General features: G+C 39.6%; 1 protein-coding gene across 1 annotated transcript; it reads left to right on the top strand.

Moving 5' to 3' along the window:
• Positions 1-25,031: 25,031 nt before the first annotated feature.
• On the top strand, positions 25,032-59,270 carry C4H1orf185 (chromosome 4 C1orf185 homolog). The gene is made up of 7 exons (XM_051999718.1): positions 25,032-25,124; positions 30,738-32,118; positions 32,615-32,694; positions 54,318-54,423; positions 55,182-55,311; positions 56,795-56,828; positions 58,412-59,270. The coding sequence occupies exons 1-7, from the start codon at positions 25,070-25,072 to the stop codon at positions 59,050-59,052; spliced, it is 2,427 nt and encodes an 808-aa protein (XP_051855678.1). The 5' UTR covers positions 25,032-25,069; the 3' UTR covers positions 59,053-59,270.
• Positions 59,271-71,143: the final 11,873 nt, after the last annotated feature.

The following is a 71,143-nucleotide window of genomic DNA, read 5'->3' as shown; positions in this document are numbered from 1 at the left end:
CAAATCTTTGCTTCCACAAAAAGTGTTGCTATAAAAATTGTGGTGTATGTAGAGCCATTATTTTGTTATTGACCTTCTTGGTGAGCAATGGAATCACTGAGTCAAAGGATACAGACATTTTATTCATTTTCTAAGATATTTTCAAATCATTTTCCATAATGGTTAGTTCAATCTGTAGTGCCACCAACAATGCACCAACAATGCAATCGTTTTCCATCTCTTCCAGTATTGACATGTTTTATTATCTTTACCAGTTTCCTTGATGTGAGCTAAAAATTCAAGGTTTCTCTTATTTCTTTTGTTAGTGCATTCTTTCATGTGATACTTAATAGTGGATAATTCTTATTTTGAGAACTGAAGGATCATATCCTCTTACTACATATGTTGGAGAGTGACTTTTGATCTTATATTTTTTCATTAGTTATCTAACTTTCTTAAAACTCATACCCCTATCAGTAAAATTTGGTACAAACCCATTTTTTCTGATCTATTGGTTTTTTCCCCCAAAGGCAATTGGGGGTTAAGTGACTTGCCCAGGGTCACACAGCTAGGAAATGTTAAGTGTCTGAGGCCAGATTTGACCTCAGGTCCTCTTGACTTCAGGGTTGGTACTCTATCCATTGCACCATCTGGCTGCCCCTCTATTGTTCTTTTAATGGAATTTTGTTCATGTAAAAGCTTCTTAATTTCATGTTAGTTGAAATTGTCTTTGGTAATTTCCTTTTTCTTTTGTTCAGTTAAGAATTTACCCTCCATTCAGGGAGTATATGTACATGATGTAGTTAACTTTTAATTTTTAATGATATGACCTTTTATATGTAAATAATAAATACATTTTGGTCTTATTGTAAAATATGCTATAAGATGTTGAGTTAATTCTAATTTCTACCAGATTGCTACCCAGTTTTTTCCTACAAACTTTCATCAGATAGGGAGTTTTTTCCTAAATAATTTATATTTTCAAGTTTATCAAACACTGGGATATTGAGTTTAATTATTTCTAATTCTTTCTCATTTAATCTGTTCCATTAATCTAAATAGATTAATGAATTCTACTTTTAAGTATTATCAAATAGTTTTGATGTTGCTATATAATAATATAGTTTTGAGGTCTAGATATGCTCTTCCTTCTTTTATTCCCTTTTCTCTTGATATTTGAGCTCTTTTGTTTCATTATTTCCTTAATTATTCTAGATCTTGTAGGAAGCCATCTACAATCAATATCCTTTCTCCCTCCTTGATTCAAAATCCTTTGTAGTCTGCCTTTGAACCTCAGTATTCCACTGAATCAGCTGTCTCCAAAGTCACCAAATCAAATGACCTCTTCCCTATCCTCATCCCTTCTTGACTCCTTTGACACAGTTACCCTCTTCTCTTCGATATTCTTTTCTCTCAAGGTTTTCATGACATTGTTCTCTCCCATCTTTCCTCTAACTTGTCTACTACATTTCAGTCTGTTTTCTTCCATTTTCCTCCAAGTAACAGTCACTAACAATGAATGTCCCTCAGGTATCTGCCCTGAGCTTTTACTATCTTCCCTTTCTATAGTACAAGTTCTCATTCTTTTTTTTTGGGGGGGGGAGTCACTGACTCCTTTGATAATCTTGTAAAGTCTATGGACTCCTCAGAATAATGTTTTTAAATGCATAAAATAAAATGCATAGGATCATAAAGAAAAATAATCACAGCAAAATGCAGCTATCAAACATTACAGAAAAATAAAAGGTTCAATGATGACAGGTTCAGGACACTTGAATACTCTTACTAGGTAATCTTATTGTTTAATAAGATTACTTTCCATGGGATTCTCATCTCTATGCAGGGAATTCTCAGATATATTTATTATAATCTTTATCTGTCTCACATCATTAATGTAACTTGCCAATTGCATATCCTAAACTGGATGTCCTGGAGGCATCTCAAATTCAAGATGTACAAAACAGAACTCATTATCTTTCCACCTAGAGACCTCCCCTCTTTCAAATTTTTCTTAATTGCTGTGGCCACCACCATTCTCCCCATAACCCAGACTTGTGATGTCATGTCATTCACTCTAGTCCAGTTTGGTTTTGGCTTGTCATTTCTACCTTCCAAGCATCTCTTGTATAAGTCGCCTTCTCTCCACTCACGTAGCCATCACCCTAGTGCAGGCCCTTGTCACCTGGTGCCTTCTGTCTGATCTCTCTCCCTCAAACTCTCTACTCCAATCCATCTTTAGCTCAATAGCAAAGTAATCTTCCTAAAAAAGGAAACAATCCTTTATTAAGTGCTTCCTATGTGAGTCAGTAAGCCTACTATGACAGAATGCCTACTATGTGCCAGATGCTGTGCTGTCATATAAACAATATCTCATTAGATTCTCACAACATTCCCTGCAAGGGCTGCATTGAATTGCCATTAGTTTTGTTTACTAGAAAACCCAGTCAATTTGGAGATATTTGACAGAGGTCAATGTTTTGGGGAAAATCTTATAGAGAAATGCTCATTTGCATCCAAGAGTACATCTCTATGCACAAGAAATATGGTAGATTTACGCTATCCAAAACATTTAACCTGCTTTAGATGTATATATATATATTTCCCACCAATAATTGTATTTTAATGAGAATTGTATTCACAATTATCTAAAGTGGTATTTTTCCCTGGGTGTGCTATATTATTATATATTATATATTATTACCGCATGTTTTTATACTTGAGGAAACAAGTAACTTGCCCAGTGTCATATAGCAGGTAAGCATCTAAGCTAGCTTTGAGTTCAGGTCTTCCAGATTTCAGATCTAAAGTTCTATCCATTGCACCATCCAGCTTCTTCTAAAGCATAGACTGGAGCCCTTCAGGCTCCTCTAATAAACTCTAGCAGCCATTACCTCCAGGATCAATAGAAAATCCCTCTCTGTGTAACTTACAAGCTGGTCCCTTCCTACCTTTCCTGTCTTCTCACTCTTCCTTTCTGCTCCCTCCATAATCAACAGTGTCAGCTTCTTCAGACACTACTCCTTGTCTCCAAACTCAGAGCCTTTTTTATTGACTATTGCCCAGACCCAAAAGGCCTTCCTTCTCCATTCCTCCAGGCCTCCCTGGTTTTCCTTAAAACTCAGCTCAAAGATTAAGAAATGCATTTAAGTGAAGAAATAGACTTCAACAGCCTTGAAAATGACCTGATTTAAACTCTATTGTGAACTTAATGCCAAATTGTGTAAAAACAAGTGATTGCTGCAAAAGGATACAATGCATGTTAACTTTTTTTAAACGTGTGAGAAGTTGTAATATTTATTGTTTGTCAGCAAATTTGATTAATGTGTAATATGGTTCAGTTGTGTCCAACTCTCCATGACCCCATTTGGGGTTTTCTTGGCAGAAAATGGTTATAATAAAACACTGAAATAGTTGCCATTTCCATTTCTAACTCATTTTTAAGATGAGGAAATTGAGGAAAATTAGGTTAAGTGACTTATCTAAGATTACAAACTAAAAAGGATCTGAGGAAGATGAACTTTCCTGATGCCAGGCATTCTATTCATTGTGCCACCTAGCTCCCCCTACTCTCTCCCAAGTAATTTATACACCACTGTAGTAATGGAAAGAGAAAACATCTTTGATCTATATTGAACCTGTAGTTTTTAAAACTTTCAGAATTTTGCCAGTTGAAACAGTGCTAGCTATTGGTTTTAAATATATTCTTTGGATCATATTAAAAAATGTACTTCCATACTCATGCTTTCTTAAAAGAATTTTTTTCAGCATAAAGTAGTGCAATTTGTCATTGTTGTGAAAGACCTTTTCTGTGCCTATTAACAAATTTGGAATATTTTTGTTCATATGATTTATGCTAATTAATTTCCTAATGTTGAACCATGTTTGTATTCTTGGTGTATTCTTGGTAATCTTGTTTTTATTTCATTAAATATTTCCCCATTACATTTACATTTATGTTACATATTTATGTACTTAATTATGTACATAATAGAGTATGTAATACATATATTACATATTATGTTTCAAAATTGTTTAACATTCATTTTTTTAAAAAATGTTGAGTTCCAAATTCTCTCCCTTCTTCCTATCCCTCCTCTATCCTTTGAGAAGGCAGGCAATAAAATATATAAATTTTACATGTGAAGTTATACAAAACATATTTCCACATTAGCCATGTTGCAAAAGAAAACACATAAATACATAAAAGAAAAACTTTAAAAAGTGAAAAAAATATGCTTCCATCTGCACTCAGTTCAACTGTTTTACCTCTTGAAGAGGATAGCATTTTTTATCATTGGTCCTTTAGAACTATATAGAATCATTGTTTTGTTCAGAATGGCTAAGTCTTTCAGAAGGGCTTTCTTCCCCACTATGTACAATGTTCTCATTTCACATAGTTTGTTATTTGATTGGGGTTTTTTTGCTACATATTTGTTAAAATTTTATTTAAAAGTTCTTCATGAATTTTTATTAGTGATATTGGCCTATAATCTTTTTTCTCTGCTTTATCCCTCCCTGGTTTGGGAATAATGGCCATGTTTGTCCATAAAAGAAGTTTGATAGAAAACCTATTTTCTTTACTACTAGAAACAATTTTTCTATTAATTATTAATTCATCTTTAAATGTTGGTGAATTTTATTAATAAACTGATCCAAGTGAAGGTTTTTTCCCCCCTTTTGATAATTCATTGATTAATCTCTTTTTCTGAGACTGAATTTATGATCTCTATTTCTTGTTTTACTAGTTTGGCTGGTTTGCATTTTTGTAAATAATCAATATTTTGTAGATAAACCATTTCTTTTAAATTCCTAAGACAATTGGCATATAATTTGTATAGTAGTTTCTGATAATGTTCTTCGTCTTTTCTCTATTTACTGCAAAGTTGCCTTCTTAATTTTTTTATTTTATCAATTTGATTTTCCCTTACTGTTTTAAAAAAAAAATCAAGTTGATGATAACTTTTTTAGATTCAGTGTCAAACATATTTTTTCCTGCTATCTCAAATTCAAATGTTAATATGTTAACCATGGCACCATCTTGTGGACATTTAATCAAATAGCGAGGATAAGAAAATATTTACAAAACATTCAGTTCATGGGTCATTTGAGATATTGAAAATGAAAATGAAAATTCCATGTTTAAGGTAAAGATTAATAAAATAAACCATAAAATAGGGTTTTTTTTCCTATTCAGTAAAAACTGTCTTTTTCTAAAGTCTTTTCAATATAAACCATTAAATTGAGTAGTGGCAACATGACTAATTCAGATTTTTCAAGCATTTAGATTGACTAAATGTTTTACCATTTGACTGTTGCAATTGGTTATACTAGGCCTTGAATACTTCAAGGCCTTCATATCAACTATATTGCAATCTATTATTTTTCAACTTTGTAGAGAGAAAAAAAACTTTGTTTATCAACAAGCATTTATTAAATGCCTATTATGTAGCAGACACTCATTATTCCCATTTTAGGTAATATTTATTAAAATAATATACTCAAGTTAAAACTGAATTTTAGTTATCAGTGCCATATTTGTGTCATAGAAGAAATTTGACAGTACTCCTTCTTTACTTATTTTTCTAAATAGTTTACATTGGAATTAATTAGTTATTAATTGTATTGGAATTAAATAGTATTGGAATTAATTATTCTTTAAATGTTTGGTAAACTTGTGAATCCATTTGGCCCTGGAGATTTTTTCCTTAGAGAGTTCATTAATAGCTTGTTCAATCTCTTTTTCTAAAATAGAACTATTTAAGTAATTTATTTCCTTTTCTGTTAATCTGGGGCAATTTATGTTTTTGTAAATATTTATTCATTTTGGTAGATTGTCAGACTTGCTGCCATAAAATTGGACAAAATAGCTCCCAATAACTGTTTTAATTTCTTTTTCATTGGTGGAAAGATGAACTTTCCACCCTTTTCATTTTTGATGTTAATGATTTTCTTTCCTTTTGCTAATCAGATTAACCAAAGGTTTATCTATTTTGTTAAAAGTGAATTTTGTAAAGCTGAATATAGCTCCAAAACTCTGATTAAGCTTGATTAATTCATCAGAAATATAAAGCAAAAAAATTAGATAAATATTTTAATGTTTAGAACTTTATAATATCCACTTAAATTTTTAACATTATGTTTATATAGTTAGCTAAACATTAAATGGACTTAAATCCTTATTAAAAGTGCTATAAGAATAACAAGTTGTAATAATGTTCATGTTAATTTACAAAATTCCTTATGATACTTAAATATTATATAGGATTATACCAGCAAATAATATATTTGGTGCTTAAATAATACAATACCAAATTAAGAAACAACATAGTTGGGAAGACCTAGGTTCAGATCCTGACTCTAATACAAACTGTGGTGATTTCATTATTATAAGGTGCTTCCAAGTGAGGAAATTCTACCAATGCAGGTCAGTCAATAAGCATTTATTAAGAGCCTCTTGTATGCTGGGTACTACTTGGGATATAAAGAAGATCAAAAACCAACTCCTGCCCTCAAGGAAGTCACACACTAATAGGGAAGACAATATGCAAACCAAGATGGGCACAAGATGCTTACAGGAAAAACTGTGGATAAACAACTCTGGATAAACTAGAATAAAGAGAGATTGAGAAAGGCTTCTTGCAAAAGATGGGATTTTAGCTAGGATTTGAAGGAAAGAGGCAAAAATAAAGAGAGAAAGCCTTCCAAGCAGAGAGGGCAGGTACTGAAGGGGTCAGGAGTGTGAGGATTAGAACGGAGACCACTGGCACAGAGTATATGGGGGAAGTAAACAAGAAAGGCAGCTACTCATAGTTTTAGAGGGTCTCCTAAAGCACCAAGGAATTAATTATTTTTATTGGTTGCATAGTCACAATAAGCTGGCTCTTTAAAACTACTAGACTGGGACTGTTTCTTTTTCCCCCAACAATATCCCAAGGGATGAAACTCCTGGTCAACCAAAGCTTAAATACTATGAATCAAGTTGGGTATGGGGGAAGGGTTATCCTGTAACCTTGAAAACTGGGCTTAGAATTTGGTCTGTTTTATTTGTCCTGTCAAGTTCTAGGTGCAAGTGGTAGAATTCCTGGACCTGGAACTCAAGCCCTAGAGAACTCAGAGTCAGAATTTCAGGCTGAATATTGCTGCTTACCCCACAGTGAAGCTTAAGTCTAGGGGAACTTGGGACTTGGAACTTGATGAGACAATTCCTTATAGAAATTATGTTAAACTGTGACTCTTTTAATCCCCCAAGATTTAGGTAAAGGGAGATTATTGTCCCTCCAAGTGTTGGAAGGGGATTATTTGTATGTTTGTTTTTGCTATACTTTTGAAGTAATTATTCCTTTAAAAACTAATTTGACTATCAAGTAGTTATATGGAACTGGAGGATGCAAGGAATGCCTAAAGTTGGGAGAACATAACTTCTGGGAGATTAAGCCACTGGCAGAGACTAGATATCCCCCAATGTAGCAGAGAACAGTAGGGAAAGACTTATGATATTTAATAGACCTGGTCTTCAGACAGTAGAGGCCATGGAAATCATGAGTTCATAAGGTTTTAAAACAGATATATTTTTAAATAAAAAAAACCTAACATTTATTTTCTCATTCTTCCTCTCACAATTCCTCCCTCCCCATGAGAAAACCAAAACTAAAATTTTTATGACAAATATGCATAGTTAAACAAAACAATTCCCTCTGGGCCGTGCTCAAAAATCATGTGTCGTTCTACATTCTGTGTCCATCCCCTTTCTGTCAGGAGGTAAGCAGCCTGCTTCATCCTCAGTCCTCTAGAATTGGGGCTTATCACTGCACCCATTAGTATTTTTTAGTCCTTCTAAGATTTTAATAAGTTTCCATTCTGTATTGGTAAAGAGAAAGTATAGGCCCAGATTTTTAAATTACTTATACTATGCCCGACATATTAAAAAAAATTAAACATCATTAGAAAGAACTAGAGCACAAAAAGAACGTATTATATCAACAATAAACCTTTAAAATATTAGCATGTGTGTAAAACAGGTCTCTTTCTAACTATTATCTTTAGTCAAATACTGAAGTTTAACAGTCTTTACAATAAGCCCATTAAATATACTTTCTTTGAAATTTATCTGAGACCAAAACCAAGTTCAGATTTGAAAAATAATTGTTCGATTGTGTCCTCCGCCACAGAGCCTGCTAGGAGCACTGTGGGTATCTCCTATAACTAGAGTCCTTGTTCCTTTTAAGTCTTCCCAAACTCTTCAATCTTGGAATGCTTTGAAAAGAATCTAAGAAGCAGAAGACATGAATATTTTCTGGTCTCCAAAATGACTCAGGAAGTATTTTGAGATTCCTTTCATTTATTTATTTTGTTGGTTTAAAAAAGTTGTCTTCCTCAGTCTAGGTCTGTACAAAAACGGAATTGGAAAATCTGATCATTATCCAAGAAATTTGAGCAGTGCAGATAGATAACTGAGCTAATTGAAACCTTTAACCTATTTTAACTACAGTTAATACAGGTAAATGGGGAAGACTCGCATGCTTTTTTCCCTGAATTATCTGAGTAATTGAAAACAAAGAGTTTTGAAATCAATGGTCTTTCATCATTTATTAAATTATCTTAAACTATTATTTAGTATATATTACTCAATTAAGCACTATGGTTTTAAAGAAAGAGAAAAAATAGTTCCCACTGCTCTCAAGCAGCTTACATTCTAACAGGAGAGCTAACTTCCATACATGTTCTATATGGACACATATAATATGTATACATGTGTAGAGGGCTGGAACTCTGGAGAAGTATACTTGAAACAAGGATACTTACAACAAGGTGTTAACTCAGTGTGATTGATGAGATGATGGTTCTCTAGTTCACATATATACTTACTACTTAGTATGGTGATATAATTGTTCTCTAGTTCACACATGCTCAGTCTGCTGTAATGATGTAATTGCAATAGAGTATTTAAGGGCTGAGAGAACTGGGGACAGAGTCAGAGTGAACAGACTGTGAAGGAGACAATAAAGACATTAGACTCTATTCTTGTCCATCCTTGTGGTGATTATCCTGCTGAGACCAAGGTCCGTCCGGAGGACCTAGAAAGCTAGCTCAGATATTACATACATGTGTATATTCATGAATATATAGTTACACATGCATTTATACAAAGTAGTGTACATCCAGCCTAGAAGGAAGATAACCTTACAGAAGAAGGTACTTGCAGCTGGAGGGATCAGAAGGGCCTCCCATGGAAAGGAACTACTGAACTAAGTCTGAAAGGAAGCCAAGGATTCTGGAAGATGAAAGTGAGAAGGCAGAGCATTCTCAGCAAGGGATAGAACCATGCAAGTCAGTACATCAATAACAATTTATTAAGCCCTCCTATGTGCTAAGCAATGGGAATATGAACCCCAAAAAAAAACCTGCCCTCAAGGAGCTTACAATCTAATGAGGGAAGACAACACCGCAAAACAAAAAGGGTAACATAGCTACTTTTTTTGTGGGGTAGCCTGGTTTCTTAGCCCTCCTGGGAAAGCTCAGAACTTCTTTCCTCAAGTGAATTGCCAGCTCCTAGGAGCAGAGAGAAGGGTGAATGTGCCCAGAATTCAGGCTAATAGATGGTCTTTGAGACTTTCTACAGATGAAATGGATCTTTGTGATGAGTAGTTTGATGATGAGTAATAGCAGACGTTAAGTTCTTCACTTGCTAAGGCTGATACCTGGGTCCCGAAACTTGGAGGATGCCCGTAACAGTGTCAGGAAAGTTAGGAAAAGGAGAAGGTTTTTGGGGAAAAGAAAATGAGTTCTCCTTTAAACATGTTAAGTTCAAAACAATCTATGGAGCATCCAATTTGAGATGTCCAATAAGCTGTTGGAAATGCACAACTTGCAGTCTGCAGACAGATTCGGGATAGATAAGAAATCCTGAGAACAGTAGGTCTTGAACACACATCTACCAGATCTTAAGATCCCCCATTTGTTACTCCAGCTGCCTCTCAATATGAAATACTTTCAGCTGGAACAGGCCCTAGAATCTGGGGGAATCAGGACAAGTGTTCTATAAAGGCAGTCCTTGGACCCAGCTGCAGTGCAATGTGATGTGACAAGAGCACTGGGGCTGACTGAGGTCAGTCCTGCATTCAAATTTCATTTCTGCTGCCCTCTCTGTGAATTGGTCTTCTTCATCTCATCTCACAAGCCCTCAGTGTCCTCAGCTAGAAAATGGGAAGACCGTGATCCTTACAGCTCACTGGCTATGACCTCATAAGCCCAACAACCTCTGGCTGAGACCGTCTTTAGTTGTTTGATCAACTGAGGTTGATGAGGATCAATTCTAGTCAGAAGCAGTTGGCAGAGCCTTGAACCTGGAATCAGGAAAATATAAGGTCAAATATGGTCTCAGATACTTACTAGCTATATGACCCTGGAAAGTCATTTAATCTCTCAGCCTCAGTTTCCTCATCTATAAAATGGGGATACATCACCACCTATCTCCCAGGGTTGCTGTTAAGATCAAATGAGATAACATTTGTAAAGCACTTTGGAAACCCTAAAATGCTATGTAAATTGATATTTTGTTATCAGGAAGTCATTCCTCTCTGGTTTATTTTTCCTTTTCTTTTCCCATTCTTTCTTTTCCCTAGGTTTCCAGGCAAGAGTAAAACAAATGAGCCAGGTTCTACCATGCTGGAAAGGCTCTCAATATGACCCTGACAACAAATTGAATCTGGTTTCCCAAAAATCAGCCTAAGTAAGTACAGAGAGGCACATTCCCAGTCAGATTACCGTTTAGTATTGAGCCAGAAGCAGATTTCTGAAGCTTGAGACAATGCACCCTTCACCCTGGAAGCAGAGCCCTACTTTAACAAAGAATTAAAAATTTTAAAAGGCTGAGAAAATGCACAAACAGCAGGAAAAAAAATCTGTCATAGAAAGATACTATGATGACGAAGAAGATCAAAACACACGGTCAGAAGAAGATAACAAAGTCAAAGCTCCTATATCCAAAGTCTCCAAGAAAACTATGAATTGCTCTTAGGCCATGGAACAGTTCAAAAAGGATTTTGAAAATTAAGTAAGAGAGATAGAGGAAAAATTGGAAACAGAAATGAAAAACAAGTCAACAGCTTTGGTAAAGGAGTCACAAAAAACATTGAGGAAAATAATGCCTTAAAAAACAAACTAGGTCAAATGGAAAAAGAGATACAAAAGCTCACTGAACAAAATAATTCCTTAAAATTTAAATTTGGAATCTAATGGCTTTATGAGAAATCAAGAAACAATAAAACAAAATCAAAAGAATGAAAAACATTAGAAGACAGTGTGAAATATCTCATTGGAAAAACAACTGAGAGATAATTTTAAAATTATTGGACTTCCTGCAATCCATGATCGAAAAAAAAGCTTACATAAAATTTTTAAAGAAATTATCAAGGAAAGTTGCCCTGATATTTTAAAACCATAGGGTTAAGTACAAAGTGAAAGAATTCACTAATCACCATCTGAAAGAAATCCCCAGAGGAAAACTTATAGGAATATTATAGCAATATTCCAGATCTTTCAAGTCAAAAAGAAAATATTTTAGGCAGCCAGAAAGAAACAATTCAATTATGGTGGACCCACAGTCAGTGACACAAGATTTAGCAACTTTTACCTTAAAAAATCAAAGAGCTTGGAATATGATCTTCTGGAGGGCAAAGAATTAAAGATTATAACCAAGAATTACTTAACCAATAAAACTGAGTATAATCCTTTAGGGGGAAAATAGATATCCAATGAAATAAAGGACTTTTAACTATTCTTAATGAAAAGCCCAGAGCTAAATAGAAAATCTGACTTTCAAATATAACACTCAAGAAAAAAGGACAGCTAGGTGGCACAATGGATAGAGCACCAGCCCTGAAGTCAGGAGGACCTGAGTTCAAATTTGATCTCAGACACTTCACATTTCCTAGCAGTGTGACCCTGGGCAAGTCACTTAACCCCAACTGCTTCAGCATTTAAAAAAAAAAAGACTCAAGGAAAGCATAAAAAGGTAGACAGAAAAGACAAATCGAAGGGGACTTAATAAGGTTAAACTGTTTATATTTCTACATGAGAAGATGATACTTGTAATTCATGAGAATTTTTTCATGATTAGAACAGTTAGGCATATACACACTTGCAGAGGGCACAGGTATGAGTTGAATAAAAAGATATAACATCTGAAAATATAAAATTAGTCGGTGAGAGAGGAATGTTCTAGAAGAAAGGGAAAGAGAGAGGTGGAATAGGGCAAATTATCTCATATAAAAGAGTCAGACAAAGCTTTTACAATGGAGAAGAAAAAGGAAGAAGTGAGAGGGAATGAGTAAACCTGCCTCCCAATCAGAATTGGCTCAAAGAGGGACTCACATACACAAATAATTGGTATTGAAATCTATCTTATCCTAAAGAAAAGTAGGAGAGAAAAGGAATAAGAAGAGAGTGTAATAGAAATGAAGGCAGACTGGGGGTGGGAGAAGTCAAAAGCAAAACACTTTTGAGGATGGATAGGGTAAAAAGAGAGAGAGAATAGAATAAATGGAAGGATAATGTGGAGGTAAATACAGTTAGCAATTATAACTGTGAAAAGAATTTGAGGCAAGTGTCTCTGATAAAGAACTCATTTCTCAAACATATAGAGAATTGAGTCAAATTTATAAAAATAAGAGCCATTCCCCAATTGATAAATGATCAAAAGATATGAATAGTTTTCAGATGAAGTAATCAAAACTATCTGTAGCCATATGAAAAAATGTTCTAACTCATTACTGATTGGGAAAAGGCAAATTAAAACAATTCTGAGATACTACCTCATACCTACTAGACTAGTTAATAAGATATAAAAGAAAAATAATAAATGTTGGAGACGATGTGGGAAAAGAGACATTAATACATGTTGATGGAACTGTGAACTGAATTAATCCTTCTGTAGAACAATTGGAACTGTGCCTAAAGGGCTATAACACCATACACACATTTTGAACTAGCATTCCCATTACTGAACAAAAGAAATAAAATCCACAAAAGAAATAAAAAACAAATAGGGAAAGGACCTATGTGTACAAAAATATTTATGGCAGCTCTTTTGTTGACTAAGAATTTGAAATTGAGGGGATGCCCATCAATTGGGAAATCACTGAACAAATTGTGGTCGGTGATTATGATGGAATACTATTGTGCTATAAGAAATGATGAGCAAGATGCCCTTACAAAAATCTGGAAAGACTTCCATGAGCTGATGCAAAGTGACATGTATTGTGTACAAATATTAACAGATGATTTTTATATTATATTATATTATATTTGTTATTATATTATAATAATAATTATTATAATATAATATTATATTATGTTATAAGATGATCAGCTGTAAACAACTTGCATATCTATACACACACACATATATATGTAATGATCCCTGAAAGACTCATGATGAAAAATGTTATCCATCCCCATATAGTGTCTGAATACAGATTGAAGCATTCTTTTTAAAACTTTATTTTTCTTAAGGTTTTTTGTCTGATTTCTTTTGCAATATGACTTTTATGAAAATGTTTTGCATGACTGCACATGTATAGCCTATTTTGAATTGCTTGCTTTCTCAATAAAGATAATTGGGGGGGAAAGAAGAGAAAGATTTTGGAACTCAAAGTTTTAAAAAACAAATGTTAAAAATTGTTTTTACATGCAACTAAAGAAAAATAAAATACTAAAATATTTTTTAAAAAAGAATTGGTAATTAAAAAACAAATCATAGAAAAGATAATGCAGCCAAAGTAACATTTATGGGGAGATGTATATCACAAAACATTTTCATTAACAAAAGAGAAAGAAAAGTTCCATTAATTGGGCAACTAAAAAAGAACTAAGAAAGGCAAAATATGGGAATACTACAAATCAAGGGGATAAAAAAGAATGAACACCAAAAAATTAATTAAAATGAAAAATAAAATTAGGACCTGGTTTTATGAAAAAAAAAGAAACCTAATAAAACAGATAAAGCATTAGCTAATATATACAAGAAAAGAGAGGAAAACCAAATTGCCAATATCATAAGCAAAGGAATTCAAAATCATTTTGCCCATTTGTATGCCAGAAAATAAATGAGATGAATAAAGCGCTCCATCTGGAGCTTTCTGGAAAGCTATTTGGAAATAAAACTCCTCTGTCTTTGACACAGAGATGTAGAAGGCATACTCAAAAGGTATCAAAAAAAAAAAGGATATATGTGTGTAAAAACGTTAATAACACTTTTTGTTTTACCAAAAAAAAATCTATTTCCCCTTCATTGAGGAAGTAACTGAGCAAATTATGATATATGAATGAACAACAAGAGATGATGACAATTATTGATAAAAAGAAGACTGGGAAAATTTAATTGAATCGATGCAGTGAAGTGAATAGAACCAGAACTATTTTTATGTCATTAGAAAGGAAAATGACTTCAAAAGAGTTCAGAACTTCTTATTAATGAAGCTCTTTAGTAATTTTTCAGATAAACTACTGTCTAGCCACTATTCTCCCACCTTGAACCTGTGAAGTTGATATTTTGACCTCAAATGTAAAACTATTTTTATCCTCATTAAATTTATTTTTACTCAATTTAATGCACTATTCCAACCTATTGAGATCTTTTTTAGATCTGGACTTTATCTTTTAATATATTATCTATCATCACCACTCCCAACTTTATATCTATGTTTATTCAATATAGTCATAAAATATTGAGAACCTTAAAATTAAACTGATTATTTTAGAGGCATCCTTCCAAGAGGACATCGAATCATTAATGTCCACACTTTGGATCTAGTCACTCAATGGGTTCTGAATCTACCTAACTCCGAGACTGTCCTGATTACAAATGCATACAACAGTATGTAAACTACCTACAGTGTAGGGTTTTTTTAACCTTTGATTTAGCAGTTCTGAAATACTACCACCCACCCGCCCCCCCCCCAAAAAAAAAGTAAGACTAATTTGTTGTGAGCTATTTTTGATGAAATTATTCTTTGTCATTGCTGGATAAGTAATTTCTAGATGCTCACTATCACTTTAATAGAATATTCTACTGATAGCTGCTGGGAATACTCAGGAGGAGAAGTCAGGCACACTGATATATCATTAATGAAGCTATGGATTAGTACAAATACTGTGGAGATAAATTGGAACCATATTAACAAATTAACAAAACTTTTGGGCCTAAAGAGTCAATGATGAAAAGTCTCATGTATACCAAATATTTATAATGGCACTTTTGTAATTATGGGGAACGAATTGGTAAAAGTTGTGTGGTCCGGAGGACTTCAAGGGTGGAAGGTGAGATTCCTAATGGGGGGAAAGCCATAACAAGTACACAGTGTCCAGCAAATAACCTTTTGTGTGTCTGGGAACTTACTCAAACCGACCAGCACACACTGCCTTGAGTGTCTGAACATTTAGCCACCTGCACTGGCCTTGCACCCAGGTTCTGGAACCAGGCCCAGTTCCCAAGCAGTAAATCAAAACATTAGCCAAACCACATTAATATATGCATGATGCTCCCTTGCTCCTCCTCCCTTTGTCTGATTTCTATAATTACCCTGGTACTTTTTTGAGATCTTTTCAAGGATCCACTGAATAGTGTGGTCACTGCCCCAGACTACATGACGGGGATCGGAGCGCCATTGACTCATCTGGCAGCCACCCCAGACAGCCTCTATGAAAGTAACCCGGATGGTTATTAAAGGACTTTTATAATCATCTTGGAGCTCCCAGCCTTTTTCTTCAGGATCGATTCACCTTTTAGGTGGAGGGGTGCCCCTTGCTAAGGGGTGGAAAAGGCTCAAAGTTCCCTTGATTGGGGATCTCTGAAACCTACAGTAGTTGAAAAAAGTGGGAACAGAATAGATATCCATTGATTGGAGTTTGGTTAAACAAATACTGGTACATAAATATGATGGACTATTACCGGATGAGAAGAAGCAATGAATGTGATGAATACAGAGAAGAAGGGGAAGTTTAATATGAATTGTTGCAAAGTGAAGTAAGTAGAATCAAGAAAATAATTTAATGACTATAACCATGTAAATGGAAACAACATACAAAATGGTGCGGGCAGCTAGATGGCACGGTGGATAGAATTCTGGCTCTGAAGTCAGTAGACCTGAGTTAAAATCCATTAAAACAACAATTGAAACTGATTGCTGCCTTTGGACATTATTTCTCCTTCTACTCTGCATGCAAACAAACTGACCTTCCTTGTATTTCTCACATGGGATGTCCTATTTGCTGTCTCTGAGTCTTTGAACTGACATCCCCTATGTCTAAATGTACTCTTTCTTGAGAGTGACTAAATTTCAAACTATATTCTAGAATTTGGTCAGGAAGTATATAAACTCTCATCTCTCTGTCTCTCTGTCTCTGTCTGTCTCTGTATCTCTCTGTCTCTCTCTCTCTGTGTCTGTCTCTCTCTCTGTGTGTCTCTGTTTCTCTCACTCTCTGTTTCTTCTCTCTCTCTCTCTCTCTCTCTCTCTCTCTCTCTCTCTCTCTCTCTCTCTCTCTCTCTCTCCGTCTCTTTAAATTGAGACATTAGTCTTTAGTCCTCTTTAGTCTTCTGGGACCTTTCCCATTCTCCATAAGCTTAAAGATGACTGACACTGGCTCACTAATTATATCTGCCATTTTTTTTCAATACTCTGGAATTAAGTTCTTCTGATCCCAGTGACTTGAATTTAACAAGGGCAATTAAGTATCCTTTTAACTACCTCTACTTACCTTGTGTTTCAATGGTCTAATAGCCATTTTGGTTTCATCCTAATCCAAAGTTCATTCTTATTGGTAAAGAGAAACAAAATAAAGAGTCCAATAGTTCTGCCTTCCCTTTCTTCTTTTACTGCCTGTTTCTGCCAAACTATGGCCTATCCCTTCTTTTATCTTCTTTTTTTTTCCAGAGGCATTTGGGGTTTAAGTGACTGGCCCAGCTAGGAAGTGTTAAGCATCTGAGGTCAAATTTGAACTCAGATCCTCCTGACTTCAGGGCTGGTGCTCTATCCACAGCGCCACTTAGCTGCCCTTCTTTTATCCCTTTTTATACTATAGCTTTCTATATACTATTTTTAAAGCCATTTTTGTTATCATTAGTATTTATTGCCAGCTTCAGTTTATTCTGAGTTTTAGTGTTTCTGACACTTTTCTTGAAGAACTCTGTCAAAGTCTGCAATCCATCCTAGCTTATTCTTACTTCTATCTACTATAAATGTTATTTTAAAAATTAAATTGGATCAGTGAGTTTTCATTATGCTTTCATATGAGACATCACTGTGCTGTTCCCCTAGTTGTACTCTAACTTGCAGGAAGAGTCCTCAGAGAGTAGCTGCTACTTTGGTTTAAAGGTGCATCCTATGTGTATCCCCCTTCTGCAACATGGCGCAAACCCCCACTGGTATGTCTCCCATTAACAATCAACTAAAAGACTCAATTAACTCTTAGCAAAAGCATTTATTGAAATGACATAGAAAGAACAGTAGTTATTCCCCCTCTAAGCCTGGAACACATTCTCCCACAAATATACACTGTTCTTATGGGGTGAGTGAACACAAACTAAAATAAAATGATAATAAAATGTGGGTAACATGTGTCACCAAAGGCAATTTACAATTCCTGGAACTACAAGAATTTTTTTTCTCTTCATAAAATTCTCATGAAATTCATCCTTGAGCATGATGTCTGTGGCAGACTGAATACTCTGATGACTTCTCTGGGTTTGCTCAGGGATGAAAAACCACGTTCTGCTTTGGGTTCTGCTCCAATCCTCTTTTGGAGTCCTAATGAGTGCTTTCAGAAGAAGCAGAAACTTACAGCCCATGGGCACAGCCTCTCCATTTCTGCTCCCCAAGGGCCTCCTTCAAGGCCTCAGGTCTATCTCCAAGGCAGGAAGTGGAAGAAGAGAGCCTTATTTTGTCAAACAATTTTTCCTGGTTCAAGGCTGGGCTCCCAGAATGAGAGACTTCACTTAAAATATGGTAACCATCTAATATATTTCCCAAATCTTCATCTCTGCAAAAATGATCATTTGACTAATAATCATCAAACACTTTTGGTGGTCAGAGTTCTGTCAGAGGTCATCATTTTTTTTTTTTTTTAATTCTAAGGGTCCATTGTTGGTCTAGGGAAGGGAGGATCTAGGAAAAATGTGTGGATGCAGTCTATGTTCTGGGGAAAAGTGATCTTTTCATATGCAAATGAATTGCTCAGAACTTCATCTCCTTTATAAGCTGCAAAAGAACTTCCTCCAAGTTTTATATATATATTTTAAAATATAGAATGATCCACCCACAAAAGAAAAGGGGTTCACTTTCTACATGGTACAAATGCATTGAGTGGTATGAATAGCTCAAATTTGTCACTGCTTGCTCCTGACAAATTTTCTCAAGTTTGAAAGAGGATCATCCTTTCTCCTTCCACTTAAAACAAAGGTTATTTTTAATCATTTTATTATGTCATAGGTATATACATACACACACACACACACATATGTACCTACATATCTATTGGCCTTGTTAAATAACTTCTTTTCCTTCACACTGTCTTTTCAACTTTAGCAAGTTGGAGAGCTCTCTTTCCTGGGTGGATGTTTCTAGAACTTCAGGCCATGAAATACTACCTCCCTTTTTTCTGACCTCTTTGAAATCTGTTTTCCCCCAATCCAGAGCCCATTGGGCTAATTCCTACCATTCCTCTCTGCTATCACTAATTCTGGAGTGATCACTTCGTGGCAAAATTCTTAGCACTTCTACTTCAGCAACGGTTCCTCCTAGAAGGTCAGAAGCAAATCCAGAAAAAGAAATTCTTTTTGCTATTTTTTCCACCTTCTAGAGGACAAAATGATCATGAAAGCAACCCAAGAAATCCGTAAGGCCTTTACTTTTGGCAGAGAGAACTCTAGAAGCTGTCTAGATCACTGCAATCTTTGCTCCCTACTGTTCTGGACCCTATATATTCAGAATTATTGACAAGTTGGAGTGTCTCCTGAGGGACGAGGGGAAGACTTTGGAAGAGCATCCAGACCATGCCATACACATTGACTGAAGGTGATATCTGGCTTGGAGAACAGAAAACCCACAGGGAGGAAAGTTGCTGACCTCTGCTGTTGGAAGGACTTGACCTGGAAAAGAGTTAGACCTGTTCCACTTGGCCCAAAAGAGCACAACCATTAATGACAGTGGAAATGACAAAAAGGCAGAACCTGCAGTAAGGAAAAATTTCCCAGTATGCGGAGATGTCTGAAATTTGTCAAAGCTGGCTGACCGCCTGGAGATGATTCTGGAGAGCTGCGCCCATTTAGGGATGAATTGGAAGAGTTGGCTTCCAAGATCTCTTCCAATCTTAAGATTCCATGATTTCAAATAACTATCATTTATTATTTCTATTGTATTATATGAATTGGTATAAATTAAATTACATGACAAACTATATGTAGTAAGGGATCATGGCACATGACCAATATCTAGGATGGCATCTTTCACATGTTTCTGGTGACAGAGAGAGACAGAAGCAGACACAGAGATAGACAGAAAAAGAGACACACAGAGACAGAAAGAGAGAGGGAGAGAAAGAGAGAGACAGAGACAGAGAGAGAGACAGAGACAGAGACAGACAGGCAGGTAACAGACAAAGATCCTGAGTAAGAAAACTCCCTTTATCAATAGTTTAGCAACTTCTCTGTCTAATAGAGTTTTCTGAAGTACTGAGAGATTGGGACAATTACCCAGAGTCACACAACTAATATATATCTAAAGTGAGATTTGCATCCAGATCTTCTGGTCTCAAGCTGGTTCTCCAGTCAACATATCAGCCTTTCTCTTCATAAGCTTTAAAGTGTTACTAAAAATGATATATTGTTATAATCAATATTATAACATTATAAATAAGGGCAACTTAGTTACATCAAGGTTATTTTTCTACTACCTTTGATCCAAATATGAAAAAAAAAGATAAAAGCCTGTTTAAAAAAAAGTTCAGAATCCACACATTACAAGCCATGGGACTCTAATGGCAGGAAAATTCCTTTGAATTTCCTTCAAACTACTCTTTTTTTGTTTGTTTGTTTCAGAGGCGTAATTTTTTTTTGTAGCTTTTTATTTACAAAATATAAGCATGGGTAATTTTTCAGCATTGACCCTTGCAAAACTTTCTTTTCCAACTTTTTCCTCTCCTTCCCCTGATCCCCTCCTCTAGATTGCAGGTAGACCAATACATGTTAAATATGTTAAAGTATATGTTAAACACAATATATGTATACATATCCATACAGTTATTTTGCTGCACAAGAAAAATCGGACTTAGACATAAGGTAAAAATAACCTGAGAAGGAAATCAAAAATGCAAGTGGACAAAAACAGAGGGAGTGAAAATGCTACATTGTGTTCATACTCATTTCCCATAATTTTTTCTCTAGGTGTAGCTGGTTCTCTTCATTATTGAACAAGTGGAACTGATTTGGTCCATCTCATTGCTGAAGAGGGTCACGTCCTTCAGAATTGATCATCATATACTATTGTTGTTGAAGTAAATAATCATCTCCTGGTCCTGCTCATTTCACTTAGCATCAGTTCACGTAAGTCTCTCCAGACCTCTCTGAAATCCTCCTGCTGGTCATTTCTTACAGAACAATAATATTCCATAACATTCATGTACCACAACTTATTTAGCCATTCTCCAACTGATGGGCATCCACTCAGTTTCCAGTTTCTAGCCACTACAAAAAGGGCTGCCACAAACACTTTTGCACATACTAATCTCTACTCTTTAGAAAAAATTCTTTAAATTTTTTTTATCCCTTCCACCTCCCCTCTCCTCAAATGAAAAGGAAAAAAAGGAAAACAAAAACTTGCTAAAATTATGCATAGAGATGTAAGACAAATTCCCACATTGACAGTGCCTAAAATTAGGTCTCTTTCTACATATTGGGTCTGTCATCAGGTCAAGTCAAATCTATTAGCATTTATTAAATGCCTCTCATCTGCCAGGCACTGTGCTAAGCACTGAAGATAGAAAGGAAGGCAAAAAAAGGAACTCACAATCTAATGGAAGAGACAGCATGCAAATAATTAGATACAAATAATGTTTGCAGGATGAATCAAGGAGTATTGTAGAGCCAAGAATCAGAAGATTCATCTTTTGAGTTCAAATCCAAGTTCAGACACTTACTGTGTGACCCTGGGCAAATCACTTTACTCTGTTTACTTCAGTTTCCTCATCTGTAAAATAAGCTGGAGAAGAAAATAACAAACCGCTCCAATATCTCTACCAAGAAAATCCCAGATAGGGTCATAAAGAGTTGGACATTAGTGAAAAACTGCTGAAAAGGCATTCTATTTCCTGGGCATATTCACTGCAGGTCATTCCATATCTGGAATAATCTTGCTCCTTATCACATCCTTGGCTTCCTTCAAGAATCAGATATATTCGCAGTAACAAGATTATGTCATGATCAACTGTGATGGACTTGGTTCTTTTCAAAAATGAGGTAATTCAAAGCAATTCCAATAATCTTGTGATGAAGAGAACCATCTGCCCCCAAAGAGAGAAGTATGGAGACTGAATATGTATCAAAACATAGTATTTTTACTTTCTTTTATTGTTTTTTCCCTTTTGGGTCTGATTTTTCTTGCACAATATGACAAATATGGAAATCTGTTTAAAAAGATTGCACATATTTAACTTATACCAGATTGTTTGCTGTCTTGGAGAGGGGGGAGATGAAGGAGGAAGGGAGAAAAATTTAAAATATAAAATCTTACAAAAATGGAAACGATCTTTACATATTTTTGGAAAAATGAAATACTATTTTTTTTTATCACAACCAATTACATAAAAAAAAAGAATTCCAGGATTAGATGATTCTTAAGGTTCCTGACAATGCCACATGTCCTGTGTTCTAATCTCATTTCTTTTTTTTTAATTTAAATTTTATTTTATTTAATAATAACTTTGTATTGACAGAATCCATGCCAGGATAATTTTTTTTACAACATTATCCCTTGCACTCGCTTATGTTTTGTTTTTTCCCCTCCCTCCCTCCACCCCCCCCCAAGATGGCAAGCAATCCTATATATGTTAAATATGTTGCAGTATATTCTAGTCTAATCTCATTTCTTAACTAAAAGAGAGAGCCCACTGCCTAGATCTTGGGCATTAAATGATGTTTTGCTGGTTGAAAGATTAGATTTTTCTAAAAGCAGGACATCTTAACATTAAAAAATGCTTCTGTATGAAGATTTTTAAAATTCAACTGAAAAAATATTCATGTGTAAACCCAACATCACAGAATCCTATCCTGGAAGGAAGCCTAAAATTGCCTCTAAGGAAGTGGCCTGTGCCTGTCCAAATGGAAAATAATGCCAACCCCTTCGTCTTACTGCCCCATCCCTGAATAGCTGGGATATTTTTTTGGGCTGGGGTTGTTACAGTTTACATCCTTTTTGAGACTTCAGGTTTCCTGTTGGACAGGGTTCATTTCTCGCATGAATTATATCTCCTTAGTTCAGTCTCTGTCATTAAAACTGCTTGACAGCAAACTGAAGATAGTTTATTTTAGGATGCTTCTGATGGGGTATAGTATGTTTCTAATAGTTAATATGGAAGAAGTAAGGAAATATGTGGTATTATTCAACAAATATTTAAGTGTATATTAAGAGCCTACTATGTGCCAGGCATTAGGTGCTAGGAATACAAGGATAAAAATGGCAGAGTTCCTGATTTCAAAAAGTCTATGTGCTATCAGGGGAGACTGCACTTACATATATTCAGTCAGGAAGTATTTATTAAGTGCCTACTATGTGCCAGGTTCCAGGAATACAAGAACAAGAAAAAGAAAATGACTTTCAAAGAGCTACAGAATATATTCAAAATAAATATAAAGTATTTTAGAACAGGGCTTCTTAAACTTTCCACTTGAGCCCTTTTTGCCTGAGAAATTTTTACATGACCCTGGATGTATAGGCATATAAACTAGGTATACAAATAAAACATTTATTGATAATAAATCATTATTTTGCAACTCCTCCACATTCAGTTATACTACCCCATATGGAGTCATGACTCACAGTTTAAGAAGCTTTTGTTTTGGAAAGGTAGAAGCTGGGAGATCAAGAAAGGCTTCATGTAGAAGTTAATGTTGGAGTTGAGTTTTTAAGACAGAAAGGGATTTTATGAGCTGCTACTAAGAAGGGAATGCATTGAGACACAGTATAAGGTAAGGAATCAAAGAAAGTCAGTTTGATTATACTGTAGGGCACAGGAAAGGGCATAATGTCCAACAAGGCTGGAAAGGTTATAAAGGTCACTAAAAATCAAACAGGACAATTTCTCTTTGATCTTAGAGGTAAAAGTGAGACATGGAAGTTTATTGAATAGGGCAATAATCTGGTAAAAATCTGTGGTTAGGGAAAATCATGCTTTTTCTCTTTTAGGTCATGTCTGTAGAGAATTTAAAGAAAGTAGAACCTCTTTGGGAGTTTAAAACTCCACTGAGGAGATATATTCATACATATGTGTGTGTGTGTGTGTGTATAAACACATACACACACACACACACACACACACACACACACACAAGAAATTAATTAGCACTAGAAGGCAATGAAAAGAAGACTAGATGGAGTCAGGAAATCCGTGTTCTAGAACTGGTCCTATATCCATTGCAAGCAAGAGTTAAGTCCCATTCTGGGGCTGTGTTCTTATTTATAAAAAGAGTGCATGAACTTGTGGGAATTGTACAGTTCTCTTTAGTCCCTAGATTCTGATTTTAAATACAAGAATACATAAGGATGGGATCTGACTGGGTGATCCCAGATGCCATGCTACATCACTTAGGCTACTTCTGGAAGAGAACACTTCTTTACTGAATCAGTCAATGGAAGGCTTTAGAGAAGTTTTTGATGTATTGGAGTGACTTTGCATAGACTTTGCACAGTGTGCTGTGTTCCCATTGGCTGAGAGGAAGTTTAGTCACATCCTGTGGGTTGTCTAGAAATTATCAAACCAGTTTGGGTTTAAGAGATTAGAGCAAGGAAAGGGTTCCACTTACTCTCCCAAGAAGAATTTGATTTGGGGAGGGAGAAGGGAAAATGAGCCCAACCCTGGGCCTCCACCCCTCCTTCTTTTACTGATTGGCTGCCTGGCCCTGTGCTAAACACTGAAGATACTCAGAAGGGCCCAAGACAGTCGGAGAGACAAAATGCTAACAAATATATAGAAACAAGCTCTCCATGGGATGAGAAGTCATCAATTGAACAAAGGAGAACTTGGGAACGGTTTCCTCTAGAAGGTGGGATTTTAAGTAGGACTTGAAGTGGTACTTGAGGGAAGCCAGAGAAATCAGTGAATCGAGCAATAAACATTTGTTAATCACCTACTGTGTGCCAAGCTCAGTGTTATACAAAAAAAGCCAGTCACTGCCCTGAAGGAGCTTTCGGACTAAAGGGGCAGACTATCTGCAAAGAAAACCATACGAACTACACACTGAGATAATGAGCTGAGGAAAGACGTGCAATTCGGGGCTTGCAGAGGAGGGAGGGAGTCCCAGGAGTGGGGGGCAGCCAGGGAGAAGGCCCGAAGACTGAGTGTCCCGATCGTGGCTCGGTGTCCCCAGCCTCCGGAGGACGTGTCCGGAGGTAGGAAGCAGGGGTGGGCGGGATTCCCAGGCTGACGGACAGTGAAAGTGGCCGGAGGCGGGAGACCGAACGTCTAGTTGACCGAGAAGCCGGAGGAGGTGGGGCGGGGGATGTAAGATTGCTGGAAGCGGGAACAGGCTCCGGAGGCCCTTGAACGCCAAAGGAGGTGAAAGAGAGCTTCGGAGAAGCTTAAGCCGGGGAGGGACGCGCTGGGCGCTTGGGCAGGTGAGTGGAGCAGCCGGCCAGGTGCGCAGTGCAGGTGTGCCCTGAGGTGCCCCCCCTCCCCCTCCGGGCCGCCCCTTCCCCAGGCTCGCGCAGCCGTTAGGGCCCCTCCTTCTCGCTCTCCATCGCCCCCCCTCCCCCGCCCATCTGTGCGCACGTCCCGTCTGGCCTAGGTCTGGCCCGGCTCTAGAAGCCTTAAGAGAGCCGGGACGATGCCGGCGCCCGCCCTCCTTGTCCTGGTGCTGAGTGTGGCGACGGCCGCGGCAGGTAGGGGAGCCCCGCGGGTCAAACAGTTCTTCCCTGCTCCGGGCCTTAGTGACTCAGGCCACTAAGCCCTCCTGCCCACTCTAACCTCCACCCCCATCCCGAGCCAGCTGAAGGGGCTTGGGAACCCCAGCATGGCACCCAGGGGCAAAGGGAAGCTGGAAGAGATCCTCTGGGGATGTAGGGTTCTCCAGATTTAGCACCCCGTCCAAGTGACTTGGACAAGTAATCACTTCATGTCTCTGAGCCTCAGTTTCCTTCTCTGTCAAATGAGAGGTAGTGGATCCAATGATCCCTCACGGGTCCTTAGTTCTCCTCTGTATGGATGGTGTGGGTGCTGGGTTCCCTTCCATCTGACTCAGCTTTATGGAGAAGGCTCAGAACCCAAGGCTTGTCCCTCTGGATTCAGGTTCTTCCCATTCAGCAGCTGAAGGTAAAAGTGATAAGGGAACAGATATACAAGGAGATGGTGGAGCACCAGAAAAGAGTGCGCTGGCCTATGGGTCTGAACGCTAAGTAACCAAAGGCCTCAGCTTCCTTGCAGGACAAAGGGGTTGGGGTTAGGGAAAGAGATGAGACAGTGAGCGGTCCCTGGTGCCAATGACAGCAGCTGGGAGGGAGATGGATCTGGGGAGGGAAGACAAAAGAGGAGTTGGGTGATCCTGGATGAGGAAAGGATTCTACTTGGGTGGGGAATCAGTGGCTTTGGAATCTGAAGTCCAGCCTCCTTATGTGAGCTCAGGCAGCATCAGGATTAGAATCAAGCTCCTAGGATAGCAGCAAAAATAAAAAGCTATGCTCTTAGAACAAGTGGCTGGGCTCCTCCAACACAAGGGAAGTCCAGCAGGCCACAGTCCCACTGCAAGACTCTCATCATCTCCAGAGCATTCCTGAGGAGGAAGGCGTGAGCCCTCTCCACTATTTTCCCCATAATATAAACTCCAGTTCTTGTCTTCCCTCCATCATTGAATCAATGACTAGTACCTTAGTAACATCTAGTCAGTTAGCATTAATTCATTAATTCTTTCACTTACTGTCGATCAACAAGCATTTAGTAAGCACCTACTGTGTTCTGAGATAAGCAAGATTCGGTCCCTGCTTTCAAAGTGCTCATAGATAAATGTGATGGAAAGGGTAACAATATGAAAATAACTATAACTAAGCAAGATGGATACAGGGTAAATTGTGTGAGGTCTCAAAGAAGGAAGGCACTAAGATTACAAAGGATGGAGAAAGAATATATAGCAACAACTGAAGCATCTTTCCTTGTCCTACTCAGGGAATCCAGTCTCTCCTTTACCCTCTCACTAGGGAGACTGAACTCCAACTTTGATCAATTGATACAGTAGCATCTACCTCTCAGGGTTGTAACAGTGTCAGTGGAGACAAGGAGATGCCTCAGAGCAGTGTTGTAATGGTTGAAACAAGATTTGTCAATGGATTGGCTGTGTGGCCGGAGTTCTGATGTGGAGTTGCATGTGATATTAAATATTGTGGGTCAGGTCACTGGGAGCATGGTGATGTTCTTAAAGGATTTGTGGGAGAAAGATAATGATCTTAAGGGGATCTTGATCCACCAGCTTCTGGCAAATTCTGCTATAGCCAAGCCACTGGGGGTTTTCCAGCCTTTCAAAGAAAGAGCTTAAAAATGATATTTAAGTGAAACAATAATAACTGGCACATACATGGTGCTTTAAAGTTCACAAATATTGTTTACAATATCTCCTTTGAATCTTATAACATACCTGGTAGGTAGGTGTTATTAATATCCCCATTTTACAGATAAGGAAAATGAAAAATCACATTTGAACTAGGTCTGCATACCTCCAGATTTAGTGTTTCATAGACTGAGCCACTCTAATCTGCCTCTCATCAAATAGAATCTCCTTAAGAGAGAAATTGTTTCATATTTTTGTCTTTGCATCCTTGGCACCTAATACTTAGTCCATTTATGAAGTGTTTATTCTATGCCAGTCACTATGCTGGGCACTAGCACAACCATTGCCCTTGGGGTGCTTACATGCTAGTATAGGCATGTATAGGGAGGTAGAGAGCAGATGGAAGGGAGCTTCAGAGGACACCAGGAAAGGCCTTCTTCAGAAGGAAGCCAGGGAAGAGTTGGTTCTTTTGGTTTGGGACAGTGAGTGAAACCATAGGGGAATAGATCAATCCACAATTTTCCAGTAACAGTAAGTTGACTTAATCATGGTGCCCAAGATGGAAATCTGGGAAGTGGGCAAGATGGCCAGCAAGAGAATGGGCTGCGGGGTGGGGTGGAAAATAGATGCTGTGAACTTGGGATGGAGCAGCCAGCCTGATACAGTGGGCCAAGCAGGGTCTTGGGGGTGCCAGACTTCCAGGGCCTATTCTCTGACCCTGGAAGCAAGACAAGTTGGCCAGGTGATGGCAGAATAAAATGAAGAATTAGCCTACTTGATGCTGGTTTCCTTAAAGGATAAGCTCATATATTGTCTCCTAGATTGTTGTGGTGGCTTAGTCATTTTTCAGTCATGTAGGATTCTCTGTGACCCCTTTTGAGGTTTTCTTGGCAAAGATGCTGGAATAGGTTGCATTTCCTTCTCCAGCTCATTTTATAGTTAGGAAAACTGAGGTAAATAGGGTAAAATGACTTTCCCAGAGTCCCAGCTAGTGAGTGTCTGAGGCCAGATTTGAACTTAGGAAGATGAGTCTTCCTGACTTCATGCCCAGAACTCTAGCCATTGTATCACCTCACTGCCCCTGCCTTCCCTCATCATCTCAGCTCCTTAAATTATCATGTATAAATTTATCTGTACATATGTTATATCCTGTCCAGCTGCGTACAAAATCCATGAAGGTAGAGGCTGGTTTTTGTGTGATCTTTGTATGAGGATCCTCAAGATGTGAGCAAGAATCCCCACTATACCGCCCTCAATGAGTAGTTAGTCATCTAGACCAAAGCTTCTTAAACTATGGGTTGTGACCCCATGTAGGGCTGCATAACCAAAAGTAGGGGTTGTGAAATTATGACTTATTATCAGTAAATGTTTGATTTGCATACCTGTTTTATAAACCTATATACCTGGGGTCACGTAAAACCCATTCGAGAATGAACAAAAAGATGTCCCAAGTGGAAGAAGTTTAAGGAGCCCTGGGTTAGGGTCTTCCCCTCCCAGGAAGGGAAGCCCCTTGCCCTGTGATGTAGCTTTCATTATTGAAAAGCTTTTCCTGATGCCCAGCCTCAGTCTGCCTATTGTTCCTTCTTTCTTGAGCTAGGGTAGGAAGGGCTAGACCTCCTTTGATCTTTTTCCTTTCCTCAAGATAACACCAAAAAGATTTCTGCTTTTTAGAATCTTAGTTTTCCTTGAGAGTCCATGATCCTGCTAAGCTCAGTGATCCATTGTTTGCAGAGGACTGTAACGTACTTTTGTCCCTTTCCTTACCTATGTTCCTATTGTGAGTCCATGCTTTGTAAAAATTATATTATTAAAATAAAAACAGAATTTAATTGAATTTTTAAACAGCTCATTTTACTCCTTGGTCAGCAGAAATCCCCATTTGTGGTCTCAGATCCCAGCTTTCCTCTAGCAGGGGAGAAGTCCTATTAGTTCCAGCTCTTGGTACCAGAACCTATCCCTGGTAATCGATTCCAAAGCTGCAGCTAAACTTTCAGACGCGATCTAGAAACCAGGGGATCAGAGACTGAGCATTGGAAAGGGACCTCAGAGGCCATTCAGTCCAATTCCCTTCCTTCTCCGTATTTTACAGAATGGAAACAGACTGGGCCCAAGTCATAAGTGATCAATCTAGAATTCAGCCTTTATACTGTTTGTCCTAAACTTCCCTTCAAAAAATAGGCACCTGTTCCAGATGTGCTCATCCTGAATAGCCAGATCATAGATTTGGGTGTAAAGAAGGCACTTTAACAGCCACCAACTTCAATTCTCTGATTTTATGGATGAGGAGTTTGAGAAGGGCAAAATGAGCTTCCTGGAGACGCCCAGCTAGTGAGATCTGAACAAGGAGTTTGTGGTGGAACGGGAAGAACTCTGTGACTCCCTAATGCTGGTCCAGTAATATCTAGAATCCCAAATAAATACAGAAGTAAGTCTGAAAATACAGATAGTTCCTATCAAGTGGCTAGCCAGTGGCTATATTGGTGCTTTGGGGAATCAGAAATCACATTTTCTTTTGTGACTGCAGACATTTGTTTGAAGATAATTGTTGGGAGGATTGGAGTACAGTGAGATAATGGAAGAATTACCTCCGTGAAAAAATATATAACCAGTTTTTTTTTAAAGGAAGAATTTGAGCTTAGGTGGTGTTTTTTAACCTTAAACCTAGCACTCTAACCACTGAGCCACCTAGCTCTTTCTAAAAGTTCATCCATGAAAAGAGCCTGCCCTTTTCATTGACTGCCAGTTCAATTTTAGTCCACAGTATAATTTTTGGCAGACTCAAAAGTTAATGGAGATCTTAGGCCACTTTGAGAGAGACTTGGTGTCTACAGGAAAAGAGGCAGTGGTCCCTCTGAACTCTGGCCTGCTCAGACCACATCTGAAGCACAAAATTCAGGTCCGGGTGCCAAGGTTTACAAAGAACATTGAAAAGATGGAGCACATCTGGGGAAAGCAGCCAGGAGGGTGGGGGCTCTGCAAAATCAAAGCACAATAGAAATGTCAGCTGTTATTATTCTTGTGACCTCCGAGGTCCCTTCCAGCTCTGAGATTCTGAGAGTTTTATTCTGTGAATAACACTCTGCTTGGGAAGAGGGCTCCCCAGGCCAGCTTACAGGGCAGATTTCATGGGGTGGAGGCTAGACCCAACAGGAGTGGAGGGACTTGTTGGGGAGGTGCCGAATAGGAGATAATGATTTCACTCTTCTCCACGTTGCAGATCCTTTTAACTTCCACTAATAGCAGCGCACATTTATCTCTCTATATTTGTTCTCTTTTTTGATACTAGCAACAATCCCGGAAGGTAGATACTGCTATTATGTCCATTTTATAGATGCAGAAATCCAGAGTCACACAACTATTAAATAATAGATTGTAAGTTCCTAAAGGATTTTTGCATAGTGCCTGGCACATAGGAGACACTTAATAAAAATGTATTTAATTGAAATATCTCAGGTAAGACTTCTGTTCTTCCTTAGGTTTTCCTGACTCCAAGTCCAGAGCTCTAACCATTATATCACTTAGCTATCTATTCAGCTAGCTTATTTACCAGTTCGTATGATGTGCCACAAATGTAGATTAACCTAAACATAATAATGTCATGTAGAGAGAGCTCACATTTCAGGTTGAGTTCAGAAACCTCTGCCGTTTAACCCCCCTGGGCCTCAAGTTTCCCCATCTGCAAAGAGAGGGTCTTGGGCCCAGACGCCCTCTGGGCTATGACCCTCTGAACATTTTACATTCTGCTAAGCCTTTGGCACACCAGTATTAACATCCTTTTCTTAGAGCTGAACATCTAAGGCTCAGAGTAAACCATTATAGAAATGTCAGCTCTTATTAGCTTTTACAGAACAGTCACTCAAATGCAAGGCCTCTGACTCTAAATCAGTTACTTTTTTCCCCCATTCTGCCATGTGGCTTTTCACATTAAAATAAAGTGATTTTATTATTGGTTTTGCAGATCAGATAAAAGAGAATCGAGTCAAATCAGCGATGGCCAAGACAACTTCTCCTAGATGGCTGTCGTTTAAGTCCTCTGAACAGGAAGGCATTCAGAAAGATCATCCAACTTACAAATGCCTTTGGGAGAAAGAAAAGTTGTTGCTTCTTAAAAATGGAAAGAAATTTGACCTCAAATCTGAAACGAGGGCAAGTACTTACAAGAACAAAAAACTCCTGCTTCTAAATAGAGTCTTAAAATTTTCTCTTTATCAAGAAAAACAAGCAAACAATGGAATCAGAAAAGCAGCTTTGCCCCAACGAAGGGGAAAGGGAAAAGTCATCCCAGCTTTAAGAAAAACAAGGGTGTCAGCATTGGTGAGAAAAACAAGTCTAGAGAAACAGAAGAATGTGAAGGTTGAGCTGCAAAAGGAATTGGAAAATGATCCAAGTAGGAAAATAAGGCTGCCAGCAAAAACCCCCCTCCAGATAGCCACAGAGGACCTTGACTGGTTGGCCAGAAAATGGCGGTGGTTAAAAGGGGCATTTTTAAAAGCACCCCTAAACACCTTAGTATCAATTGTAAGAAAAAATCAGGGGATCAAAAGAAACCCAGAGAAGGATTCCAAGCCACAAAAGGATAACCTCAGCAGTGGACCTTTCAAACCAGAAACAACAGCACAGGAAGGTATCAGAACATGGAAACTGTATAATCTGAGGATAGTATATAAGCACCCTTGCAAATCAGTAAATTCAGAAAGAACTCCAATTGGGAACAGTAGAGGAGAGCCAGAGAAAGACAAAATCATTCTGAAAGCCCTTTGTGGAAGACTAGGGTCTTTAAACACATCAGCGAATGGTGACAATACTTGGAGAGTAAAATCAAGAAAAAGATATTTTGGATGTCACACAAAAATGAATAGAAAGGGTCTTCCGACCTCCTTAACCTCCAGGAAAACAGAATCAATGGCAATCCAAAGGACCCAAAGATTTGGGAACAGGGTCATTTTGACTGTCACAGAATATGTTCACATTCCTGATGACAATTCTAGAGACCCTTACAGGAGACAGAATAGCACAGAGTCAATAGATAGTCTCATTCTTTCAAGAAATGAAAGTCAAGAAACTAAATCATCAATTTCAGACTTTATACAAAAAACCCTAAAATTCTTATTTAAAATGATATTAAAAGACAGAGAACACAGGATAAAAATTTGGCCACTCTATGGAAGGGTGCCTTTACAACTTCGTGAAAGAAAGGCAAATACATTTCAAAGGAAGATTGACAGACTGGTGAACCAAGATGGAAGTCAAACAGATCCAAGAGTTCCCAACAGAAAACCAGAAGTGGCCCCAGGAGCACCTGCACTGGAAGATGAGGGGAAAGCACCTCAGTGGATAAGGTTGGAGGAAGGTTGGGGGAAAATTCATGGAATAAGGCACAACCTCTCTCCAATGGCTCCCTCCACAGTCAGCTTTATCCATTTATTATCAGACCACACTTTAATAATACAGTTAATAATAATACAATTATAAGAAAGAGAAATTGACTGCTTTTTTTGAGACATTCATGGCCCAACTGCCTAGAAAAAGCCAACCAGGGCTTGCCAAGCTGACTGGAGTGTTGACAGCTCATAAAGTTGTCATCTCACCTAAATCTTCTTCCTTTCATTTGGAGTCACAACAGACCAACTCTTTTAGAAATTTGGGGAAAATGAGGCTTATATTGAATTTGTGGAAAACAAAATATGCATTTCCCAGTGTTCTCCCGGGTGATTTAAAGTTGAGAAGCAAAAAACCTGTTGAACCCAATGAGCATAACGTGAGTGTGACCATTCAGTACCGGAAACTCCTTCATGACAGGGAGAGTTTATCCTCTGACTTGTTATATTTCCCTAGGTTTGCTCCTTTCGGTGAACTAAGCAAGAGACGGAAACGTGATGCTGATGAGGATGATACGATGGCGCAAGTCTCTCTAGGTAAGCCCTAAGCCCGTGTGGCGTTTGTTTGTTTGAACGTACAGTATTAGCTGGTATCTTGTCATCGGGAGGGATCTGAGCAGAAGTTATACGATATTCAGGCTATATTTGAGTTTAGTCAATGTTGATTAACAGGCTACCCAGAGTAATAGCTCTTTTTTACAGAGACTATGCAGAAGACAAGGAAGGTGCATCCTTGTTTTTATGGAAGTTACACGCGGGTAGGGGTCTAGGACAAAAAACAAATACTAGGGCCAGGCTTATAGTTCTGGAGGGGAATGATTGACCTGGGAGATGTGGACAGGATCCCCTTTCTCAACTGAAGCTTCCAAGAGCTTTTTTCTTTCTCCCGCTTCCTCTTCCTCTCCATCTTTTTTTCTCTCTCTCTTTCTCTATTTCTCTCCCTCTCTCTATCTCTTTGTCTCTTTGTCTTTCTCTCTGTCTCTCTTCTCTCCACCTTCTTCCCTCCTCCCCTGTTTCTCTCTCTCCTGGTCTGTCTGTCTCATCCTCCTTCCCTCAATCCTCCTCCCCCTTTCTCTGTCTCTCTGTCCCTCTCTATCTATCTCTCTCTGACTCTGTCTTTGTCTGTCTGTCTCTCTCTCTCTCTCTCTCTCTCTCTCTCTCTCTCTCTCTCTCCCTCCTTCCTTCCCTCCCTCTTTCTCTTTCTTCCTCCAATGTGCCCCCTGCTGTCAATCAAGGGCACTCTGTGGACACTTCAGCCAAGGACACTAAAAGATCTTCCAGACTTTTTGATCTGTCTCACTTGCCTAGACACATCCATCTCAGAGTTACTACTGGGTCACCTCTTCAGGAAAGGAAATACTACAGAGAGGCAAAAGCAGCCCAGAGCCCTGGTACTATGTGCCTCTACCCTGGCCATTATGTCAAGAGAAAAGCATACCCTTCTCCAGCTCTTGCTGGAATCCTATCCCGTCACTTGGAAGTCTGCATCCAAGAGAACAATAGCCATAAATGGTTTTTTCTTTGAACAGATGGAACACTCCTGTGTCATCAGTTCTTCCATATCAGTGACCAGTTAGGGATCTCAGTGATAAATCATACATAGCCACATGACTGTTCCTTGAGCTGTCAAATGGTCCACTGGAAACAGGCAGAGAATGTTTGGACATGCTCTGTATGTATTGGTCGGGGCAGGGAGCGGGGGAATGGAAGGAGGGTGAAAGGGACCTACAGCTGTAATAAATAATTTGTGAATATATGAAAAAGCTATGGTTATTATCAGCATGGGAGATTCCTTGTGTGGGGACTGTTTCCTCCCAGTAGATGCCAACTTCTCTATTACTTTATAGAATAGCCCTAGAAAGCTTTATTTAAAACTAAATACAAAATAAGAAAAATTAGAAAAAGAAAGGCAGAAAAAAAGGGAAATGAAAGAAAAAATTGTCATGTACCTAGTAGAACATCAGGGAAAATTCAAAATATGTAAAAATAAATTTCCATTTCAAGAAAGCATATATAATAATAGAAGAGATTATATTCATGACTGTCCATCTTTGCTTTCTTGTAAATTATCTTTTGTTCTCTCTTGTATACATTTTATTTTTTTCCTTTCATCCTCTCCCCATTTCACCCAAGTAGGCTACAGTTAAGTAAGATATATTTATACACACACACACACACACACACACACACATATTTACATACACACAGAGGTACATATATTTATATACACACACATACTCCTAATCCTTATTGTTGTGTTTGTATATATCTCTTATTTCCTATCTCTTCTACTTTAGTTGCACAGCTTAACTTGCCTTACTATTATTTAACCTCCACCTACTCATGTATCCCTCTCTTATCTTCTCCCCTCCAACTTATCTTGTTTCCTTTTCCTTATCTTATTCTCTCCCTCTTTATTTTTTTTTAATTTAATTTTATTTAATAATAACTTTGTATTGACAGAATCCATGCCAGGATAATTTTTACACAACATTATCCCTTGCAATCACTTATGTTTCATTTTTTCCCCTCTTTATTTTTTAAAATAGATTTTAGAGGCTACTATAACCATCATGGTGTGTGTTTATTTGTATACACAAACACATATATGTATTATTCCTTATTTAACACATTCCTGACGTGAGTAGATTTTCCTAACTACCAGTCCTCCTCCCCCACTGAATGCCTCTGTCATTTCTTCCTCTGCACCCCATTTGTATAGCATAATTACTATTTTACCTCTTTCTAGAAAGTCACATCATACTCAACTCTGCCCTAATCTTTCTACCTAATTACTAATGTCAATCTTAAATATATGGTTTATATTTCCTTGTATAAAACATAAGAAGTGTATCTTTCCTGAGTTCCTTAAAATTAGTCTTTGATGATGTCTCTCATATGATAAATTTTCTATTGAGTTCAGGTTTGACTGAGACAAAATCTTGAAAATTTGCAAATTCACTAAATGTCCATGTTTTTTCATTCAATATTATGCTTAGTTTTGCTGGATATGATATTTTTGTCTACGTGTCTAGTTCTTTTGATTGTTACTATATAATATTCCATGACAATCATTTATTGTAACTGCTGATAGATCTATCTACAATTATAATTGTAGCTCCAGCATATTTGAATTGGGTTTTTGTTTGTTTGTTTTTTGTAAAATTTTCTTTTTGGTCTGGGAGTTTTCAAAATTTAATAATATTCTTAAGTGTTTTTGTTGTAGGATCTCTTTGAGGTAGTGATTAGTAGATTTTTTTCTATTTCTATTTTCCCCTCTTGTTCTATCATTCCATGACAATTTTCTCTTGAATTATTGTGTCAAGATTCTTTTTTTGGTCACAATTTTCAGATAGTCCAATTATTCTTATGTTTTCTCCTCTTGATCTGTTCTCCAGATCTGTTGTTTTTCTTATAAAATGTTTCACATTATCTTCTAATTTTTCATTCTTTATATTTTGGAGTTTTTTCTTGGTTTCCTATAGCTCCAATGGCTTTCTCTTATCAAATTCTAATTTTGAAAGACTTATTTTCTTCCTTAAGCCTCTGGATATTCTTTTCTCAGTGGTTGACTTTTCATAACCTTTTTTTCATGAAGGGCTATTATCATTATCATCATCATTATTATTTTCATTTTTCTTTAATCTCTCTCATTTGATTTTTAAAAGTTTTTTTTGTTTTTTCTCTAAATTCTGGGCAAATAGCCATTTAACATTACTCTTGGGAGTAGGAAAGGCTTTTTCTTTTCAATGTTCTCCTCTGAAGATGAAACCTGGAAAAACTTCCCATAGTAAGTTTCTGTGGTTGGGTTCTTTCACCTCTGCCTGCTCATGTTTTTTCCTATGTGAACTTTTGAGGGGGAGTGTGCCTCTGACTTCACTTCAGCTCATCCCTCTGACCTGGAACTCTAAACCAAAAGCTCCACCCTCCTGTAAGTACCCCAAACCAGGAGCATCCCTGCCCTATTGCTTCTGCACTCACTGGGTGTGCTAATTTCTTGTCCCCCAGGACAATATCTCTGCAGCACAGCTGGACCTGGTGTTTCTAATCAGCAGAAGTTCCCTGGGTATTCTCAGATTCAGATTCTATATTCCCCAAGCCTTCTGGGAAGTGAAAGTTCCCTTTCAGACTGAGGTTCCCTCCAAACACAACTAGCTAGAAGGCTCCCAATGGCAGTTTTTGCAGAGCTAGCTTGGAGGTGTTTACACTTCACCCCAATTAAAGCTATATCCTGGGGTCTTTCTTCAGGGTTTCTTAGATTGTCCAGGAGGACCCTGTTTTGCCCCAAGTCTTACTTATTTTTCACTTGTCTATGTTCACCCTGAGGCACAATTTTGCTTTGTTTGTGGGGAAAATCTAGAGAGCTTGTAATTTTCTAACCTATTTTGCCATCTTCTCGATTCCTTCAATTCCATTGAATTTTAAAATATTAATTAAGTTAATTCACACTTTTAGAAATTCAATAATATTTAGGAAGTCTTGTGCTTTATATGATTTAGGGTTTCTCTAGATCCCTCAAGAAAAACACTCATTTAAGACAGATATAACACAGTGTACTGGAAAGAGAACTGGGATTAGCATTCACATCTACTTGCCGTGTGAGCATAGGCAAGTTAACTAACATCTTTGAATTTCATTTCCCCATTTGTAAAATGAGGAATAAATATATGTCTGTTGTAATGACTTGTTGGGAGAGCATGTGGATTTTAAAATAAGACCTCAGTGCCAATTCTTATCAGTTTCTCTTATAGCCTTGCCTGATTTCCATTTATCACAGTTAAGAAACAATTTCCAGTAGCCCAAGAGCAAAGGGATTAGATTGCCCTGAGTATAAAAGAGTCTCATAGGGTCACTAAAAAAAAAAAAAAACTCTTAAAAGCTGGACTGTAGACTCCATTTGCTTAGGAAAGCAGGGAAACTAAGACAGATGGTAGAAGGGGTAGAAAATTCAGTAGCCTGACAGTATCCTTCCCTGATGGTAGATTGAGCTTTCTCCTAAGTCCTCACCACTAAGCAGCACAAGAAATAGAAGAGGGGAAATCCCAAATCTACCTTTTTATTTTGTGTTTTGCTTATTTATTCATTTTAATTTTTCTTATTTACATCAAATGTCTTTTTTTTTTCTAACATCACATTTGTTTCAGAATGTATGCCTTCCTTTCCTTCCTCAGGGAGATATCCCTTGGAACAAAGTCTAAAAAAAAAAAAAAAAAAAGCATTTATTATAAGCATGAACTGTGTGTCAGGCACTATGCCAGGTATTAGGATAAATTAGATAAAGAGAAAAATTAAACAGGCCTTGCCCTCAAGGAGCTTACATTCTAACTCAGGGAACAACATGAATCTATATAGATATATTGAGGAATCTACAAAATGAATGCAAGAGAGTTTTCAAGAGGACACCAGCTGGTGGTGGTAGGGGTGATGAATCAGGAAAGAAGCTGTATAACAAAACTAAGCAATGCTTCTGTCTGGAGGACTAGGTAACACAACACACCTGTATTTCCCTACTTCTAAAGTGAGAGCAGAGACCTTTCAATATAGTTTTTATTTTGTTTTAATTGAAGCTTTTTATTTTCAAAACATATGCATGGATAATTTTTCATCATGGACCCTTGCAAAACCTTGTGGTCCAATTTCTCCCTCTTCCCTTCATCCCCTCCCCCCAGATGGCAAGTAATCCAATATAGGTTAAACATAGTAATATATATGTAAATCCAATATAAGCATATGTATTTATATAATTATTTTGCTGGGCAAGAACACTCAGATCAAAAAGGGAAAAAATGAGAATCAGTATAGTTTAAATGCTAATAAAAGGTGTAAATGGTATGGTACAGGAGAAAGCTCTAGATCTTGGAGGCAGAAGATCAGAGTCTCTCTGTTTGACTTGCTCCATCTTCACATGTATAGCAAACCACATGGGGAGGCTAAATGAGCCTGCTTTTGTAAATATGTGATAACGTGTAATGGAGAGCCCCAGTCTCCATTTTAGAAAGTGTGCATTATTTCAAAACTGTTTCCTGACTACTTACCACATGATGAAGAAAAGGACTGCTGGTTGGCTGCTGAGTCAGAACTGAATGTGCATTCTAAAAACACTAAGCAGCAGAAGTGAACCTTCCCCTCTCTCCCACCTGGCTGGGTTTGAGTGAGAATGCAAAGGCCGCTGTAAGTCTCCTGGTTAGGAGAGCCAGCACCAATGGCCTACTTTTTCCACTTGAATTGACATGTGGCCCATAAACACAAAACTCTGTTTCTTCTTCTGTCCTTATTGGATCCACTCTTTCCTATGTTAAATGGAGTATGAAGAAGGGAATGAACCTTTAGAGATGTCAGAGTAAGATCCATTCTAGGGGCCACCAGTATAAAAAAAAGAAAGAAAGAAGGATCTTAAAAAAGAAAGGAAGGAAGGAAGGAAGGGAGAGAGGGAGGGAGGGAGGGAAGAAGGAAAGGAAGAAAAGAAAAGAAAAGGATTTTTTAAAAAAGAGGTTTCTTTAATGCACATGGCAGAATAAAAGAAAGGCCAAAAAGACAAGCTAGATAGATTTAAAAGTTACATGTTAATTTTATTATATAAAAGAAAAATAAGCTATATACAATAGGGAGTCTAGTTTTATATAGTCTCTCTTTCTTGTGGTTTTTTCCCTTTTGGTTTGATTTTTTTTTTTTGCACAACATAACAAATATGGAAATATGTTTAAAAGTACTGTATATGTATAACCTATATCAGATAGTTTGCTATGTTGGGGAGGGAAGATGGAAGGAGAAAAAATCCCAGCTGAAACCTATACTTCTTCTCCAAGCCTGGATAATTTAAGTGACCTATCATTTCCCCAAGCAATTCTCTATGACTATAAATTGCAAAGCAGTTTCCTACATTAGAATATAAACTCTTAGAAGGAAAGGATTGGGATTTTTTACTTCCATAAATTTTTTCTGAATTTTAATAACACATAAAAACAATTTATATCTTTTTTATACTTTAAGAGGGATCAGAAAAGGCTCCTGGTAGAAAGTAGGATTTTAACTTGGATTTGAAGGAAGCCAAAGAAGCCTGAGATTAAAAGAGAGAATATTCCAGGCTTGGAAAAAAACAGTGAAAAATATAAGAGATGGAGATGGATTGTCTTTGTTATAGGATGAACAAGGAGCAATTCCCTGAAATGAATGAAGTACAAGTATGGTAGAAGGTGTAAGAAGATGGGAAATTTTGGAGAAGCCAGATTAGGGTGGATTTTGGATGACAAAAGGATTTTATATCTCCTCCTGGAAGAGACAGGCAGTCACTCATTTTATGGAGGATGGGGGGAATTTGACATGGTCTAACCCGTGCTTTGGGAAAGTCACAACTGAGTGGAGGGTGAGCTAGAATGAACCATGAGTTGAGGTAGACAGGCCTACCATGGCAATAGTCCATTTATGAGGTGCTGAAAATCTGTACCAATGGTGGTAGTATCAGAAGAAAGAAAGAAAGAAAGAAAGAAAGAAAGAAAGAAAGAAAGAAAGAAAGAAAGAAAGAAAGAAAGAAAGAAAGAAAGAAAGAAAGAAAGAAAGAAAGAAAGAAAGAGAAAGAAAGGAGGAAAGAAAGAAAGGAGGAAAGAAAGAAAGAAAGGAGGAAAGAAAGAAAGAAAGAAAGAAAGGAAGGAAGGGAGAGAGGGAGGGAGGGAGGGAGGAAGGAAGGAAGGAAGGAAGGAGGAAGGAAGGAAGGAAGGAAGGAAGAAGGGAAGGAGGGAAGGAAGGAAGGAAGAAAGAAAGAAAGGAGGAAAGAAAGAAAGAAAGAAAGAAAAAGAAAGAAAGAGAAAGAAAGAAAGAGAAAGAAAGGAGGAAAGAAAGAAAGGAGGAAAGAAAGAAAGAAAGGAGGAAAGAAAGAAAGAAAGAAAGAAAGGAGGAAGGGAGGAAGGGAGGGAGGGAGGAAGGAAGGAAGAAGGGAAGGAAGGAAGGAAGAAGGGAAGGAAGGAAGGAAGGGAGAGAGGGAGGGAGGGAGGAAGGAAGGAAGGAAGAAAGAAAGAAGAAAATGTGAGAGATGTGATGGGGATAAAATCAACAAGCCTTGGCCACAGATGAATATGGGGGCAGGGAGGGAAAGTTAGTAGTTGAGGAAAGACCTAATTTGTTAGACTGGGAGGATGGTGCTACTCTTGACAGTAATAAGAAAATTTGGAAGTGGGAACGGTTTAGGGGGAAAAGTTACTGATGTCTACAGAGGGTCCAATCCAAGATGTGGAATTGATAGTTGAAGATGCAATCCTGGGAGATGGCAGAAAGGTTAGGATTAGCTAAATAAATTTGAGATTCATCAGCAGAATCAAAGCAAATGGATGAGATCACAAAATGAGAGCGAGAAGAGGGTCCTGGAGGCCCTGCAGGACACCCATGGTTAGCAGGAATGACACGAATAAAGATCCAACAAAGAGACAGAGGAAGGAAAGGAGGGAGAATTATCATGAAAGCCCAGAAAGAAGAAAGTATCAAAGAGAAGAGGGTGATGGACAGTGGTAGAGGCTGCAGAGAGGTCCTCATCCAACAAGGATGGAGAAAAGGCCATGAATCTGGCCACTACAAGATCATTGGCAACTAGAGAGAAACAACATGAGCTGAATGATGAAGTCAAAAGCCAATCTATAGAAAGACTCAAGGGAGGAACAGTTTTCTCAAGGAGTTTGGCCACAAAAGGCAGGAAAGAGAAGATTTGGCAACGATGGATGGGTGGATCAAGTAAGTGAAGAAGAGACATGGCGTGTTTATAAGCATCTGAGAATCCAACTAGAAATAATCCTCTTCCAAAGAGCAACCTGAATGAGGCAGTCACTCTTCAAACCAAACTGTTTTTTTTCCTCTGTTTGAATGAAGTCTTCAACTTCCTAAGAAGGAAACCTGTGTTGAGTTTCACAGGAGACACCTTTGTCATCACCATCAGCCACAGTTATCTTTTTTTTTTTTTAATTTTATTTTATTTAATAGTAACTTTGTATTGACAGAATCCATGCCAGGATAATTTTTACACGACATTATCCCTTGCAATCACTTATGTTTCGTTTTTTCCCTTCCCTCCCTCCTCCCTCCCCCCCCCCCAGGATGGCAAGCAGTCCTATATATGTTAAATATGTTGCAGTATATCCTAGATACAATACATATTTGCAGAACCGAACAGTTCTCCCGCTGCACAGGGAGAATTGGATTCAGAAGGTAAAAATAACTCGGGAAGAAAATCAAAAATGCTAATAGTTCACATTCATTTCCCAGTATTCCTTCTTTGGGTGTAGCTGTTTCTGTCCATCATTTCTCCAATGAAACTCAGTTAAGTCTCTTTGTCAGAGAAATCCACTTCCATCAGAATACATCCTCATACAATATCGTTGTCGAAGTGTATAATGATCTCCTGGTTCTGCTCATCTCACTTAGCATCAGTCCATGTAGGTCTCTCCAAGCCTCTCTGTATTCATCCTGCTGGTCATTCCTTACAGAGCAATAATATTCCATAACATTCATATACCACAATTTACCCAGCCATTCTCCAATTGATGGGCATCCATTCATTTTCCAGTTTCTAGCCACTACAAACAGGGCTGCCACAAACATTTTGGCACATACAGGTCCCCTTCCCTTTTTTAGTATCTCTTTGGGGTATAAGCCCAATAGAAACACTGCTGGATCAAAGGGTATGCACAGTTTGATAACTTTTTGGGCATAATTCCAGATTGCTCTTCAGAATGGCTGGATTCGTTCACAACTCCACCAACAATGCATCAGTGTCCCCGTTTTCCCGCATCCCCTCCGACATTCATCATTATTTTTTCCTGTCATCTTAGCCAATCTGACAGGTGTGTAGTGATATCTCAGAGTTGTTTTAATTTGCATTTCTCTGATCAATAGTGATTTGGAACACTCTTTCATGTGAGTGATAATAGTTTCAATTTCTTCATCTGAAAATTGTCTGTTCATATCCTTTGACCATTTATCAATTGGAGAATGGCTTGATTTCTTATAAATTTGAGTCAGTTCTCTATATATTTTGGAAATGAGGCCTTTATCAGAACCTTTAATTGTAAAGATGTTTTCCCAGTTTGTTACTTCCCTACTAATTTTGTTTGCATTCGTTCTGTTTGTACAAAGGCTTTTTAATTTGATATAATCAAAATTTTCTATTTTGTGATTGGTAATGGTCTCTAGTTCATCTTTGGTCACAAATTTCTTTCTCCTCCACAAGTCTGAGAGATAAACTATCCTATGTTCCTCTAATTTATTTATAATCTCGTTCTTTATGCCTAGGTCATGGACCCATTTTGATCTTATCTTGGTATGTGGTGTTAAGTGTGGGTCCTTGCCTAATTTCTGCCATACTAATTTCCAGTTATCCCAGCAGTTTTTATCAAATAATGAAATCTTATCCCAAAATTTAGAATCTTTGGGTTTGTCAAACACTAGATTGCTATAGTTGACTATTCTGTCTTGTGAACCTAACCTTTTCCACTGATCAACTAATCTATTTCTAAGCCAATACCAGATGGTTTTGGTGACTGCTGCTTTATAATATAATTTTAGATCAGGTACAGCTAGACCACCTTCATTTGATTTTTTTTTCATTAATTCCCTTGAGATTCTCGACTTTTTATTGTTCCATATGAATTTTGTTGTTATTTTTTCTAAATCATTAAAATATTTTCTTGGAAGTCTGATTGGTATAGCACTAAATAAATAGATTAGTTTAGGGAGTATTGTCATCTTTATTATATTTGCTCGGCCTATCCAAGAGCACTTAATATTTTTCCAATTATTTAAGTCTGACTTTATTTGTGTGAAAACTTTTTTGTAATTTTGCTCATATAATTCCTTACTTTCCTTAAGGAAGGAAGGAAGAAGGGAAGGAGGGAAGGAAGGAAGGAAGGAAGGAAGGAAGGAAGAAGGGAAGGAAGGAAGGAAGGAAGAAGGGAAGGAGGGAAGGAAGGAAGGAAGGAAGAAAGAAAGAAGAAAATGTGAGAGATGTGATGGGGATAAAATCAACAAGCCTTGGCCACAGATGAATATGGGGGCAGGGAGGGAAAGTTAGTAGTTGAGGAAAGACCTAATTTGTTAGACTGGGAGGATGGTGCTACTCTTGACAGTAATAAGAAAATTTGGAAGTGGGAACGGTTTAGGGGGAAAAGTTACTGATGTCTACAGAGGGTCCAATCCAAGATGTGGAATTGATAGTTGAAGATGCAATCCTGGGAGATGGCAGAAAGGTTAGGATTAGCTAAATAAATTTGAGATTCATCAGCAGAATCAAAGCAAATGGATGAGATCACAAAATGAGAGCGAGAAGAGGGTCCTGGAGGCCCTGCAGGACACCCATGGTTAGCAGGAATGACACGAATAAAGATCCAACAAAGAGACAGAGGAAGGAAAGGAGGGAGAATTATCATGAAAGCCCAGAAAGAAGAAAGTATCAAAGAGAAGAGGGTGATGGACAGTGGTAGAGGCTGCAGAGAGGTCCTCATCCAACAAGGATGGAGAAAAGGCCATGAATCTGGCCACTACAAGATCATTGGCAACTAGAGAGAAACAACATGAGCTGAATGATGAAGTCAAAAGCCAATCTATAGAAAGACTCAAGGGAGGAACAGTTTTCTCAAGGAGTTTGGCCACAAAAGGCAGGAAAGAGAAGATTTGGCAACGATGGATGGGTGGATCAAGTAAGTGAAGAAGAGACATGGCGTGTTTATAAGCATCTGAGAATCCAACTAGAAATATTTTTCCAATTATTTAAGTCTGACTTTATTTGTGTGAAAACTTTTTTGTAATTTTGCTCATATAATTCCTTACTTTCCTTTGGTAGGTAGATTCCCAACACAGTTATCGATATTTGGAGCAGAAACTCTTTTCAGTTATGATTGACCATCCACAAATAAGAGGCTTTATGATTTCTAATCAACCCTACCCAAGGTTTAGGTTTACCCAAGGATTAGGAGGCAGTGTTGGGGCAGAAAAGAACTCACTTTGCCTTTTATTTTGGTCTATCCAGAATATGTCTAAATCAATTTACTCTTTTCAAGAATTGAAGCAAAAAAAAAAAGTTAAATAGCTTAGCTGTCTCTTGATCATTGAAGGATCTATTTGGAATGTATTGGTATCTTTTTATATCAATGAATAGTGACAAACCTCAGAGCAGATGGTCTGAGGACCAAAGTGGTGCTTGTGAAATGGCCCAGACTGGCCATTTATCTGAAATGGTCTGTCACTACAGAGCAGAGGAGACAACTCTGCTGGGGACCAGTATACATGATTGCGCTCAGGTAAAATAGGTAAAACTAACTTCTCTTAATACTGTATGAAAGATAAAGACAAATGCTACCTGTCTTATCACTCCTTCTTTGCTCCCTTTGCTGGATCCTCTTCCAGGTCATACCCTCAGAGCTCTGTCCTGGACCTTCTTCTCCCTTGGTATGATCATGATCAGCCCCCATGGATTTAATTGACATCTCTATGCTAATGATTCTCAAATCTATTTAGCTTGCCCAAATCTCTCAGCTGATCCTCAATCTTATATCTCTTTCAGATTTCTCAAATTGGATGTCTAATAGACATCTTAAACTCAATATATCTTTTCTTTTCAAATCTTCTGCCCCAGCTTAGAGATCTAAGCCTTCTGTTACAGTTGACTATCTTAGTTTAGGATTCAGAAAATGTGACACACGCCCAAGATGCTCTCTGGTATGCGGATGCAAATTAATTTGATCTAGAATAAAAGATAGGCTAAGAGCAAGTTCTCCACTCATCTACTTTAAATTCCTGTTGCTTTTATGCATCTGTCAATGGCAAAACCCCAGAGCCCCTGTGGCTTATGCTTCTCCTTACTTGACATCAAAATTAATCTATTTTATTTTTAGTGATTGCCTACATCCTTAATTTGGTTAAGAAAATTTCCCCTAGACATAAAGATATTAATTGTTGTTCAGTCATTTCCAATTCCTTGTGATCCCCTTTGGGTTTTCTAGGCAGAGATACTAGTTTGCCATTTTCTTCTCTACTCATTTTACAGATGAGAAAACTGAGGCAAACAGGGACATATCTAGGAAGTGTCTGAGGCCAGATTTGAACACAGGAATGGGGTTTCCTGATTCTAGGCCTGACACACTCTCCACTGTGCTACCCAACTGGCCCCAAATCATAAAGTTCACAGCTTAAGTGGGGAGACAATATGCAAACAAACTATTTACCAATGATATAGACCCCCTAAATTGTGGATGATCACAAAGGAAAGGCCCTAAAATTAAAGGGGATTAGGAATGACTTCCTAGTGAGTGCAAGGAATAATGCTGTAAAAAATGACCCTGGCATGGGTTCTGTCAATAAAAAGTTATTTAAAAAAAAAAAAGGAATGACTTCCTTAGGAGGTGGGATTTTATTTGGGACTTAAAGGAAGCCAGGTACTCTAGGAGGTAGCCATGAAGAAGGAAGGCATCCCAGACATGGGGGACAGCCAGCGAAAATGCCCAAAGTTAGACAATGGCATGTCTTGGGCAAGGACATTGGATTGAGGAAAGGAGTTAGGTGCAAGAAGAATGGGAAAGCACAAAAGGCCAGGCCACAGAAACAGAAGCTCTTGCATTAGTTGGCTCCTAGAAGCAATAGGGACTCAGTGGAGTTTATAGAGTAGGGGTGGGGAGAGTGGAATGACAGATCTGTGCACTTTGGCAGCTGAGTGGAGATGGACTAGAATCGAGATTAGGTTTTATAGCTGAAGAATCTGAGGTAAACACCCTTGGCCAGAATGATACTATGTATAATACTAAGCTAATAAGTATCTGAGGCTGAGTTTGAACTCAAGCCTTCCTATCTATCCCTAGCTGCCTTTAATCAGCCACAGTGATTAAAATAAAACCACCTGTGCCCCTTAAACTCTTCATAATCTTTCCAGGAGTTTATAATCCCTAGAAATGTTTATTATATTCCATTTGTTTACCACAACTTCAGTATATAACCAAAAAGATTTGTCATTAACAATTGATATTGGGTGTAAAATGCATTACTCAGGGGCAAAAGATAACTAGTAAGCAGTATGATACTGGTATGGGCTGTATGCAGGAGTGTGCCGGCAAGTATTTAACAACTGGCTTTCCAAATGTTGCCAGGGTACACTTTTAAGATTAATCTGCGTTATTAACATTTTCTCCATCACTTTCTTAAATCTGGGTGATCAACTAAATGATAAATCAAGCCCAGGTTTGTAGCATTTTCTGAGGTATAAAAGTGCTCCTGATGAAAAATTAAATTAATTAAATTTTAAAATTAACAACTGGCTCTTAGGAGCCAGTTGGAGCTGGCTCCAATAAACTCTTCCTTTTTATTTGTACTTGTTGGGTATCCTAAGGGATCCAGAAGTACTTCAGTCACACTGACAGGAGGAAATCCTCCCTGACCCAAGCTCTGAAGTCTAGAGACTGCTAAACACCAGGCAAGAGTTAAAATTAGATAGCTCTATACGAATCACTCCCAACCTTCGTTCCCTGGCTCAATCTTGCCCAACCACTTCCTCATGCCTCAGGAAGATAAATTTGTGTGCCTGGAAGAGGGCAGAGGCTTGTGCCCATGGATAGCCTGGCACTCCTGATTCAGCTCGGTATTGGGAGGGACGTGGTCCTCTCCCTGTAACTCACCATGGCAGCAGTGCCAGCCCAGTTCTTGACCCCAAGCTCTCTCATTCGTTCTCTCTCCTGGCCTGGGACATGTCACCAGGATTGGGACATTCCACTTCCCCATACCCAGTGCTGCTCAAACACATGCCAGGCCTCTTTCTGGCATCAGAAATCCGAGAGTCTGATGCCCACAGTCTCTGGCTTCTTGGTCTCACAGCTGGCATGGAAGCTCGGTCCCTCCTATGCTATCTCTTTCTCTGTCCTTGGCCCCAGAGGGGATGATTCCTCCACTATCCACTGTTACACTTACCACTTTTCCCATCGGCAAGGGTGAAATGCCATTTTGGAAAAGAATAGGATCGATGCAGTGCCAATAATTTGAGGGAAATGGAAAACAGCCAGTACCCTCTTGCCTAAAAACAATCCATTCTCCCCCACCCTCAAAGAACCCTCACTTAATCTGTCCATCCTTTTTTTCCCTTTTTTCTTGAATTTTTTTATTTTCAAAACATATGCAAGGATAATTTTTCAACATTGACTCTGCAAAATCTTGTATTCCAATTTCCCTTCCACTTCCCTCCACCCTCTTCCCTAGATGGCAAATAATCCAATATATATTAAACATGGTAAAGATATATGTAAATCCAATGTAGGCATATGTATTTATACCATTATCTTGCTGCACAAGAAGAGTCAGGTAATCTGTCCATTCTTACTAATTCTCATTCCATCTCTTCCCTGTTGTAATAAAATTTCTTGAGAAGTTGTCTCCACTCCTTTTCTGTCCCTTATTGTGTATAGTCTGACTGCTGACCTCAACATTCAACTGAACCTGCTTTCTCCAAAGCTCCCAAAGCTGCTCCCCTCACTGCTCGCCCTCCCCAGGTCCCCCCTTCCTAAATTTCCTCTCACAGTCAAGGAGAAGGTGACTCTAACCCCAACCTCTGAGGGCCCCGGGCTCACAAACCAGGGGTTACTCTTGACTCCTTTCTCCCTATCCCAGTCATCCATCCCCCATATACAGTCAGTTACCAAGCCCTGTTGCTCATGCCTTTGTAACGTCTCTTAAATCTAGCCCCTTCTCTCCTCTGACAGGCCCCCACCCACCCTGGTGCCCTCATCGCCTCCGTCCTGGACTGCCACAACAGCTGCTGGGGCGCCGGGTCTCTGCCCGCTTACTCCGTCCCCCTTTGCAGGTCATCTTCCCCCAGCAAATGTCTGACAGTGGGCATCTTCCTCTCTCCATTCCGCCATCTCTGGGGGCCTCTGATCGATCTCCAGGATCAAATATAAAAACTACCATTGGCTTTTACAGCTATTTATAACCTGGTCTCTTCTTCCCTTTACAATCTGTTTACATTTTACTCTGTGTTTTCTGGAACCCAGCAACATCACCCTCCTTGCTCTTCCTCCTTCATTTGTTTGAACTGGTGAATCTTTGTGCCTGGATATCTCTCCCTCTCCCTTTCCAATCCCTATTTTCCTTTCCTCTCTATTTTCCTCCCTCTATCTCTCTGTCTCTTTCTGTGTGTGTGTGTCTATCTCTGTGTCTCTCTGTCTCCCATTCTCCCTTTCTCCCCCTCTCTGTCTCTGTCTCTGTCTCCCATTCTCCCTTTCTCCCCCTCTCTTCTTCTTTCCTCTCATCTCCTCCTCCTGGTTTCCTTTCAGTCTTAGCCCCAGTGCCCCATTCAGTAAGAAGCCTTTCCCCCTTTAGCTATCTCCAGTTAGCCTGCCCACATAATTGTCTGTATGTTGCCTCCTACGTTAGACCGTGAGCTCCTTGGTTTGCAGTGCTATAGAAGTGTGAGCCATTATAACAATATTTTTATTAATATATTAAATATATATTTATTATATGTACATCATATATATGTCTCTACACATGCATATATATCTCCGGAAAGTGCTTAGTGCAGTGCCTGGCGTGCTGCTTATTATAAATGTTTATTGGCTTGACTTGATTCAGTCACCTACCTAGAGCTGTAGCAGGGAGGACTAAGCAGTTACCCATTAGTGGCCCAGTGGTAAGCTTGGGCCCTCCCTCCTGCTGGGCCAATGTATGGCCCATAAAGATATCTTGGATATGTGGAGTACATGAGGGTTTAAGCCCCCTACACCTTTGGGATGAGGAAGCTTCATATGAACAATATGAAGAGATACCCAGGAGGCCAGACAGGAAGGATGAGAGCAAGAGGAAGGTGGCCAGTCATCCTTTTGGCCACCTGAGCCCGGGGAGGGCAGAGTGATGGGTTGTGATACATAGCAGCTCCCATCTTAACCCCACCCTCACTTCTGTCACCTTGAGTATTGCACACAGGTCAATGAGTGCCAGCCCTGCCTCCCTGAATAATCTTATCCAGCTCCTACACTGCAGGCTCCTCAATACATCCATGATGGGATGTCCAGGCCAGTCAGTGCGAAGCTCACTGTCAATATGGTCTTGGTGACCTTATCCTGAAAGCTGTTAACGAGTCCTCCTGAAGTGAAGGCCGCTTGGTTCTCAGTGAAATACTGACTGGGCGCCAAAAACGTTAGCATATGCAGTTCCCTGTCCTGCCAGAGCACAAAATCCGTCCTAATGGACCCGAGCATCTAGTGCAGTTCGTCCAGGAACCCTTTCAAGTCCACCAGGGAGGAGTTCTCCAAAATAAATGGCACCGCTCTGGGGCAGTGCAATCCACTAGTGATGGGAGGCCCCTCGCTCCCAGCTATTTCTCCCCTCCTTTGAGGAACAGCGGCAGCTTTGGGCTGGGGAAATGATGTGATGGAACAGCAAGAGGGAATGGTAGTGATGGTCCAAATGAAAGGGACAAAGGGACGCCCAGGAGGGGGACAGCTCCTTGCTGGCCTGGGTGCTGATTCTTTCCACCTTGCACTAATAAGGGGAAGCTGTGGCCGGACAGCTTGGAAAGCTGAGACAACAGCTATAACAAAACCTAATTCCCACTGGCTTCTCCATTCCATGCTCTTGGGTTGTATTGAGCCATAAACCATGAGCCCAGAATTAATTCCTCCATACCTGATGACCAACGCCATGGAAAGTATGAATCAGCCCCACTACGGGAACTGTGTTGTTTACACTTTTTTGCCTGGTCAAGGAAGTGTTCAAATTGTATATAATCTAGAATTCTCGGATTCAGAACAAACCTATGTCTAGGGTAGGGAGAGGGACTTAGTTCCAGGGTCTAGGAGACAGTGGATGTGAAGCTATTCAGTAGATGTTCACGCTTTATTATTCTGCTTTGTCTCCCTGTTATTAAGTATTGGCTGTTTATTCAAAAATTTGAAATTACGTAAAAATTCTGCATGCGGTATTGTAGCCCGCTGTCTGCTCATGTGAGGAACCACCTTCATTAAGCCAAGGAAGTTGCCCTCGCTAAAACAGAGCATCTTCTTCAACAAGAGACAGGAGGCACCAGCAGGTGGGGGCTCGGAGCTAAATTCTGACTTAAAAAACAAAAAAGATTCACAGCTCTTCACAGGTCCTGGTCAACAAGGGCCAGCACCCATAGAAAGGAGGTCTGAGAGGCAGAAGGTGGACGGGTCTACACCAGTGGGAACACGCAAACCTCCGAGTGAGTGGGCAGGCCAAGAAGCAGTCGACAGTGACACCTGCTGGCAAAGCCAAGAGAGCAAGAGTCTCCCCTTTGCCTACTCTGAAAGTCCTAAGGCTTGATTTCTGGCACAGTCTGGCTTGGGCTAAGTGGGCCCTTCCAAGTGTTCTCAAGTAAACCCAACAGCTTGGGAGAGTGAGCCCTGGGAAGTCCAAGCTAGCTGCAAGCCAAGTCAGTGGGCCTCCTGCTCCTCTGGGCTTCCTGCTCCCGTGGGTCTCCTTCTCCCGTGGACCTCCTGGTCCCATGGAACTCCTGCTCCTGTGGGTCTCCTTCTCCTGTGGACCTCCTGGTCCCATGGAACTCCTGCTCCTGTGGGTCTCCTGCTCCTGTGGGCCTCCTGCTGCTACGGCCTCCTGGTCTCATGGGCCTCTTGCTGCTGTGGGCCTCCTGCTCCTGTGGGTCTCTTGTTCCTCTGGGCCTCCTGGTCCCATGGGCCTCTTGCTGCTGTGGGCCTCCTGCTGCTGTGGGCCTCCTGCTCCTATGGGCCTCCTGGCCCTGTGGGCCTCTTGCTCCTGTGGGCCTCCTGCTCCCCTGGGCCTCCTGCTCCTATGGGCCTCCTGGTCCCATGGGCCTCTTGCTCCTGTGGGCCTCCTGTTCCTGTGGGTCTGGATCGGCCCCAATTTGCCTCCAAAGGAGCCTTCTCCAGCTGGCCCAAAGCAGCGGCTCCCACCACAGAAGGGATTGCCTTTATATGGCAGTCGGGGTTAGGTGGACATGATTAATGGATAAAGTGAACCAAACATCATGGGTTGCACTGACAAGCTGAGACCTGTTTAAAAAGGCCACGATCTCCCCCTGCATCCAGTTGTCCTGGGCTCTACCTGGTGGAGGGGAAAGTGAGACTGGTGACTTTGCCCAGCCTCCCTCCCTCCCTCAGATCCAGCTCACCTGCAGGTATCAACTTCCCCATGGCCCTCTAAGCATGGAGGACAAACAACCACAGCAAAAATGGGAAAAACAAAGGTGCTGGGCTGCACGGGGCTGTGCAGCAGTGGGGGCAGCAGCGCACCTGGGGGAAATAGGGCATCCAGCGGCTTCTGCTTGGGCTTCAGTGTGTGATCTTTGCCAGGGAGGTCAGTCATGAAAAGGAAGCCTGGGCTTGCAGGCCAGCAGAGGCGGGGGGCGGCCAAAACTGCTCCAGTGAGCCGCCTTTCGAAGCTCTCCACCTCCCAGGGCCACGCACCCCTACCAAGGCCGGGAGTAGCTACAGCCACATACACCATGAGCCGGACTGCAAAAAATCTGCATTTCTCCATTTTTGAAATCCAGCTGCTGGCCCCTCAGACATCAGTGATTGCATCACCATCTCTGAGGTTATTTCTGCTCCCCGGATCTTGCCATGGGATCTTGCCACGGGATCTTGCCTTGGGATCTTGCCACAGGATCTTGCCACGGGATCTTGCCATGGGATCTTGCCATGGGATCCTGGATTAGGGAAATAAGGCAGAATTATGCCCAGAATTATAGCATGGTTTCCTCCGCACTCCAAGTTCTCCGGGGAAGAGGTTGAACAGGTCGGCCACATTTATTAAAGACATGCTAAGGGCTGAGGAGAACAAAGAGAAAGCTTTTGTCCATCTGTGCTTTTAGGGATACTTAGTTTCTGTTCGATAGGGAAAAGACGTTCCATCACCCCGCAATAAGTCAGCAGGAAACGAGCCCTTGACTATCTGGGCAGGTTCTGAATTAGGGTTCAGAAACCGCCAATACCCATCCTCCAGCACGTCTAAAAGGCAGCTCATGAGATTTGGGGGCCATCTATCACTATCTCCTAGAGACGCTGGTAACTGAGGTGCTTTCACAGGTTAACCGCCAGGTGGCACTGATAGCTATTTACTGGGGAGTCCACAGTCACCCTGGGTTTCTGCATCCCCGGATGAGTAAAAGTGCTGTATAATCTCTCTGGGGACCAAAAGCTCTCTATGACTTGCCCCTTAACTCTGCCTCTCCGTATAAGGTGGGAGGGACCAGTTTTCTTTTTTGAGTTCTTGTGTTGCATTTCCCCCCAGTTACATGTAAAAACAATTAACATTTGTTTTTAAAAGTTTGAGTTCCAAATGCTCTCCTCCTTCCCCTCTACCCACCCTCTCACTGAGAAGATAAATAATTCCATATACATGTAGTATAGGGACTCCTTCTCAAGGGGAATCATCTGCCCATTTCAAATTAGCTCTGAGCCCCCGCACACTTGCTAAGCCCACGAAGAAGCCGTATTTCAATAAGTATTAGTGGCACGACTTTAGTGTCATGGCGCTGGTTCTACACAAAAGGAGGCAAGAGTCTCTAGAAACAAAAAAAGAAAAGTCGCCTCTCCATAGTCTTATCAATCAAGTATTTCTTAAAGGCCTGCTGTGGACTGGGTATTCTGCTGGGTCCCAGGTGCTACAGATGCCAATATAATGAACAACCCCTATTCTCGGAGAACTGCTAGTCTTACAGAAGAGACAACTAGAGCTTCTAATGGTTACATGAGCATAAAAAGGATAAATACAAAGTCATCGACTATAAAGTAAGTGGGGAGGAGGAGAACTTGCAGCTCGATCCGTAGGTGTGCCAAACGTAGGGAACAGCAAGTACAAAGACGTGGACTTGGGAGACATAGTGTACCATGCAACGAAGAGAGGGACCATTGTGACTTTGATCTCAGAGTACAGGAGGGTGAGTGATATTTAATGAGGCAGAAAGGGAAAGCTGGGGCCAGGTTGTAAAGGGTTTTAAGAGGACACAAGAGCCAGAGAACACAATGCTTAAAAAGACATCTCCTGAAACTATGATGGGCTTGGTGTGGTGATTTAAGGCAATTCCCATAGATTTAGAATGGAAAATGCCATCTTCATCCAGAGAAAGAACTACGGACACTGAATGTGGATCAAAACATAGTAATTTTCATCTTTTTTTATTTAGTTAGTTTTTTTTCCTCTCATTTTTTTTCTTTTGGTCTGATTTTTCTTGTACAATATGACAAATATGGAAATATGTTTAAAAAGAATTGTACAGATTTAATATATATTAGATTACTTGCTGTCTTGGGGAGGGGGGAGGTTAAGAGGGAAGGAGAAAAATTTGAAACACACAGTCTTACAAAGATGAATGTTGAAAATTATATGTATTTGGAAAAATAATACACTATTGAAAAATTTTTAAAAAGACATCTGAGCAGCTGCTTTCCCCTGAAGTCTCTCTACACCACCTCACCCTCCCCCATAAACATAGACTGGCTCTAGACCCAGAAGTTATAGTCAGCACACAATCTGAGCAAGCACTGAGTACAATCACACACACACACACACACACACACACACACACACACACACACACACACACCCTCTTCTTGTTAGTGGCCATCTGTTTTCTGCTGAAGAAACTTCTTGTTGTTCAACAGTCAGTCAGCTTTACTCAGTGGACCCAGCACCTATCCCCCTCACCCTCTTACTGGTCCACCCTAGTCTTGGGTGTCCTCTGGTACTCAGTCCCTTATTCATGAAAGGAAGCACAAAATAGGAAAGGGAGTGTGTGGTTACAGTAAACACTTAGTAAATGCATTGTAACTCAACATCAAAATCTAACCTTTGTACATAAACTTGTTTTGTTGTATGTTTCCCTAGACTGATGTTCCTTTTTTCCTTTTGAACTCAAACACCAAATAAAATGAGCATTTCCATATACAGAAGAGAACAGAGAGATTTGTACATGAGATCGCACTATATACAGCTTTTCTTTTTTACTATAACACAAATTCAGTGTTCAAATTCAATTCAAATAAATTCAAAATCAAATCTATTGATTATCTCCAACTTATCCTGTCTAGATTGTGTTTGTATATGGTTGTCTGCATGTTGAAAGCTTCACCTCATTCACTCATTCTAATTCACCTGAGAATGTGTCGATATATGCATAAAATAATCTTTTTTGTTTTTTTGCTGTCTAGATTTTCTGCATCACTTATCATCCCTTCTCGGGATTGGGGTTGGTGTTATTGCCGTGGCTTTCATTGTTCTGTCGATAGTGGTCGGCATCCTATTTTACAAACGGAGGTATAGTGGAAGCTTCTCTTTATGTGTTTTATTACTCCATATTCAGTGCATGGCTTTCAAATGGCATGTATTTCATGATTTGGGTCCTGCTAAAATATAAAGGCAGATCTAAATAGTTAGAGAATAATTAATTTTTAATAGCTATTTAATTGCTCATGGATAGGCTGAGCCAATATAATAAAAATGACAATGCTACCTGTTAATTTACTTATTCAGTGCCATGACAACTAAACTACCAAAGGACTTCTTAGAGCTAGGGAAAAAAATAATACAATTCATCTGAAGGAACAAAGAATATCAATTTTTTAAATGAAAAAGAAGGCTTAGCAAATACTTGATCTATGACTATTCCATAAGACCATAATCATCAAATAATTTAATACTTGTTAAAAAGCAGAGAGGTGCACAAAATTATAGAAACAAACAAGCACAGTATCCTAGTGTTTGATAAACCCAAAAACAACTTGACAGAAACTGGTGGGAATACTGGAAAAAGTATGGCAGAAATTAGATATAGACTAATATCTTACACTATATACATATATATACATATATATAAAATACCTACACACATACACACACACACACACACACACACACACACATATACACACACCAGCTTTAAGTGGATACATTTGAGGTGTAGAATGTCTTGAGTTCTTATGTGCAGAATAAGCATTAGACTATTGTTTTTTTTAAATCAGTAACTTGATCATCTATTGTATATAAAATGATATCCTTTCTAAAACATCTTTCAGGGAACTATTTCAGGTTTCCAGAGTTACAGTAACTGATAGAAAAAGTCGGGGGAAATCATCCAGTACCATAACGGATCCACATTGCAATGGTCTTTCTTTGTCTCGATGTTTTCATTCTAGTGGATTACAGGTAGGGCCCACGGGTTTCATTTTATCAAATAACTATGGAAATGGCTTTATTATGATATTCATGTGAAACGATTGCCTCCCTTCCTTATTCCCTTGTTGTTTGACGCATGGTCACTATTCTCATATTCTCATATATTGCCCCCAAAGTCAAAGTCATCCAAAACCCCGAGGGTCAGTTTCACTTTTCTACATTGCCTCCCACCTCAGGGACCCTGGCATTTCAGTTGCCCCCAGAACTCCACTTGGGTGCGTAGGAGACTTTTTGGGCAACATGATTATATAAGCTTCTTGTGAGTAGGGATTGTTTCCATCTCTGTAAGTGTACCCACATTTAAAGGCTCTTCTCACCCAGGAGGAAGGAGAGTTATTCTCTGCAGAACAGGCCTGGGGAGGGAGGGGCTGTTGGCAGGGATGCAGCCACAGGTTTCTTGTTCAGGCCTTGTTCAATTAGAAGTCCCCAAGGTTCTCTCTCATTGTGGGATTCTCTATAGAAAGTTACAGACATTTCAGCGAGGTGGATCCCAGCTCAGTCTGAGGAAGAACTTTCTGCCAGAAATCTCTAGGGAAGACCTGGGTCTTATCAGGGGCCTATAAGAATAGAGCAGAGGACACCTTGGGAGGCTCTGGGATTGGGCTGATATCCAGAACTTAGAGCTCTTTGGCATTTACAATGTAGATTTTGTGATGAAATAATTTCTTTTTTTGTTTGTTTGATTCTGGTGGAAGGCAATCATGGTGAAGTGACTTGTCCAGGGCCCCACAGCTACTAAGTGTCTGAGGCTGAATTTGAACTCAGACCTTCCTGACTTCAGGACTGATGCTCTATCCACTAGAGTGCCATCTGGCTGTCCCTCATGTCATGTCACCTAAGAGAACTACTTTAATTGCCTTATTTTATTTTTATTTTTTATTCTTAAAATGTTCATTTCTTCATTGGTCAAAGAGAAAGAAAGGGCACATTTTTCTGCCATTCCTTCTTACATATAAATAATAACAAGCAAATCTGATGGATATGGTGGGCACCTGGGAAAATTGGGCCATGGGAGTTTATTCCCTCAGCTTGCTTTGGAAAGGCCAGAGCACCAACTTTTGTGACAGAAAGCCCTGAGTTCAAATCTAGCTGCGTGAGTTCCTCTATTTGTTTAGGACACTGGCTTGCCACAGCCTTTTAATTCCCTTCCAGTGTCAGGTCTCTGAGCCTCCTGCTTTACTGACCAATCTATGTCCCAGGATCTCCGTGCACTCCCTCTCCACTGAGCTCGGGGCAGTCAGCCTAGGGGACTGGACCACACTTGCCTTCTAGCTCCCTGAACTCATCCCATTAAAGAAGCATCTTGTGATAACTGACATCGTCAGCCTTTCCAACATGGGTCTCACCATTGCACGTGAAGACACCATAACTAAATCAAATCAAATCATTGTATTCATAAATTTGAAGGTTTTTCAGTTTGGAAAGTAACGAATAATATTTTCTTTTGTCATAGGCCTCAAGAGGTAAAGAATTAGAACTTCAAGAAGGTACTTGAGAAAAAAACTCCTGTGCACTGAGGCACTTTCTTATTTGTATTTTGTTGTGTCCATGTCTTAGAAGTGTATGAGAATGTAAATTCCTTGAAGGCAAGGGGTGATGGTATTCCTCTGTGTCTCACACAGTATATTCCTTATCATAAATGCATAAGAAATGTTTGTTATGGGAGTGAGAAGGTATGATAATAGAACACTTTAGGGGACAGTAACAAAAGAAGGTGAAGGCCAGTGTCATCCAGTGGGCACTAGAGATTCTTTTCAGATGTTCCCGCATTGGGAAACAGCCAAATCAAGTGGGGGATGATTGTCTTAACTCCTATGTTTAAGGAGCCATTTACTGGGAAGGGAACAGTATCTAAGATCAAACCAGTTTAGAATAATGCCTGATGTATAGTAAGTGCTTAATAAATGCTTATTATAGATTTTTATCAAATTATATTATCAAATGCTTATTATTGGTTGGTTGATGTGGTTTGTGAGACAGAAGTAGAGTTCGGGGACAGAATTTGGTTGAGGGTAGCATGCTATCATGGCAATATCCATGGAGTTTAGCCTGGCTCTGTATCTCCTCTCTGTGTCCCCACTTTGGCTTTTGAAAGGGGGCCTTCACTTGCTTCTCTCAGTCCAGGGTTATGGTGTGGATCCATATCTGTTAGGAGCCATAATTGAGAAAGTGAGTGATAATGAAAGCCCTAGCCAAAACCAGGTTGGAAGTTTTTTAATCCAAATTGTACCAATTGAGCTGCTCCTCCATCCCATTCCCTGTCAAAGATGACCGGCCCATGAGCATCATCCATGGCAGTGAAGTCAACGAAGCCAATCTTAGGCTCCATTCATTCATCTTAACCCAATTTTAAATTTCATAAAAATGAAATTTATGAAATTTAACTGTATATTGGTAGTGTATTTTCAACTCACTGTATGGAAGATGCTATTTTTTTTCATGAAGCTGTTAGACAATCCACAGTTAAGTACAGTGTCTTGTACATAGTAAGTACTCAATAAATGCGACCTATGACAAAACAAAATGTTTGTTACTTTCCAAACTGAAAAAACCCCTTCAAATTTATGTATGCAATGATTTGATTTAATTTAGTTATGGTGTCTTCATAGGCAATGGTGAGATCACAATAAATAAACAAAGAAATAGATAAATGAATGAATGGACTTGATAGAAAAAAAAACACAAGATGCTATGGGATTCTTAAGTGTTTGGGGTAGGGGGAAGAATGAGAAGAGGGTCCCATCCCACAGCTAAGTAGCTTGATTATAATCTTTTGTTGCTGAGTTTAATTTTGCTTAAAACAATCTTCTCTACTGAACATGAAAGCCTAAAGAATTCCCCACTTTCCTGGGTAGAATAGAGGGAGGACTTACGGCAGGATGAGTAGGGAGATGAGACTACTGAGGTTTTAAAGTAATGAACTGCCCTATTGACTCCAAACTGAAAAGATCCCCCCATTCCTTTGCTCCTATAATTAAATCAGAACTTGGATTTCATCCTTTGCTCATATAATTAACTAGAATTTGATTCTCAAATGTTGATGCTCAGTCTTCAATGTCATTTTTTATAGCTCTTCAAAAAAGTAAGCGAAGGGATTTGGACTTTGTGATGACCTCCATAACTTCAGACACCTCGGACAATGGGAGGAGCATGACTCCAGACCGGAGTTCCTTGTCATCATCCTTATCATTGATTTCTTTTTATAGCCAAAGCTTAGAAATCTCTAGGGACTGGTTTTCTGATGAAGAGGGCTCCTCAATGAAGAGCAGCCTCATGGACAGAGTGCAAGTGTACTTAGACACCATGGATACTTCTGAAAACCTTGAACAATTTCAGTGTGGCATGGCAGTCAATGAGGATCAAAAACATCTCGTCTTAGAAAAGGCAAATCAACAGAAAATGCAGATGCCTCAATCAGTCTCTATCCCTCTTGAAGTTTCTTCTGGCATCCCATGTCCACTAGTATCAAAGGATGACCCCTCCAAAGTTTCCAATAATATCCCACCACAATCACACACTGATGCCGCCAATGTTTCTTTTGTCATCTTGTGCCCACCACAATTAAAGACTAATGCTTTAAAAACTACTCCTGACATCCTGGATCCACCAAAATCAAAGGAGCGCCCCTCCAGACCTTCTACTAGTATCCTGCTAAAATCAGTCTGTAGTGTCTCAAAAGCTGCTTCTGAACCTCAATTGAGCAAAACATAAATGGAAATTCTCATTTCTGAGCCTAAGAAGATCCAGACCAAGGAAGAGCTTGTTTTAAGTCTGTGGCTCAAAATAATTCTTCTGAAATTCTGAAAATAATTAGACAGAGCCTCCTTACCCTGGATCATACAACCTAAAATCGTGCCTCCGATGCATAGAACAAGCATCGCAGCACAGATTTAACTTACTTGTGAATAAATTATATTTAATTATCAGCACCTTATTGTATTTCAATATTTCTCTGCTTTATATTTATGAGAGAAATTTCTATATATAGTTCTCTTCTCTTTCTGACTCCTCATGCTACAAAAAGATACCATAGGAACATAAGGACAGTGTCAATCACAGGTGCTTATGCAAAAGAATATTAAATCTAGCAAATATATTCTTTCAGTGAATTTTTTAAAACACACAATTAAAGGTAAGGCAGGACTGGGTCTTTCAGTTCCTTGTAACTGATTTGTCTCTCTCAGTGCCCTACTACTGAGAAACACACACCTTCCAGTTTGTCCATTTAGAAGTCATCTCTAATGATCTTAAAGAAAGGAACTGCAGATGAGGCTGTTACCAAGGGACAATGACACTTTTCTTTTCTCCTCTCCTCCTCCTCCTCTCTATTACCTATCTGATAATTTCTGTCCTTTCAATCAAGGGCTGATCTCATATTAGTTTCCTGTTTTCCAAACTGGGAGGAACTACAAATGCCAGGGATTTTTGTGACCAGCCAAGCCCTTGACTCAATGAATATAGAGTCTCTGAAGAGCCCAGCTAGTGCAGAGCATGAGGTTGAGGAGAGTTGATTTTGTTAGCCCCTGAAACTCAAGGCAGCTATCAATTCAATTCAATAAATGTTTATTAAGCACCTACTGTGTGCCAGACACTATGCTAAGTGCTCGAGATACAAAAAGAGACAAAAGACAGTCCCTGTCTTCAAAGAACCTATATTTTAAATGGGGGAGGGAAGAGGAGAACAATATGTTAAATATATATTACATATATACATATATATGTATGTGTGTATATATAATATATGTGTATGTATATAACATATATGTATGTATACACACACATATATGTATGTATATAATATATATGTATATACACACATATGTATATATTATATATGTTTATATATATGTATGTATATATATATATATATACATATATATATATATATGCACACACACATAGAAAGCTACATATAGGATAAATAGGAAATGAGGCAATTAAGAGGGGTTGAGGAAGGCTTCTTCTAAGAGATAGGATTTTAATTGGGACATAAAAGAACCCACGGAGGGCAGTAGTTATAATGTAGGAAGGAACATAAAGCAGAAAGGGCTACCATCTGGAAGAATGGGGTTGGAGGAGAGAGGTGATTACCACCATAATGCAGATACAGAATCTTGACCTGTTTATCTCATTCGTTAAGTGAATATTTGATACATTCACTCTAGTGGAACTATCTCCTCAGAGTAATTTCCACATTTTATCACGCTGCACAAGAAAAATCAGATCAAAAGGGAGGAAAATGGGGACAGCTCTCTCCGTCACACATCTATGGGATTGGTCTGAATCCCCTCGTTGTTGAAAAGAGCCAATTCCATCATCACATAATCTTGCTGCAGTTGTGTACAATGTTCTGGTCCTGCTCACTTCCCTCAGCATCAGTTCCTGTCAGTCTCCCCAGGCCTTTTCTGAAATCCTCCTGCTCATCATTTCTTATAGAACAGTAATATTCCATAACATTCATAGGCCACAACTTACTCAGCTGTTCCCCAGCTGATGGGTACCCACTCAGTGTCCAGTTCCTTGCCACTACAAAAAAGCCCCTTCAATTTTACACAGACTGTCTATGAGTTACTGTGGCAAAAATAAGGGAGGCCCCAGGGATGCACCTGGGGCTGAACTTCACTGTGAGGTTTATTGGGCTGGAAACATCAGCCACACGTTGGCACTAATGTGCCCCATACCCTCAGCGGTGTGGTCAGACCTGCCAGGGCCCATGCTCCAGCTGGCTGCCTTTGAGAAGCCCTGTCCAGGCTGTGGAGATGCTGTGGAGACCTCAATGGGATAACAATTCCCACTCCTAGAGTGGCTCTGTGAGGGCAGAGGGAAACCCAAGGATTGCCATCCCCATTCATAGAAGAGCAAAGGGAGCCTGAGGAAGGCAAAGTCCTCCTGATGTTGGCTTCCATTATGTCATCTAAAATTATGTTTTCTGGTGTAGTCCTGGTCCCATCCTTTACTCGCTCCATGTCCCCAGGCCCAGTTTTCCCATCCAGGTAAAAGGGATAAGGAGGTTTGATGTTGCCCATGTCACAAATGAGAGAACAGGTAAATAGAAGAACCCTAGCTGGAGGACAACTTATTTGAAAAAGATGCAAGAGTTTTTGTAGGGACCTGCAGGTTCCCAAGTATCAACGGTGTAATACAGGGATTCAGTGCCAGACTTTTCCCCACTTCTGAGCTTAGAATGCATGATTTCAGGTCCTCAGGCTCCCCAGAGAGGGGAGTGGGCTTCAGTGGCTCCTCAGGTCCTCTCCCACTTTGGAGCTACAATCTCATGATGGTGACTCTTTTTCGATAACCCTTCCTTTGGCATTTCAGATTCAACACATCCCAAACTGGATTTATGTTTGTGCCCCTGCCCACCTTGGATGTTTTTACTCCTGGCGTTCCCTTCCTTCCAGCCAATTCCTTTTTAACCCTGGACCTTTGATTTGCTCTCCTTGCACATATCCTAAGTCACCACATCCTCCTGCTTCTGTCTTCCTGATAGCTCTGATATCCAGCTCTCTTCCTTTTAACTCCTCCAGGAACCAGTCTTGTTGGGGATCTGATCTCTTCTTACCCAGGCTACTCATTATTCTGGTTTCCTGTCTGGCTTCTTGCTCCCACCCACACCGCCCATAAGCTCCCTGATGCACATCTATATGAGCCTATGAGATATCCATCTTTTGTCCACAGTTCTGGTGGAAGCCCTTCATTGACCAAAGTAAGCATTAATAGCTGATCTTGGCACTCAAACACCCCCACCTTCCTCCTCAGCCCTCTACCCTACAACGGACTCAGAGCTACCTTTCCAGCTTTATTATCAAATTCCAGGGTTGGAAGGGATCTCAGAGGCAACCTAGACCAACACATCCAAAACTGAAAATCCTCTCTCATGTTTCCAATAAGACTTCCCAATAAGGGAAACTCATTGTTTGCTGAAATGGCCTAATGCACTTTGGGTCAGTTCTAATAAATCTACCTATTTATACCAGGTCAGGACTTCCTCCAGTTCTCCCATTTCTGTCATATGGGGTCATGTTGAAACTCTCACCTCCCCCATTGCAATAACCTCCAAATTCGTCTCCCTAATCCACAGCCGTCCTCCCCAGCCACATGTTTCTGCTCCGACAGATGTGTTCCTGGGCACATCTACTCTTCCCACTAATAGTATCTGTATTTTTGGGAGAGCTGCCCCAGGTTTACGGAGGAAGAACACTGTTCTATTACAGTTTTTTTAAAAAAGCCCACAAAAATTCAACTTTTATTAAATGCCTTTGCTTCAAATTGATTGGGTCCTTTGGCTGACTAGTTAAAATAAATACTTCGACAAGGGATTGTGCACTATGCTTTTGCAGGGATGAGGACCTACAAAGTATTTTGAAGAGGATAATAGTTTTTTTTTTGGGGGGGGGGCAGTACTCCTCTTGCAAAAGAAAGAAGTGCTCCAGATTCTGCACTAAAGCTGGCAGAAGGAATTTAGAAAGCCTGACTAGGGATTAAGAGTCCTTGGACCAGAAACTAAATATCCTCAGGGCACAGGTGGTGTTTGCATCTCGGCTGCCAAAAAAGGCAAAGATTTCAGAAGAGAGGAGGGGGTGAGGTGGGGATTTACAAAGTGAAATGCTGATTAAGAAGATGGTTTTAGATTTCTAGACTAAAGCTTAAAATATAAGAGTTACAGGCTCTTGGCCAGGCAAGGATGGAGAAAACATACAGTAGTGAGGACTTGTAAAAAAAGATATCTCCCTGAAGTTTGTCAAATCTGATCTAGTGATCTTTAAAAAGGGATAATAAAGGCAAAAATTACCTCCATATATCTGCCAAGCCAAATGCCAGAGGGAGTAGCAACTATAGCATAACATAGATTAGATTAGATAAAGCATTTATTAAGCATTTACTATGTACCAAAACATAAAAAGACTAGTGGCAAAAACACCCAGTAATTTGTAAGAGATAAAGTTAAAAAGAGGAGCCTGAAAGAAAATACTAGGCCTTGGAAAGCTTTCCATGAATGCGCACATTAAGATTTTGCAAATGAGCCTGATCCTGCTAAAAGGAAAAATACTGGATCTCGCAGATATTAATTAGACTTGATCAAGTCAGAATTAAGACTGAACTTTGGCTCTAATTGGAGATGCCTTCAAAAGGAACAGATTAAAATGGGTGGATGGGGGGCAACACAGAACTTAGGTAAAAAGTTCGGGTAGTTAGAGAAGGGAAGAATGGTGGTGATCCTTTGGGTGAAGAACTATATCAAAGTGATATAGTCTTGTATGCCTGCTTTTTAAAAACTCAGCTGTTTCTGAGCAAAACAAGCAGAACCAGGAATACATTGTACACAATAACAGCAAGAACTTGCGATGATCAACTATGAAAGGCTTGGTTCTTCTCGGTGGTTCAGTGATCCGAAGCAATCCCAATAAACTTTGGACAGAAAATGCCATCTGCATCCAAAAAAAGAAGTAAAGAGACTGAATGTAAATCAACACATGCTGTTTACTTCTTTTTTCTTTTCTTTTCTTTTTTTAATTGCTCCCATGGTTTTTCCTGTTTGCTCTGGTTTTTCTTTCCTAACATAATTCATAAAACAGTATGTATTAAAAATAAATATAATAAAAAACACTAAACTAAAAACTATTTTATTAAATGCCTTTGCAAGTTGTCCATGGATTGTCCAGACAAAAGGAAGAAATGGATGAGTTCAGGAAGATATAAAAAGCATGTCCTAGGCACCGGGGAACAGAGATAGAAACAGAATACTTCCTTGCCCTCAAAGAGTTTAAAGGGGGGACAGGAAGGACAACATGTGCTCATGTGAGTAAATACAAAATATATATGATGAAAATCCCACAACAAATACTCAGTAATTTTTTTGAGGAGGGGAGGGAAGAGGAAAAAGAGATATCACAAGTGGTGTGGAAAGGGAGGGAGATCAAGAAAGTCCTTGAATAGGCAACGATTCTTGAAGTGCTTTTTGAAGTAAACAAGTGATTATAAGAGGTAGAAGAAAGAAACTGATGCGGGTTGCGGTCCCTTTAAGATTTCTTTCTGATTCCCAGCCCCTCCTAGCTGATACATTATCAATCCAGGAAGCTAGGACCTTTGATTCACAAATATTGGTCAAAAGCATCCCCTTGAATCCCAATAGAAGATCTGGGCCTGTCCCAGCCCCAACCTGGATCTGAGCCAACTTGGGCTGCCTCAGCCCCCATTCTAATGATCTGCTCATGTTTCCCAACCCCACCAAGCAGACTCTAGCCCTCACTGAAACCCAGCGAGGAGCCAACTTGGGACTCCACCCATGGGCCCCTTTAGCTAGATCTCTCCTTAGAAAAGAATCAAGCTGGAGCCCTCTCTTTGCAGAGGGTCGAAACACGTTAGCACCATGCCTGGCACCCCAAGGACCCTCTGTGCACTGGAACCCTGTTTCCAGTGTCCTCTCATCTCTACCTTCATCTATGTCCTTAACCAGACTTTAACCTTACTTCCAAACCCCCAAATAAACCTCTTTTATCAATCTAGCTTTTTGAGCCTGTAAATTCCTTTAAAGGGACTCTCGGGGGTTACTAGACCTCATTTAACTCCATACCCTTGCACCGAATCCAAAGGGGTTGCAGGGGAGCCTTATTTGACTCCCTGTACCCCGAACCTGCCACTAGACCTCAATTAAACCCTAATTTCATTTAGGTGCCCCATATCTAGACCTCATCAAAACCATTCCAAAAATGGGAAGCTTCAGGGATGAGATAATGGACAGAAATTACTTTGCTGATCTTAAAGCACCATATGTCAGTTGTTCTAACAATAATAACTAATAACAATTATTGTTGTTGTTGTTATTACTCTCTCTCTCTCTCTGTCTTTCTGTCTCTGTCTCTGTCTCTCTCTCTCCCCATGTCTTCACATTTTCCCTTCTCAAAAGTATTTTGCTTTTGACCACTAACTCCTCAATCCACCCTCCCTTCTATCAGCCCTGACCCTTTTCTCATTCTTTAACGTAGAAGCTGCTAAATCATGTCGGATTCTGACTATGGCTCTGTAAGGGTCCATTAGAGAGGTCAGGCAAGCCTGATTGAGATGGAGTAGGCCAAAGGTCTCAAGGTCCCCAAATGTGATTGGAGCTGAGTACTTAGGGACTTCCTTCATGGGTGGGACCTCCAGCCTTGGCGGGAATCCTAAAATCTCACTCTGAGATCTCCTCAAGTTCAGCAGGTAATCTTCATCATCGATTGGCTTGTGCCTGTGACCTCGTGGACCCCATATAAGCCAGACCAGGAAGCACTCTCTCTCTTTGCCAGCTCTTTTCCCACCTGGAGCTTGACCATGGAGAATGATACCAAGATAGTGCAGGAGGTCATAGAGTAAGGTGTAACCACGTGAATAAAGTCTAAGCTTGTTTGCCCAGTGCTCTGTTGTGCTCAAACTGCGTCCGTATGAGATAGCAGCCGCAGGATTCTGGGGACCTCAAAACAGAGTAAGATTGATGTTATATTTACCAGATATTTCTCTGATCAGGTCTGGGAATTAGGATTGATGAGCGGTAGTTGAGTGCGAGAAAGGCCTCAACATGGCTCAACAATATTGAATTGTTTTTTTTCTTTTTGAAGTATTTTTTTCCTTGAACTGAGAGCTTTGGAATTAGACTATATAAAGTTCCTGGGAGTTTTCATTTGGACATCTCTTTTAGGAGGTGGTTGGTGGATTCTTTCAATTTCTATTCTTTACCCTTTGATTCTATGATATCAGAGCAGTTTTTCTTGATAATTTCTTAAAAGACGATGTTAAGGCTCTTTTTTTTTTTTATTGTGATAATCTAATAATTCTTAAATTTTCTCTCCTTGATCTATTTTCCAGACCAATTTTTCCCCTCAAGTTTCTTCTGTCTTTTCATTCTTTTGATTTTGTTTTATTGTTTTTTGATGTCTTGTAGTCATTAGTTTTCACTTGCCCAATTCTGATTTTTTCCCTGAGGCAATTAGGATTAAGTGACTTGCCTAGGGTCACACAGTTAGGAAATATTAAACCTGTCTGAGACCAGATTTGAAATCGGGTCCTCCTGACTTCAGGCTGGTGCTCTATCCACTACGCCCGGGGTCCTCAAACTTTTAAAATAGGGGTCCAGTTCATTGTCCCTCAGACTGTTGGAGGGCCGGACTATAGTAAAAACAAAAACTTTATTTTGTGGGCCTTTAAATAAAGAAACTTCATAGCCCTGGATGAGGGGGGATAAACGTTCTCAATTGCTGCATCTGGCCCATGGGCCGTAGTTTGAGGACCCCTGCCCTATGCCATCTAGCTGCCCCTCCAATTCTAATTTTTAAGGAATTATTTTCTTCAGTGAGCTTTTGTATCTCCTTTCTCTTTGGGCCAATTCTATTTTTAAGGAATTCTTTTGTTTTTTGTGTCTCTTTTTCCATGTAGTCAATTCTGCTTTTGAAGGAGCTCTCTTCAATAATCTTTAAATCTTTTTCTAGTTATCCACTTCTGCTTTTTAATGAATTCTTCTGGATTTTTATGTTTCTTTTAGTTTGGGAACTATTCTATTTTTTAAGGTATTATTTTCTTCAGTGTCTTTTGTGTCTCCTTTCCCAAGCTGCTGACTTTTTTTTTTCCATAATTTTCTTGCATCTCTCATTTTCCTCCCAATTCTTCCTCTAGTTTTCTAATTTGATTTTTTAAAATCCTTTTTGAGGTGTTCCAGGAATTCTTTTTGCACCAGTTCACTTTTTTTTTAGGCTTTGGATGTAGCAATTTGGGCTTTGTTATCTTCCTCTGAATTTGTGTTTTGATCTTTCTTGTCACCATAGTAACTTTTCTATGATCAGGTTCTTTTTTGTGTTTGCTCATTTTTCCAACCTTTTTCTTTCTTTAGAGTTATTTGGGATTAAGAGACTTGCCCAGGGTCATACTGCTATTAAGTATCTGAAGATGGAGCTGAACTCAGCTTCCCCTGATTCTGGAGCTGGTTGCTCCATCTATTGCACCACCTGGTTGCTTTCCAGACTATTTCTTGACTTTGAACTTTATGTGAAAGTTGGGCCCTGCTCCCAGAATGGATGGGACACTGTCCTAAGCTTTAGGCTTTTTGTGCAGCTGTTTGTGCAGAGTTGGTTCTAGGGATCTGTGAGTTTTACCTTCTTCTAGGATGATATGATCTAGGGAGAGGTATGGTCACTGCTCTCCTGGTCTGTGCTATTTGTCTGTGAGTGATCATAATAACTCTTTCCTGCTCTGGAATTGTGATCAGGTTCCCAGCCCTGTTAATGCCCCTTCTCACCCTGGAATTATGACCCAGATACACATTTGGGCAACGTAACAGGGTCCTGCATCCAGGGCCATCTAAGACACTGTAATCTCCTTATCCATCGTCTAAACCTTTTGCCATCTGTGTCCCAAGACCTGCTGTTGGCTTTCCAGGGCATTGCCAGCGTTGGATAGTATACTATCCTCACCTTCTGGGCTGGAAAGTTGTTTTACCCTATTCTTTTATTAATTCTATTAGTCCAAAACTCATTTTGAGATGCTATTTTAAAGTTGTTTGGAGGGAAATTTGAGAGCGCTCAAATGAGTCTCTGCATTCACTCTGCCATCTTGGCTCTGCCTTCTCAAGCAGTGTTTAAAAGGTAAAACAGAGATGTGTTAGTAAATATTTAACAATCAGAGTGTAGTTGGGGACGAGGAAGATGTATGCACATATATTATTAAGCTAAGTTAATATATTATTAACACTTTACCACGATTAGACAATCAATAAAACATTTCAAGCACTAATTTGGCAGTTTTGAGGTATAAAGGCTCACACTGAAAATTTAACAGTTGGCTCTCAAGCAGGTCAGAGCTGGCTCCAGCCTTCCCCTGGAGGAAAGCCCGTACCAAAGCTCAGGGAAGAGAGATGGAGTGGTAGGTGTAGGGCACAATAAGAAAGGCCATGGGGTCCCTGTAAGGAAAAAGAAGATCACTAACAAGCATGAAAAGGCGGCCTGGAGCCAGGTTGCAAAAGGCCTTTAAGGCAAACAGAGCCATTTACAGTTGGTCCTGGAGGCACTGGGAAACCACACAAGTTTATTAAGTAAGGGAGTGAAGTGGCTGGGCCCACACTTAAGGGAACTCGCTCTGGCAGCTCTCTGAAGAATGGATCGAAGTGGGGAGAGGCTTGTGTCAGAGACCCATGAGGAAACTATTGCAATTTTGTCCAAGTGGGAGGTGAAGAGGGCCTCGAACCAGGATGTTGGCTGGAGAAGGGGAGAGTTGGAGAATTATTGGGAGCGATGTTGTGAAGATAGAAATGAGATTTGACAAGTTGATTTGCTATGGAATCTCAATCAGTTTGTCAATAAGTGATGGCTCAGTGGATAGAGTGTGAGGTCTGGAGTCAGGAGGACCTGAGTTCAAATTCAGCTTCAGACACTTTCTAGCTGAGTGATCCTAAACAAGTCTCGGCTTTATACTCTCTGTAGCATGACTAATGATTAGCAGCAACTCCTGAGACATCCAACACATCTTTATAACAAACATCGACGCTCTAGCACTACTAGGACTTATCATTGCTGCAACTGGAAAATCAGCCCAATTTGGCCTACATCCGTGACTGCCTTCAGCCATAGAAGGCCCCACCCCTGTCTCAGCACTGCTACTCTGCCTGTCTTAATATCTTCATTTGTAAAGTGGGGATAATGGTAATAATACCTACCTCCCAGGGTTGCTGTGAGAATTAAATGAGACAATAATTGTAAAGTGGTTAACATGGTACCTCGAACATAGTAAGTACTATTTAAATGCTAACTATTATTACTTATTTAAATGCGTAAGTTACTATGTACTAGGTGGGCTAGTACAAAATCAAAAATTAAATAATGCTTGCTTTCAAGAAGTTTACTTTTTTTTTTGAGGAAAATGATTTCTATATCTAGATAGACCTAGATGAGAGAGATAGCGAGTGAAAGAAAGAGACAGAGACAGAGAGAGATAGCGAGAGAAAGAGAGAGAGAGACAGAAAGAGACAGAGAGAGACAGAGACACAGAGAGAGAGACAGAGACACAGAGAGAGAGAGAAACACACACAGAGAGAGAGGTGATAGGTAATACATATATAGAAAGATAATAGCTACATAGGGAGATAATAGATGGGTAGATAGATAGATGGAGGGATAGATGGACAGATAAATAGAAAGATAGACACGATAGATAGATAGATAGATAGATTTATTTTGGTTCTAGTCCTGTGATCTCCCTGTACAAATGCAGATCAGTACCTACCCCTAAATTCAGAGTTTCAGAGACTTGTAGTTCACACATCCAAGATGGGCCTGAAATATGTTGTGAGCCCAAATTATTTCTGATTCCAAAATCACTACGTCCATGCTTCTTCTTGAATATATGACATATACAAAGTGAGTGCCAGGTAGTTGAGAGGGACACTAGCAACAAGGGAAATGAGGAATAGCAGGGGCACTTGAACTGTTCTGTGCTGAGCTGGTTCAATGAATCAGGGGGTTCTACGTGGGGTGGGAAAGAAAGGAATTTATTGTGGGTATGCAGGACAGCCTACGTAAAGCATGGAGAGTACCACACACAAGGAACTGCAAGAAGAGCAATTCACCTGGAACACCCAGTACTTGGGCACTGGCACAGGTTAGGGAGGGTGGGGCCAGAGGGCGAAGGATTTAAAATGCCAAATGTTGAGCAATAACATATACCTGAGACTGACTCTTAGATTTGCCTAATTTGGTTCCTGCGAATTTGGATGTGCTTCTTCTGAGTCTTTGCAGAGCCTTCCAAACTGAAGGACAGAAGTGTTTTCTTTGTGCAAATCCTCATATAACTAAAGGCAGGAGACTGGCTGCAAAACAGCATGAGCTTGCCTGAGGTCACTCCCTCCAAAGTGACCAATGATCTCTTCACTGCCAGATCTAAAGGTCTCTTGTCACCCTTCGTGTTTGTTCAGCTTTCTGCAGCCTTTGCTATGAGGAAAGCACCTTTTCCTCTCTTTCAAGACTTCCTGACATTGCTTTTTTTCTGGCTCTCCTCCTACTTCACTGACTACTCCTCCGTGTTCTTTGCTAGATTTTCTTTCATGTCCCACCCAACTGTGGGTGACCTCCAATGCTCTGTTCTGAGCCCTCTATTTTCTCTCACTTGATGATCTCATCAGTTCCCAAGCTTTAATTTTCATCTCTCTAAACACATGATACCCAGGTCTATTTCTCCAACCCTAACTTCCCTCCTGAACTCTAATCCCACATCACTAGTTTTCCATTAGACATTTTGAACTAGATATTCCACAGACCTCTCAAACTTAGCATATCTTATAACTGTATTTTTCCCCAAAACTTAATCCATTTCCAAACTTTCTTTTTTTTTTTAATTTTTTATTTAATAATTACATTATATTGACACTCGTTTCTGTTCCGATTTTTTTCCCCCTCCCTCCCTCCACCCCCTCCCCTAGATGGCAAGCAGTCCTTTATATGTTGGATATGTTGCAGTATATCCTAGATACAATATATGTTTGCAGAACCGAACAGTTCTCTTGTTGCGTAGGGAGAATTGGATTCAGAAGGTATAAATAATCCGGGAAGAAAAACAAAAATGCAGATAGTTTACATTCGTTTCCCAGTGTTCTTTCTTTGGGTGTAGCTGCTTTTGTCCGTCATTTATCAATTGAAACTCAGGTCTCTTTGTCAAAGAAATCCACTTCCATCAAAATATGTCCTCATACAATATCGTTGTCGAAGTGTATAATGATCTCCTGGTTCTGCTCATTTCACTTAGCATCAGTTCATGTAAGTCTCGCCAGTCCTCTCTGTATTCATCCTGC

This window comes from Antechinus flavipes, chromosome 4 (assembly GCF_016432865.1).
Source record: "Antechinus flavipes isolate AdamAnt ecotype Samford, QLD, Australia chromosome 4, AdamAnt_v2, whole genome shotgun sequence".
Classification (NCBI taxonomy): Eukaryota; Metazoa; Chordata; class Mammalia; order Dasyuromorphia; family Dasyuridae; genus Antechinus; species Antechinus flavipes.
Note: the sequence above shows the minus strand (reverse complement) of the source record. Positions and strands in the feature narration are given on the sequence as shown.

Coding starts and splice junctions, on each gene's coding strand:
- C4H1orf185 (XM_051999718.1), top strand. CDS start 25,070: ATGCCGGCGCCCGCCCTCCTTGTCCTGGTGCTGAGTGTGGCGACGGCC. Junction 32,119..32,614: donor AAAGCACCTCAGTGGATAAG/GTTGGAGGAAGG, acceptor ATATTTCCCTAG/GTTTGCTCCTTTCGGTGAAC. Junction 56,829..58,411: donor AGAATTAGAACTTCAAGAAG/GTACTTGAGAAA, acceptor CATTTTTTATAG/CTCTTCAAAAAAGTAAGCGA.